General features: G+C 40.8%; 1 protein-coding gene across 2 annotated transcripts; it reads left to right on the top strand.

Moving 5' to 3' along the window:
• The first annotated feature begins 22,922 nt into the window (after nt 1-22,922).
• On the top strand, nt 22,923-67,462 carry THBS2 (thrombospondin 2). 2 transcript variants are annotated; one of them, XM_006277394.4, is made up of 22 exons: nt 22,923-23,254; nt 25,283-25,357; nt 26,350-26,906; nt 28,137-28,221; nt 33,589-33,785; nt 34,679-34,819; nt 35,363-35,459; nt 36,460-36,630; nt 38,034-38,210; nt 40,779-40,952; nt 41,417-41,544; nt 41,673-41,825; nt 42,986-43,204; nt 48,358-48,465; nt 50,238-50,397; nt 53,334-53,452; nt 54,160-54,394; nt 56,915-57,142; nt 58,654-58,925; nt 60,339-60,436; nt 63,823-63,962; nt 65,364-67,462. In XM_006277394.4, exons 1-22 carry the CDS (start codon nt 23,248-23,250, stop codon nt 65,369-65,371), a joined length of 3,549 nt encoding a protein of 1,182 aa, XP_006277456.1. In that variant the 5' UTR covers nt 22,923-23,247; the 3' UTR covers nt 65,372-67,462. The 2 variants fall into 2 exon arrangements, with proteins under 2 accessions (XP_006277456.1, XP_006277457.1); XM_006277395.4 differs by lacking the exon at nt 22,923-23,254 and adding an exon at nt 24,918-25,092.
• Nucleotides 67,463-72,089: the final 4,627 nt, after the last annotated feature.

Below are 72,089 nucleotides of genomic sequence, written 5' to 3'. Positions count from 1 at the left end.
CTTGGATTTTATGCAGTCAAGCATCTAAGCCTGGAACCTTCTGAGGAAACTTGGAGCAACTTACCCTGCAGAAGCTGTGAACCCACAGGTCACATTGGACGTTTTCACTGCAAAGCTGGTCATGAACTCAAAGGGACCACTTGACTACAAGCAGGATGTCAGGTGGCAACTGAAGGGGTCAATGGCCCACTACCTGGAATCCTCCGAACTCTTGGACAGTTTCTCAACTGAGGAACTTAAGGCTGGTCTGACTAGAACAAAAAGAGGGAAGACTGCAGGAAAAGATGGAACCCCTCCAGACTTCTTTCACCATCTCAGACCAATGGTTCAAAAGTTGCTTCTGCACATATATTCAAATGTGATGGAGAGCGGCCAAATCCCTTGAATCTGGAGTGAAGCAATGGTTATTGGTCTGCTGAAACCAGGGAAACCAGCTAGCAATCCCAGGACCTACAGGCTGATATAATTGCTTTGTGCAACTTACAAACTACTGGAGTGGCTTATCCTCCAAAGGATTAGCCTGATTGCCAAGGTGTCCATCCCCTAAGAACAAACCGGTTTTATGTCACATCGAAGCTGCTGTAACCAAGTGCTTGCCCTCACCACGAACATCAAGGCTGGCTTCCAGTGCAACGTTAAGACCAGCACTGCATTCACTGACTTTCCACAGTATATGATACTCTTTGGAAGCATGGTCTGTTGTGAAAACTGTCCCACCTTCTCCCATGCATCAGGTTGCTCCGTCTTTTGTGGACATTTCTGAGCAATAGATGGATGTGTCTACCGCTGAGACAAAGCGAGTACACCAAGGATCCTAAATAATGGCTTCCGACAGGGAAATGTTCTTACTCCAACCCTCTTCAACATTTATATATGCGATATGCCTGTTACCTCTTTGAGGAAATGTGCATATGCCAATGACCTGGCGCAAACCACACAGGCAAGGACCTTCAAAGATACTGAAGACACACTGATGTTAGACCTCTCAATAATGGCAGCATATTTCTGCAAGTGGAAGTTGTGAGCAAATCCAACTAAATTTGTCATCTCAGCATTTCACCTCAACAACCACAAAGCACATGTTCACCTTAACATCACCTTTTGTGGAGAAAAATTACACAATCCAACTCTGTCCTACCTAGGTGTGACACTCAATCAAGAGTTGGTTGAACATAGTGTGAAAACTCACTGGAACGAGCTGGAGTGCCACCACAGGAGTACTTCACACCTCTGCTATGGCATTGGTTTTCTGAACAGCCAAGTATTGTGCACTTGTCTGGTCTGCTATCATTCATACCAAAAGCATTATGTTCAGATAAATTCTGCAATGTGTGCTATCACTGGAATCCTGAAAACTACATCACTTCAATGGTTACTGGTGCTGGCCAATATTGCTCCTCCAGACATTCGCCACAATGAAGCTATATACAGAAAGGTCATCCACATGAATGACAACCCAGACCTCCCCATCCATAGAGATTTAAAAAGCCTCTCAGCTCACCGCTTGGTGTCTCAGAAATTTTTGTGGACATGTGTACAAGCCTTTGCAAGACACGACAGTGCAGAAGCTTGGAGGAAAGTGTGGAATGAAACCACCATCCAGAATAAACATTTAATTTCTGACCCAACAATAAAGCCTCCTGGTTTTAACCTTCCATGAGAAACATGGAAGGTTCTAAATTGGATCTGAACTGGGCATGGCCGCTGCGGCCACTTGATGTACAGATGGTATATTAGGAGTTCTGCATAATGTGACGGTGACAAGCCTGATCAAACTATGGACCACATAACAATATTCTGTCCTCTATACAAATTTGACAGTGACATTGCAGAGATACATTCCCTTTCCTCAAGAGCATTAGATTGACCTTAAATTGGACTTATAACTGTTGCTTCAAGTCAGCCATATGAAAGAATAAAAAGAAGAATCTGGGAGGAGGCTGCCCCTTTTACTTGTTACAGTGGACTGACCCCAAGGTTGTGCACTGCACTGTGGTGAGGAGCAACAGTGTGGGTCCTTCTTTAGGGTATTGGCAAGTTCCTCATGGAAGGAGATCAAGGTCCTAACTGCCCTGGATACTCTGTTGGCATCCCTGCCCCTCGCATAGAGAGATTTTAGGAACTGATGCCCCTATACCACCATCTGCCTTGTGATCGTCTCATAGATGGCCTGATTTTATCTGTTGCCTTTTGTCCCCTTTGCAGTCATAGTGATGGTCCTCTCCTCTCCTCAATTGCATGAGGTCTAGCACCTCACCGTGGCTTCAATTAGATGCCTGCCTGATGGAATCTAGGGAAAGGGCATCCTTTGGCTTATGCTGGAGAAGATGCCTGAGTTGGAGGTAGAGGAAAAGTTTTTTCTTGCTAACTGGCACATGCTCTGCGGGTGTTTGTAGGGGTTGCACCCCAGGGGGTATGAAGGTCATACTACTGGGAGTGGAAGGGGAAGTTGGCTTGGTGCAAGAACTGCCTCCTGGACAGTAGAGTCCAGGGAGTGGAAAGTTTGTCCACACAGAATGAGCGGGTGAGGGAGGGGAAACAGTATCCGGTGTTGCTGGAGGACTGCCCGTGAAGTGACTGAAACTAGTTTTACATGTTAAGCTGTGAAGAATTCAGGCACTAAGAGTTCCAGGAACCATTTAAAATTAAGGAGTAACAAGTCCCTTATATAATACTTTACACTGTCCTGTAAAATCTGAAACAAAAGATGAGTTTAGTTCAATTTCTTTATATACTTTTTTGGCATCTTCTTTACCCTTTCATGATAAGACCACACTAATGGTGATACAATATTTTGTATTTCTTTCCATGTCATCTTGAATGTCTCAAGGCTTGGTTTTGCTGGCATGGAGCCCTCAGCCTAGACAATTAGCTAGTACACCCCTCTGGATTTAGGACTTCATGAGGACATAGAACATAAATCTGTATCTGAAATCAGCATTTGCCACCTGATCGCTTTGTTACTTTGATAGGCCCAAATCTTGTATCCAAACCCCCTAGGAATTCAAGCAACTTTAAGGCTTGATTCCACCCTAAACTTTATGACTTGTGCCCATCGCTAGCCAATTTATTGAATGAGGGTATTTAGCTAATCCATAATTGATGAAATAATTCCTTATTGCCCTTGAATATGCTTGTGCTTTTAGGTGAAATGGGAATATATATTAATTTTTTTATTTTGACCTTCAAGGCTTTAATAAGTATCAGGAATTTTTATTTTTGGTTTCTGGCTACACTTTGAAGTGACAGGTGGAAGTATAGTGCCTTCCCACCTGCCAAAAGCTAAAACATCACATCAGGGAGACCTGGAAAAATTTTGAGAAGGGAAGGTTACAGGAAAACTTTAAGGTTTATATAAAAATAAGTCTTTTTGTGAAAAGCACTTGAGCTTTCCACCTGAACTATGAACATAAGGAAGCTTCATCCACTTCTGCACTTTAGCTCCACCATTGAGGAGAGGGTAAGTTGTAATTACTACAATACTTTTTTAACTGGGTCTAGAATTCCACTTTCAGTACACAGGTAAAGCAGTCACTATCCTCTTCATACTGTAAGATTGCAAAATGTTACTTTCCTATGTGTCTGAAATGAGGGGGTCGGGAGGTGGTGGGAAGGGGATTGGTATACATGAATGGTATACATCACCAGTCTTTACATTTTCATTATAGTCATCACCACCATCCTCAAGAGACATGGTGAATACTATATTTACTGACATACTAGAAACAATTTTCGCCCCATAAAATCAACCCTCCAAAATCAGGGTGCAAGTCATAATTAGGAAAGCTAATTTTTTTTTTTTAATGCTGGAATATTAGCATGAAAAACTAGAAGTATGGACATGCTGCCAAGAGATGGCTGTCATACATCTTCCTCTGCCAGCCTCATGGAGGGAGAGGCTGGAGTTCACCCTTTGGGTCAGGACTACATCCTCTCATAGCCACAGCCACAGCCACAGCCACTGCAGTTAGGGTCCCCTGAAATCAGCATTTAGCCATGACTGGAAAAATCTTTTCTTCGTTCTGCCTTCCCAAAACAGTGTGTATGCCTTATCTGGGGAGGTGTGTTATGTGGGGAAAATATGGGTAGGTCTTTTACCTGGGAAAGCACATTTTCTGACAACTTTGTATGGTAATGTGCAGTACATAACTCTGAAGACTGTGCATAGTCTAGGATTATCCAAGAGAAGCAACTGTTGTGGTTGATTATGTATCATAGTATGGTTATTGATTTCACAATGCAAAACATAGGTCAAGTTGACTATCACGAAGGCAAGAGACTATACAACATTGTGAAATAGGAAGTACATAAAAAATTGTAAAGACCAGATTAAAACAAACCTCAAGCTGGTCTTTTGTCGTGGAAGTTCTGACACACATTTTCTTTTGGCGATGTATCCAGGCTTGCACAAACTTATGTGATGCAAAAGCTGGATGACATTTTAATAGAGTGTGCGCCTGTATTTCTAAGAAAATTAGATTTGGCCAGGCCAAACCACAGAAGAATATTCACTGTCTCCCCCAACTCAAAAAACAAAGAAAAAAAAGGCCTGTTTGTCCTGTAATGACACAACCACAGTTCCATGGTTCTGATTTTTTGGATGCCAGATGTCTGAGATACTTGGAAGCTATATTGATTTCCCTAGATGTCCTAAACTTTTCAGATTTATTTCACATGGCAAATTGTTGTTTTATTTTGTCCAGTGTCCTGCCAACAGCAGAAATCACTAATCATAAGCTTCAAGCAAGGGTAAAATATTTTCTATGAGATACCTGCTCAAATGGGCAATGCTGTCTGTGAAGGAGTGGAGGACTTCATTCTTATCTTGAAGCCATCAGCTTACAGCCTGAAGAAAAAGTTACTTCTTCTCTTGTATTTCCACTGGCACACCATTGACATCATTAGCCTGATGTTTTTTCAAAACCCAGGTACAGTATGTATTAGCCACGCTGGGCCTCAAACAGAATACAACCCTTTCTAGCTTGGAGTTGGCTCATAACTTCATGAGAGGGGCAGATCTTAGACCCCTCTCCTTCCCTTGGTATTTCCTTCAAAGAAGTTGTGGTGGGTCCCTCCTCAATTTGCTGAATTTGGCACATCCTGTTCTTGAGTGCTTAACTCTTCCTATGCTTTATCAAGGCACCTGACTCAGTACATGGTCAATACATGGTCAGGAACCTAAGATACAGGCATGGTAATGCTGAACTTTGGTTCTCTTATGGACCTCTTCCTAAGCCCAGCCAGCGACTGGCAGAAATGGTCTCTTCTCTCAGCCATACTTCTAACCCCTGCTAGCAGTTAGCTGCACATGTTTACAAAATTAATTTTCTAACTGCTACTGAAAAGTTTTGGTTTGTTGAGCGGAGATACTATCCATGCTATTTAACAACACTATTATTCATTTATCGCAATTATAATGTTTATTTTTCAGGGAGATTTGAAAATGCTTTCATGAATTAATACTAAGAGTTCTCCGTAATGAAATCACAAACTATAGGCCTCTTGTTCACACAAATAATTCTTGTTTAAACAGCCATTTTCATTTAGGTCAAGTATAGGCATAAGAGTAAACCTAAGAATTCACTACCTTTATACATCTCTTCTTGAAAATAGGGAATGGTAATTAATAGGATTAATGATTTGTTCTTTGGCATCTTCACGCTGAATGACTTAAAGCATTTTATACACATGAATGTATCCTGTGAGGGGGATGAGAATTAATGCTACCATATTCAATAGAGGGGAAGAAATATGGTTAAAAATAAAAACAAACAAATAAAACAAAATAAAAAATAGGACATACTTTTTTGCAAAAATATTCTGAAATTTTCCCTTTGTGTTTCATCAAAATGTCAACCTAAATTTGAATTAGAGGCAAGTTTTGAGACATTTCAGCCAGCTCCAGAGCACAATCTAAGATGTTCTTCAGAAGTGGCATCAAGGCAGCTATTAAGAGTTGTGGAGCAGCATCAATATTTCCTCTTTCATGTACAGAAAAATGCAGTTGGATGTATAAACTCTCTGGCTGCTGAACAAAGATTTGGCACCAGGTAGTCAGCTGAAAGCAAAGGTTTAATGGGCAAAAGGACCAAAAAAATTTCCATCTGAAAATTGGCCTAAAATGACCAGGATTGAGAGTGGGGTGGCAGGTCAGAAGCTTCTTTTCTTCCTTGTTCTGCTTTATCCAGGTAATGGTATTATGGATGTTAACCCCTGGAGGTATTGGTAAGGCACATTTAAAATTGACAGCTGAATTTACACACGTGCCTTACATGCATGCTTGATTAAATACTGTATGCTTTACTACTACCAAGCGGGTCAACATTTTTGGCAGGTATGTCACACATTAGCTCCACACCCTGCCAGAGTGCCACTCTGTGACTGGACCAAGGTCCCAGGGATGGCCATGATGCCCCCTGGTGGCCACTTGACCCCTGCCCCTACACTGGCTCCTTGGTGTACCCTCCCTTTTTACCTTTCCTGCCATGCCTTTATGTTATTTATCAGATTTCAGGAGGTTGTCCCCAGGGCCCTAGAATGAGCACAGGCCAGTTCTGTCTTGTTCCCCTCGGACACTAAGCTGTGGATCTCCTGGCCCTATTAATGACTCAGGGCACCAGTCACCTTATGGGCTATTTGTAGCATCGGTCTGCCCCTATAACCATGCCCATGCCTCTCAGATGTACTTTGAGCTGTCCACTGGGCCGTCCAGCCCTTCTGTCAACCACTCCCTCAGCTGGCCATGTCCCTGACCCTAGCAGTAGGGCTGTGTGAAGCTTCGGTTGCTGATTGAATTGGGTGGAGATTTGGCCTGATTTGGTGGCTGAATCTCTGAATCCAAATCAAATCAGAGGAGCCTTTAATCTCTCTGAATCGAATCAGAACCCTCCAAATTAATTCAGAGAAATTCCGAAAGATTCAGCGTTTTGGACATAGACACAGCTTTAAGTGGTTTTTTTACATACCTCTAGGTAGCAGCCAGCTCATGAATGCTGTGATGCTGGGGTACATGGAATGTCTCACAGGAGCATGGGGGGCTCCCCAGCATGCTTAGCAGCAGACCCAGAAGTGGACCAGAAGTGCTTCTGGTCCACTTCTGGGTTCTCTGGGGAGAGCACAGTGCCCCTCCCCTCCCCCCCCAGCTTGGCAACTGGTGCCTCCTGGGTCTGGGGGGGGCACCTGGGGTCCCTTTGTGGCCAATCGCTGAGCTGGGGAATGCAGGGGGGCTCCCAGTTCACTCACTGGCGGACCCAGAAGCAGACAGGAAGTACTTCTGGCCCACTTTTGGGTTCACCACTGAGCACATGGCCTCCTCGCCCCCTGCGCTCCTGTGGGATGCTCCATCTGCCCCAGCATTGCAGCATTCACAAGCCACACCTGCTACCTCAAGGTATGTAGAAAAAACATTTAAAGCTGTGTCTGTGTCTGAATTGCTGATTCTCCGAATCAGCATTGAATCTTCAGGTTTGGATTCAGCCAAATCAAAGCAGGGACAGTGATCCTAATCAATGAATCAAATCACCGTCCCCGATTCAGGCCAAAACTGAATTGAATAGGGCCCATTTCTCACACCCCTATCTAGCAGGCTTTCTCCTTTCCTTGAGCCCCTGGCCCTTGCATGATTTCCACCAGCCTTTAGCCCTCATGGCTTAAGGCTGCTATGGCTTTCACCTTACTGCCATGGCCTTAGTTATCCTTGGCTTGGTCTAGTTCCCCCTCAACCTTCCCAAGTCCCTAACCCCAGGCCAGGCTGCTTAAAATCAATCCCAATCCTTTGAGTCCCTGACCCCAGCCCAGTCTTTTTTCAGTGTCCAGCCCTCAGCCCTCTGGGTCCCTTACCCCAAGCTAGACTACCTGACACTGGCCTTAGCTCTCCCAGCTTCATCCTAACTCATCACACCAGCCTCAGTCCTCTGGGATATTTCAAGGGGAATGGAGCTGGATGAGAAGATCTGCACAGGAACTGTAGGCAGAAGTGGTCATCAGATTGTAGATAGGATGTTAATGGTTTGTAAGACGGTAAAAATAGTTCAGAGTATACTTTCTTGTCAAAACATTCAACACAGAAGAAGCTTGGAAGAATACAGGCAAGGATGCAATTGAAGTAATTGGGGGGAAGGTTTGAGCGAACGATGAAGATTAACGGCTTTCTCTAGGTTTGGTACTGGAAAGACAGTTTTGGGAAGTTTGGCATTGCAAAGCATTCACAGAAAAAGGACTCTTCTCAGATAATGAACTCTCTCTGAAAACGGTGGGTCCTGATTGGCTAGGATCAAGGCTAGTACAACTCAAGAGGGAAATTCCAGATTAAGAAATTAGGAGTGAATGTTGGAAGTAATTCATATAGAGGATTCTAGTAAACCGAGAGCCTATGTAGGCTGGCATGGAATAAGGGATTGCACAGCAAAGGGCAGTATATTCTGGAGGCCCATGAGTGAAGAGGTAAAGTGAGAAATGCCAAAAATCAGGCTGACTCACAAGTTCTAAAAGAAATTAAAACAAATAGTAAAAGTCTTTCTAATCAAATAAAGAACAAGGACAGAAATAGGGCCACTGTGCAATGAGTATGGAATAGGTATTAATGAAAATCTCAGTACAACTCCAAAACTAAATGAATGCATAGTCTTAATTTTCTACCAAGCCAAATGTGGGGCATGGACAGGATAACAATGAGAATGAGGGTATGAAAATAAAAATGAACACATTCACGGTGGAATTAAAAATCAAAGACCTGAGTGAACTCAGGTGAAGAGGACCAGATGATCTCCATCCAAGAATTCTTAAAAACCACCACATCAAATTGCAAGCCCAGTAAAAATTTTTTTGAATAAATTTATCAAATCAGGGAGACTGAAGCACAGCCAATTTAGTATCTTTATCTAAGGAAACGTAAGAAGTGATCTTAATAAATATAGGCCTATGTGTCTGACCTCAATAGCAGGAATATTTTGTAACACTCTCCCAGTAGGAATAATATAAACACAAAACCCAACTATTTTCAAGAATGAGTTTTCTTTCCCCTCCTTCCTCCCTCTCCCTCACCCTGTTACCCTCTCTCTTGCCCCCCAAAAGTCACGCAACTCCAGTATAGCCCTGCATTTTACACTAGCTCCCAGCCCATGCGCCAGAAGCAGCTTCAGATTAAGATGACAGCTTCCCTCTGGGGATTGGGGTGTCTACCCAAGCCCCTTCTTGGGGTAGAAGGGCAGGTCAGAGGCTGAAGCTGCCACCCATGCCCACACCTGTTCCACCCCCTACCCTTGCAGCTCCATCTTACATAGCAAGCTTTAGTGAGCTGTTGGGGGGCGGGGGTGCTGACCTGGCCTGCAAGAATTCCCCAAAACTCCCTATGTGGCCCTTCCAGGGATTTAAGTGTCAGGTACCCATGTAGAAAAACTAAGTTAGATCAGGCAGCCATTTTTTACTCAATCTAACCTCCCAAAACTTGGTCTAACCTCCTCAGATTGTAGCATGCACCCTATATTTCTATATAGGATGGATAATGGAAAAATAAACACTTGAAACAAGATTCAGGAAAATTAATAGAAATAAAGTAGCTCATTCTCAACTAAATAGATATCTTGGGCCAGAACTTCAGGTGTTTTAAAGGAATGTACTGAATTGACTACAATATTGGATCAGTAATGAATCAATCTACAACCCATACTTGCATATTTTTACACAGAGGCATCTGCAGGTATCAACATATATGTTCTCTATAAAAACCACATAACCACTCATATCTATCTTTGCACATTCACCTTGTATGCAGACTTATAAAGTTCCCTGTTTCAATTACGTTTTTTCTCCACCATATCAGAATTCAAGGCATGGTTAACTAAGAAAGAAAAGGAGGAATCCAAAAAGGAGTAATCCCTCTTCCCTAAAGCAAACCAAAACAAATCACCAGGCTCTATTCAACAGATTTTCATAAAACAGAACTCATTCTGTTCTCATGTGAGCCTATATCACGTAAAGTTACCAAAGCAGCAAAACATGAACAACAAAGCAACTAGAAATACTAGCGTTCATCTTGATATGATAAGTAATTTTGTTTCCCCTCCCCATCTTTTAGTACATCAGCACTGGTACTTGGGCCAAGGGAAATGGAGTGATGATTAAAATGATATCATTAGTGAAGAATGTAATTAGTTGCTGTGAGATATATAATCCCAGTGGAACACTGAGCTAACAAGAAAGAATATTATATCAATAAAATGTGTGTAGGTGGAATTATGTCACTGTGTATCAGCTTAACTTCTATTGTAAAAGCACATGGAAAGCAGAGGCAACACATTTAAGAAAACGCTTTTATAGTCTCCGGACAGTATTTTGACTGACTGATGAGAAGCCAATGCGATTTTAAATAGGTTGGAATGTAGAGCCAATTACAAAGCCAAAGAATAGTCAATAACTTGCAGGACTGACAACATTCTTATACATGCAGTGGTGCAAACTTTACGAATGTCAACAAAAATAAGCCACACAGCTGGTCCAATAAAATATATCACCCACAAAAAGCCTGTCTCTCACATATAAAAATAGAGCAATCAGCGTAACAAGCAGAGGCTGAGCTATCAAGCACAAGCACTGAGAAGAAATTAAAACCTAGATATGTGACATGTTTGTAGCAGTGTAATTTCCATTGGCTTTGTACATTGATATAAATTACACTGGGATCTGGAGCAGACAGATGATCAGCTATCCTAAGGTAACTGTATGTGGTAGGCACTATTATATCACCTTGCTACTTGGATCCAGGTAGGAGGGGAGGAGTGGGGGCTGCATGGCTGCTGCAGGAAGCGCTGGGCAGCGCTGAGGGGGAGGGGCCCCTTTTCCCTGCACCAAGCACATTTCTGCCTCATCGGCATTGCTGTTGCTGTAGCTGTTCAGCGTGAGCAGGCGAGTCTGCAGCAGGCACAGGGTGGGGTAGGTCAGGGGTGCGCAGGGGTCCCTGCCAGTATTGTGGGGCTGGGGCCAGCAGCTGCCTAGAAAGGCAGTCCAGTGTGGAGCCACCCCAGCCCCATTGGATGCCTAGGGGGCAGCAGCATGCGCCACCATGGGATGATGCCTGGGCCAGGTGGGGCTGAGAGTCCATCATGATCTGGACAAAGCCCCTCTGTGCACTGGATCCAGCCCATGGACTGTATTTTGCCCGTCCCTGGTGTAGTGACAGATGCTGGTATCAATTGGTATAATAGTCTACAGCATATAGCCTTCACATTAAAGTAAGGGCCTGCATCCAAAATGAAATGAAAATTTAGATTTGGGTAACCAAACAACTCTGAAACTCATGAATGGATGGTTTAGAATCCAGAGAAACAGCGTGTGATCTCTTGAACACTTCCTGCACTTATTTGGATAATCAGCTGCCTCAGTAGGGGAACGTTGTATGCTGTATTCTGAATGTATTTAGCATCACTAACATGTTCAATGAAATGCATTTCAGAGGGGAAGTATGAAAAGTCCTGTGAAGAAGTTAAGAAAATATTTAACTGTTTTCAGGTAACTTCACTTTATAACACAAATACCTTGAGGCAGGGAGAAAAGATTGTCTTGAAGTTAAAGTTGGTGACTGGATATAAGCTGCTCTGAGCTTTGTCCCTAGCTCTTTCAGTGCCTAATTGCATTAACTTAATTAAATAACTTAGGACATCTTTACATGTGCTCTGGGGTGGATGGGGAGTGCTTTAATTAGAGTGGCTCCTGAGAGTTCACTGCCTTGGGTCACTGAGAGCCCAGGGGCAGGGCCAGCCTGGGAGAGAAGATGAGACCTGGGAGGTTTTGGCAGAGGAGATAAGCTCTGGCCTAGGCTAGACCACTGCCCTGAAAGGGGATGGTGGTGGGGTGAAGGCTGGGTGCTGGAATGCTCCATGGGATGTTAGCAGAATGCAAGCTACTGTGAGTTGCGATGAGTTCTGGTACAGATGTTCATTATGGTGCAGTCTAACCTACAACGCTGAAGTCTGATACCGCATCCATCCAGGGTTATCTTAGAGTGGGATCTGCTGTTTTTACAGCACTCTACATGCCCTGATGGTCTGTTCAGTTATGGCTGTAGAGTGCTTTCTGCGCACTTACTATATAATAAGTGTAACTTTTGTACCTGGCCCTGGTGTGTGAACTTAAATTTAGCTGTAAGTTTTTTTTTGTGGCAACAAGGCCTTAATCTCTCTTTGACCCTATTTCCTCCTTTGTAAAATGGTGGCAGGAAGATTTCTCTCCCTGACAAAACTGGTTACAAGACAGCTGATGTTTGTAAAGCACATTGTGATTTTCAGATGCATGGTATTGTTGTTTTAACTCATGGCTGAATACATTTAATTCCCAGGAATAGTGTAGGGAAAATTGAAAATAAACACTTCTCCCTAGGCATCAAAGAAAAATAAAAGCAAAGCTTGTTAGATCTGTGATGTTCAGTTCTCCCACATAAGACTTGGCTTCTCCTGGATTGCAAGCTAAGTTAAATCACATGCAGCACTTCAGTACAAATAAATTTCACCCCAGTCAGAGGCTAAGACTCCCGTTGTATAAATAATTTATTCCAGTAATTCAGAATCAACATTCATCCTTTAAGTGGAGTATTTCCACAGGGATGGAACTGAACAATTTTTTTCAAAGCATCTGTACAAGGTCACTTGGAAAACCTGTCTTGTTCTTTCATTGTCTAGCCCAGGGGTCAGCAAAGTTTTTGAACAGAGTGCCAAAAACACCCACAGCTTCAACTTGTAAGATGTTGGCATGCTGGGGCAGATGGCAGGGGAATCATGAGGGGCTGATCCTTTTTGTGGCAGTGCCACCCCTACCCCTTCCTTGCCATCTGCCCCAAGGTGCACATGCAAGGCAAAATGCCGTTGCCTACCCCTGCTCTAGTTTATAGTGAGCCACTTTACTTTTGAGACCCACCTATACTGAATTATGGAAATTAAGCCTCACGGAATTATGGAATTAAGGGGAGAAAGCTTGTATCTAGTTTATTTATTTTATATTCTAGTTTATTTGTTCTTATTTTGTAAAACAAAAATTAATCTTAATTTTAATGTGCAATTAAATTTTCTATCTGGCAGCGGCACAAAGCATAAAGCTGTAATTGTTGGAGCATTTTGAAATGAGGTTTCACAGATTTTAAGACCTAAAAGGAACATTATATCCTCTAATATGACCTGTGTAACATGGGGCATAGAATTTCACCCAAGTAAGTATTTCTCTCTTGATCTCAATACTTTGTTGACGGTCAGGAACTCTGAAGGCAGTTCTCTAATAGCTTTTGATCAGGTGAAAGATATTACATTGTGAGCTAAATTTTCTTCTTGGTATAACAACACAGAAAAAAGAGGTATAACTGGCCAGGACAGCTCCCTGGGCAGTCCCTGCTCCACTCTCCCTCTGGACCTTCTTTGCATGTCTCTAGATCCAAAGGCTACACAAGCAGGCAGTGTACAGGAGCAGAAGCTGAAGCTTATTGCTGCTGAAGAAAGATGTCATCTCATGTTTTTGACACACACATAGATGTTGAGCAGGGAAAATGTCCTGGTTTTGGCAGCAACAAAAAAAGGGAGACGATAGATCCCTCCATCAGCAGCAAACTCCAGTTGCTGCTGTACACTGCCCTTTGACAGAACTATGTGGGTGTTTCAAAAATTAATGACGATTTCTAACCATTTTGTGTGCAATGAGTGGGCAACTACACAGCAGCAGGGAACACTGATCAGTGCACCCATAATTTATAACTATGTAGAGAGGTGATGTGGCCCAGTAAATGGTCACTGCACACAAAATGGTTTGATTTTGAAATTGCCGATACTTTCAGAAACACCCTTATATATTTCCCAGAATGTTCTTCATTCACTGACACATGCTTATGTAGAACAAGCAGTGAGAGAACTGGTGTAAACAGTGTGTTCCTTACCAATATTCTGCAGCTTTTCTTACAAAAGCAGTCTCACTGAGGTGAGTAGAATCAATCAGGTGAAGGAGTCCTCATTCATGAGTAAAAGTTGCAGAATTAGGTCCATCATTATTATGAATTTGCAGTAGACAGTGAAATAGGCACTTCAGTGCCTTCTGCTCATTTACTTGGCATTCTGAACATCAGCATGATATCACCAATGGTTAAAAACCTACCCCATTCACTATTTTGTGGACTTCGGGGAAATTGAGAAATTGGTCTATCTCTGCAAAATCTGCAGAAAAACAAAAATCAGAAAAAAAACACCTTACTAAAAATAAAATGCTAACTCCCCAGTGGGAGCCAGCAGTCTTCCCTGCCATGCAGAGTGGCACAAAAGGGACTATTGAGCATTCAGGTGAGCAGGCAAGATGGCTGCTACCCCTGCCACTCACTGCTGATTGATTGGCTGAGAGGGCTGCCTGTTGTGTGGCCCTGCCCCTCTCCACCAATCGGTGGTGAGGGGTGGGGCTGTATGATAGACAACCCTCTTCAACAATCAGTGGAGGGGGGGCATCGGAGCCGCTCAGACAATCAGAGACATGGAGGAGGGGCCCACCATGATAAGCCTGTGAAAATGGTGGCCAGCCCAATGATCTGCCCATGAAATGGGCTGCCCACTGCCTCGAGTTGGCTAGACCCCTACCAAAGGCTTATTAAAAATCTTGTATTGTTCTAGCACATAATATAATTTCAAAGTAACACCATATGCCAAGAGGGGATGCAATTTTTTCAGTAGGCCAAAATTTTCACTCAGCAACTTTTCTAAGAATTTTTTGATGTTGAGGACTCTGGGATCAGGACCTAAATTTGACTGTCTGTCCTCCAGTCCTGAAAACTCCCTAGCTGAATTAACTAGATATTCCATGTGTGCCAGGTTTCCTAGCTTTCAGGTATGTGTTTGGTAGCCATGTGGGTCTGAGACAAGAAGAAATGCAGAACTCTACAACTCTTGGTTCAGAGATGATACCTTTTATTAGACCAACTAAGAAATCACAAAAAAAAAAATCGAACTTTTTCTGCAAGCTTTCGGGCTCACATGCCCTTCCTCAGGCTCAGGTGAAATTAAAGATGGTAAAAAGTCCCCATAGGTAGGGAATACACTTCATTTTTGCACAGAGAAAGCTGAAGATGGTAGTCTGTTCCTTTGGGTCCATGAGAGTGTCTAGCTTATATTTTTGGGGCCTGACCCAGTCATCATAAAACTCACTGCTGGGATTTGGACATTTTCCATTCCATTTTCCATCAGTCTTTCCAGTTTTTTTCCATGCTTACATACCTGCTAAATTGTAAAAATTACCTTTATTTTGTTGCATGTGACTTCCTTGTGTTTTTGAGTGGTGCAACCCTGTTGCCATGTGTACTTTCTCCTTAGACACTCTTATAAACATGTGAAACAACCCAAGGGATCTATCATGGAAAATATTCATTGAATAAACCATTATTAAAATGGTCCCATTAAGTCATTATCAACAGAAACATCATAGCCATCCAAATGACCTTTAAGTGTAATATATTTCAGAATCACATGCTGGTGAATACATAAAGGATCATTAATGACCCCAGATCCCATCTGGAAAGCAGGCAGACATTGAGCATGAACTGAAGATGCAATCTTGGCTTTTATAAAAGTATGAAAAGTGCTATATTTGTGCATAAAAAATGTCACAAGGAAAATAGAAAACACCCTTATTAAACCAAAGCAATAGATCTTGATTTGAAAACTGTGTAATTATTTTGAGTGCTTCTACTTGCCTCTCTAAGGGGTATTCATTAATTCACTGCTCCAACCTGGCAATGACCACCCAGACCAAGTTATGGCACACTCTTGTAATGGATCTCTCTCAAATGGCATTCTTCCATCTGTGTTAGTGTAGAACCAGTGTCATAGCATGCACCAGACTCACCGTAATTCATTCTGTGCGCCATGGTACTCACCTGAGTCAAAGTGAAAACATTTTAGTTCTCAGCTGAGCAGAAAAAAACAAAAATAAAAACATGAATAAAAATTAGGGTTGGCAAGCTGGTTAATTGACTGGTCAAATATTGTGAATTAACCAGTCAACTGACCTTCTATTTTTTGACTGGCCAAAGATTATAGCCATTAAAAAAACCCAAATACAACACACTACTATTTTGTAGTTTTCTTTATAGAAATATGCTTTTTTAATTGTTGACATATTTCTTAATGGAAAATTTGTGCTTTTTCTGTATATTATTTGGACCAATTTGCAATTTTTTTATTATGATTTTTGACTGATATTGACAAGTCAATTGACTGAACTTTATTTGGCTGGTCAGATACCCAACCCTAATAGACATGAGTATAAGGGGATCAGCTTGAAATGGTGAGGGCATAGGTTAAAGTGACTGGGAGAAATTACACAGTAGAAGGGAGGATGCCAAATTAAATAATTCATGTAAGAACTGTTATTAAATCAGCAATGTTTTTAATGTTAGTAGATTTGAGTTCAGAATTCAACTAATTTACCATGAGCCAATTTCACAATTTATTCAACATCTGTTTTACATAAACAACCTTTTATAAGGCAAGTGGAGTAGCAGATCTTAATGTAACCCCTGGTTTGTGCATGTGTAGCAACTTCTGGGGTAGAAGGGTATTAATTAAAATACCCCCTCTCTTCAAGGAGCAACAGCTTGCAGTGAAGTTGGCATGTATGCTTTAGCACCTGCCAAAAGGAGATCTAATAGTGGTTGTGTTCAGGGTCATGGAATGAATAGCAGCTAAACTCTTCTCAAAGATCATTGCCCTAGATATTAATCTCTTAGTTTGATGCAATGTTCAATTAATCCTTCATACCAACAAAGAACAAGGAGTTGGAGAGAAGAGATTTACTATATGGTATTTGGTTAAATGCAATCTGAATGGATTTATTTTCCAACTAGATAAACCATTTTATACTTATTTGCATGTGTCCTTTGGAAAAAAAACCTGTTCCTATACATGTACCAAAAAGCAATCTCTATTATCCCAGGAACACTCTTAAATCATTTCAAGCCAATGCTGCCCTCTGTCCTTCCTGCAAAATCAGGACTCCAAGGCAATAAGCTGTCATGTTAGTTTCACTGAAAGTGCTACAGTGAAAGTGGTATATAGTCACATGTGTACAGATGCAAATGTATATAAGTAGAGAATGAATGTAAAAGACACACAAATATGTTTGGGAATGAGTAAACTCAGTAGAATTTGAGGTTTTGAGACCATCATTAGCTAGTTTTCAAATGCTTGAGGTTTCACAAAACTGCAAACCAGATGTCTGAGAAGAAATGGAAACTCCCACTTCTAAGCTGGTTTGTCCCTTAGCTCCAGCGAGAGAAGGAAAAAGTTTCTCCTCTCATATTTCCCATGAGGGTCAGAAGAATGGGCCAAGCCAGGTTGCGGCTCTAAGGAAAAGAGAACGACAGGGACTTTCTCATTGTAAACTGAACTGTTTAGAATGGTTTGAGTTTTGAAACGGCAACTATTTTTTTTCACTGAAATTTCAAATTTAATTGAAAACAGTTGATGAGTTCACAGCTGTGATAAGTTCACAGTTTCATCCACAGTTTGACCAGTTCTTAGTTCTGTATACTGGGCACGTCTACATGTTCATTAATGCACAGTACTTATTTTACATTTAGTCTAGTACTTGTTTAATGAAGTACTAACTAAATGCACAGTAACTATAGTTACTACACTGAAGCGCCAGTCCACATTTTTTTGACACACACTGCGCAGCAGCCTAATAACACTTTGCAGTAGCATATTAGCAGTTTTTGCCCAGCATGTTACTACACAGTGTTATTAGGCTACTATGCAGTAAACGTCTCATGTAGACGTGCCCACAGAATGACATCATTTTATGGTTCTCCAGCGTTTTGATTCTGCAGGCCTGTTAGAGCCTGACTCAAAGCCCATTCAAGTCAGGGGTGTGGTCTGCTCACTGATTTCAGACAGGACTCAAACAACCCAGCCAACCATCTGGCACCCAATCTTTGCTGCTCCTTGACTTCCAAATGTTGTTTATTTTGATCCAGAAGAAGGGGCTGCAGACCACTGGTGGCCCCATCTATAGGTCTAGAATCAGTGTGTGCATAGTTGTCCATTAAAACAATCTTTGCTTAAAAGATGTGATCTTCAAGTCCAGGCAGGAGGAGAATGGTACTGGTTGTGCATGTACCTCAGCTTTGAGTTGTTGGCCAAAGAAGGATGATTTCCTACATACAGGTTTCAACCGGCCTACGAGATTCCCATAAACAAGGAGGTGAGGGTACACATCGGAAAGGGAATTACAGTGGGGTGCCAGCCTTTTTGGAAGGTATTCCACAAATCAGTTCTGTGCCTGTCTCGAGTGCTGCTCCCATCCCTTTCCCCAGTGAACTCTGCTGCCTGATCCGATGCTCTGCTTTCTGTTTCCTGACCTACTTGCCCCCGTGCTCCCTGCACCCTCCCAGATTTGCCACATGCCACACACAGAGGCTGCCTGTGCTACAGGTGGCCTCCCTGTTGTACTGAGATAATAGGAGATGTGGGGTTGACATGCAGGTGGGATCACTGGGGAAGCTGCTGGATACGATGTTCCAAGCAGTTTGTATCATAGAAAATTAGGGTTGGAAATGACCTCAGGATGTCATCTAGTCCAACCCCCTGCTCCAAGCAGGACCATCCCAGCCAGATCATCCCAGCCAGGGCTTTGTCTAGCTGGGTCTTAAAAACTGCCAAGGATGGAGACTCCACCACCTCTCTGGGTAACCTGTTCCATAGCTTTACTACCCTCCTTGTGAGAAGGTTTTTCCTAATATCTAACCTAAGCTTCTCCTGCTGCAACTTGAGACTGTTGCTCCTTGTTCTGTCATCTGCCACCAATAAGAACAATCTAGCTCCATCCTCTTTCCTACCTCCCTTCAGGTAGTTGAAGTCTGCTATTAAATCCTCCTCTGTCTTCTCTTCTCCAGGCTAAAAAACTCCAGTTCCCTATAGCCTTTCCTCAGAAGTCATGTGCTGCAGCTCCTGCCCCACCCTTATCACTGCCTTCCACTGGACTCTCTCCAATAGAGTGGGCTTCTGCGCCCCTGGGAGAAGGAGCTGGGGGACGAGTCCCTTCCTCATATCTTCAGGGGAAGAGAAAGTGCAATACAAGCTGGAGGACAGCTGGGTTCCTAGCCCACATTTTCCCAGTGCTGCCCAGCCTTGTGCAGCACCCCTGAGCTGCCCGCATGTGGCTGGGAGCACGCCCCGTGGGGCAATCCTACCCCAGCCAGTGTGCAGGTCCCAGCTGCCTCTGCCAGGGTCACATTGCCCTGCCGCATCCTGGGATGGGCTGGGTCTGCAGGAGTGAGACCTGCACCCACTGCTGCAGGCTCCCTGCCTGCCAGCCCTCCACCCAGCTGGGGAATGAGGGACAGGCTAATTCAGCCAGCATGGCTTCCAGGGATCCGGTGGAGCTGCGAGAGGGGGAAGCATCCATGTCAGACGCGGCTTCCCCATGCCTTTCCCTCTGCAAGGGGGGGAGGGGGGGGTGTGTGCATGTGCAAGCAGATCAGTGCATGTGTGTCAGTAGATCAGTGTAAGTTTGTGTGTACGTGTGTAAGTATATGTGTGTGTGTGCATGCAAGCAGAGCATTGTGTGTGTAAATACATCAGTGTGTATGTGTAAGCAGATCAGTGTTTGTAAGTAGATCAGTGTGTGCAAGCAGATCAGTGTGTGTGTGTAAGCAGATATGTATGTGTGCATAAGCAGAGCAGTGTGTGTGTGTGTGTGTGTGTAAAAGCAGATCAGCTCAGTCCTGGGCCAGTCCTAGCCATGGGGCTGTGACTGCCAGTCCCTGAATCACAGAAGCACAGAATCCTAGAAAACGAGGGTTGGAAGGGACCTCAGGAGGCCATCTAGTGAGTCCAGCTCCCTGCTCCAAGCAGGACTATCCCCAACTAGATCATCCCAGCCAGGGCTTTGTCTAGCTGGGTCTTAAAAACCTCCAAGGACAGAGAGTCCACCACCTCTCTGGGTAACCTGTTCCAGTGCATAGCCACCCTCCTCATGAGAAAGTTCTTCCTAATATCTAACCTATTGAAGCAATCCAATGGATTAAATTAACCCCCGCTCTCTCTCCTCTTTCTCTCCCGTGCAGTGGTCTGAAACCTGGCCACACTTCCAATACACTGCAGGGCAACCAGCTGCAGTAGAAGCACAGCTGGGGGACAGGAGGGGGTGCACAGGATCTGGGATGCTATAGGCATCTCACCATTTATCTGGGGCCACCCAGTTTTGAATGGATATGTGGTTACCTGGGCTAGGGGTATCAAAGGCAGCTAGACACGAGGCTTGGCCATGTAATTACTTTTCATGCAGTTAGTTACAGAAGCCGATGCCCCTCAGCCATGTATCGCTTGACTCCTTTCTGGTCTCATTAGATACCGAGAGCCGGGATCCCAAGCCTGATGGGGCTGGAGTCAGAGAGGTATAGAGAAGTAGGGCTGGAAGGGACCTCCAGAGGTCACCTAGTCCAAGCCCTGTCTGAGGCAGGATCATCCCTATCCAAACCATCCCATACAACCCATCATTTAAACCAGCGGATCTCAACCTTTTTTGTAACAGGACCCATCTGTAAACATCAATGGCCAGTGTTGTTGACCCAGTGCCCCTCACTCTCAACCCCCCATCCCTAGGCTCCCAGAGGCTCCCAGAGGGACAGAGGGGTTGTGAGATGGGGGTGAGAGGGGTGGGGAGTTGTGTGGGGCATGGGGGGCCCCAACTTACCCTTCACAGGCTGAAACTCTGCCAGCCTGCAAGGGAAAACCCGTGATTTCCCACATTTCTCTCCTTTTAAAGGAGAATCCATTTTTAAAGTTTGTTGATCCATGTTTAAAGTTTGTTTGCCACTCTTTCATATATTCTTGCCACCCACTTTGGGGTCCCAAGCCATGGGTTGAGAAAGGCTGATCTAAATACTACATAAGGCTACCCTTCACCCTGACCCAACACAGCCCTAACACTCTCACCTACCACAGGTAAAGCAGGGGTCCTACTTGTATAAATTGTTGTGTGTTGGTTATTTGTTTGATTTAAAAGCTTTCCTTATGGCAATAAACATTTTTATGTATATGGGAATCTAACCTTCACTAAGCTAGACATAAATTGGTGTGTGTTGGTTATTAGACTAAACCAGGGGTATAGGCGCAGTCCAAGGCAGTTTGCTTTTTGCTCCTCATTTTCCAAGGACAGAAGCCATCAGGGGTCATGAGTGCATAGGGACTGCCATTGGGATCAGACCATAGGGGCATCTTGCCCAGTCTCCTGTGTCATTTACCTGGCAGGGGAAATACCATGATCACCAGGGCGGTTTTCCTAGTCACACCTGGGGATAACCACTTTTCTGGTACGGGGTAGTACCTGTGGAGGTGATATATTGTAAACCTCCCACTTGCTGCTCGAGTGGGAAGGTCTTGGCTTTATGCCCACTTTATGGAAATGGGAGACTCCTCCCTAACTTGCTCCTGTGGCCATATGGCTGAGGGCAAGCAAAACTTGGGGGCATCCAAACCCCAAGTCTCCAGACTTGGGCCTGCAAATAGGATGCCTGCCAAAGGATTTGGAAACATCTGAAGCCCCAGGTGGGGTGGAGGATATTTGCCGGTTGTAGGGCCACTTACGGTTCTGGACTGACTCACGGATTTGGACTTGATTTTGACTTGGATTGGAACATAAAAAATTCTCTTAAAAAAAAAAAGTCTTCTGTGTCACCCGGTGGCAGAGAGCAGATGCTGGAAGAGAGCCCTGGGTCTGAGCAGGGTACGCAGGGTCCCCCCCTCCCACTTGCAGCCTGCAGCAGGGAAGGTCCAGGCAGTTCTGACTCAGAGGTTGTGCCCCTCACTCCCACCCTGCCTGACTTTGTTGCTTTATGGTGTCAAATCTCTCTCCCCTCCCCTCCTAGCTTGGAAAAAAAGCCCTGACTTCTATGATCCTTTTTTTTTCCTTCTCCCCCTTTCTTTGCAAAGCAATGGGCTTGGCAGGGAGGTTACTGGGGTAGAGAGGGGAGAAGAAGTGGGTGCTAGTGGTAGGGATGGGGGGGCTGTTGTGGGGAGAAGAAGTGGATGATGGTGGTAGAGTGGGGGGGCTGTTAGGGGGAGAAGAAGTGGGTTATGATGGTAGGGATGGGGGATTGTTAGGGGGAGAAGATGCGGGTGCTAGTGGTAGGGATGGGGGGCTGTTAGGGGGAGAAGTGGGCACTAGTGGTAGGGGGAGGGTGTTGGGGGGAAGAAGTGGGTGCTAGTGGTAGGGATGTGGGCTGATAGGGGGAGAAGAAGTGGGTGCTAGTGGTAGGGGAAGGTGTTAGGGGGAGAAGAAGTGGGCACTAGTGGTAGGGGGAGGGTGTTGGGGGGAAGAAGTGGGTGATGGTGGTAGGGATGGGGGCTGTTAGGGGGAGAAGTGGGTGCTAGTGGTAGGGGGAGGGTGTTGGGGGGAAGAAGTGGGTGGTGGTGGTAGGGATGGGGGCTGTTAGGGGAGAAGAAGTGGGTGATGGTGGTAGGGAGCGGGATTGTTAGAGGGAGAAGACGTGGGTGCTAGTGGTAGGGAGGGTGTTGGGGGGAAAGAAGTGGGTGGTGGTGGTAGGGATGGGGGCTGTTAGGGGAGAAGAAGTGGATGATGGTGGTAGGGAGCGGGATTGTTAGAGGGAGAAGACGTGGGTGGTGGTGGTAGGGAGGGTGTCGGGGGGCAGAAGCGGGCGGTGGTGGTAGGGGGGTGTTAGGGGAGAAGACGCGGGTGATGGCGGAGGCGCTGCTGGCAGGGCCGAAGGGCGCCGGCGCCGCGCTGGTGGCGGGGTGATGCTGGGCCAGTGCCGGGGCGCGGGGCGGCGCAGCGGGGGCAGCCGGCGCCGAGCCGACCCTGCCTTTCTGTGTCCCGGTGTTTGCCTGGCTCCTCCCCTGGCCGGGGCCGGGGCCGGGGCCGGGCCCGGGGCCGGGGGCGGGCTGGCTCCGGGGCCTGGGGGCGGCTTTGGAGTCGCTTTCCAGGTAGACGAGAGCAAATGGTCAGCCGCGAGCCGGGGATTATGTCACTGGTGCCGAGGCAGGAGCTCCGAAACGCTGCCTGGCGGAGCTGATTGACAGCCGGGCCGGGAAGGCAAGGCTATAAAAGGCGGCGGCCGCCCGCCGAAGCCACTGGAGAGGAGCCGAGCCGCTGCTGCCCCGCGCAGGGAGCCCGCCGCTTGTTGCCCCTGCCTCGTCCCCGGTGGCTCCCACTCGCGCTCCCCGTTGGATTTGACTGGGGGCTTTCCAAAGGGCAAGAGCATCCCTGCAGCCTTGCATGCCAGGTAAGGAGGGAGGGGAAGGCCGGAAAACTTTGCCGCTGGAGTGAGCGGAGCTGACTGGCGAGTTGACCGCAGTAGACTGTGATGAGTTGGCTACGGGACACTGCTGTGGGGAGGTCCGTCTGCCTTTGCCTCCCTTCCCCTCTTCAGTCTCCTTGTCTCAGCTGAGCTTTTGTCAGCCACCTTTTGTTGTTGTTGTTGGTTTGGGCACAGCTGAATGATGCTGGTGGAGAGTACCTTGTGTCAACCAGCATCCCCGATGCGCTCACGCTCCGGACAGCCGTATATCTTCAGTGGGAAATATTATACTAATAGCTTTCTTGATGCAGGGTCATTAGATACAGAGCATTTTATCACACAAGCAGGCGTGGATAGCAATGGAAAGGCACGTTGGTTTTTCTGTTGCCCCTTGGACACTGTGCTCTAAGGTAGGGTGCACATTAGAAAGGCAAATGCATAAAGATTAAAAAGGAAAAAAACATATTTGTAAAGGATTAGTCTTGTAGCTGGGATGTTAAACCTGAGTTAGGGGATTTTTAAGGGGGAAAAAGACCCCTTGCTGGGGACACCTGACCCCCAGTTGTCTTTTCTGCTTGGTGCAGCAGGCTGGACCCGATGATCTTCCAAGGTCCCTTCTGGCCTTACAATCTATGAATTTCCCATTTTTGCTGAGTATGGTTCTGTAGAAATAGCAAACAGAGTTTTCAATAGAAAGTTTGATTTTCTGAGGGACAGAAAGTAGCCCTGAACTCTTTTGGTGTATAGGTTAGAGAGCTTTTAAAGTAGCAGTGGTATACTGTTATCCAGAAAAGCATGTCTGCACATTGCAGCTGGCAGACTGGATTTATTCTAATGACTAGACAGTAGCCCTGAACTCATTGGCATATGTGTTAGAGCTTTTAGAGTAGCAGTGGTACCCTGTTATTCAGAAAAGTCTGTCTGCGCATTACAGCTGGCAGACTGGGCTAATTCTGTTCAGCACAACACACACATGCACATGCACACACGCACTTTCCTCACCTATAACCATACAGCAATACATGAAGGAAACACCCAATAAAAATACTTCAGCGCTGTGAGATAAATCTTAATTTAAGTACATGTGCACGTGCATGTATGAAAAAGAGAGAAATTTTCTATGGTGACACACTGAAAAGCTGAAATAGAACTTGGAATGCAATTATCTTACAAGGCATTTAACTGTAGATCTCATTCAAAAGGGAGTGGCGATGGAGCACTAGTATAGTGCATCTTCTGTCATTTGAAAACTTGGTGGTATCTCGACTAAAACCAGAAAGAAAATTCTGCTGATGTGACATGTCTTTTCTGTATATTGTTCCCCTTTTATTATTAGGGATCTTTGTATGGACACGGGGGTCTTAATATGTAAATATACATCCTCCTTACACATGAAGTTATAATGCTTTGCTCTTGACATCAAAACCAAGCTCAAGCAAGCAACTGTGATGTAATAAACTTAGGACTATGTATGCAAGTCAGGAATAATAGTAGGAGCAGATAAACTTTCAATCGCAAGTATTTCCCACCCCTCACCTGTCTCATACCTATTGTCTTCCACCCCTCTGATCCTTACTGCCACACATTTTTATTTTCACAGACCTGCATTTTGCATTTTGGCTTCTATTCTACCCATGAGAGCACATAATTCACCAGCAGACTCCCTATATGCCTGAAGAAGGGTGTTTGTGCCCGAAAGCTTGCAAAGAACAATTTTTCCAACTATTTAGCTGGTCTAATAGAAGATATCACACCTACCCAAAGAACCTTGGCTGCCTATGTCCTTAGACCAACACGGCTACAACCAACACCCCCAATCACAAGTATGTTATTTCATGCAGAAAAAAAATCCACAAATAAATATATTCGAAAACAAATTCCAGTGATATACGCTATTAGTCATAAACATTGCTTCCAAATAAGGTGTTGTTGGGGCATATCATGTGACAGCTGGCAGTCTACAGTTGACATGGAGTATTTGCCTAATTCATTTATGTTTTGGCTTATTCATAGGAGTTATGCTACTGAGGAGCAGCCTGTTGTGGCTAACCTTCTTGTTGACTCTGTGGGCTACTTCAAATGCTCAAGGTAAGTCCTGAAAGTTCCTAATCAGATTTGTAAGCAAGAAGTAATGACTGCACTTGCAAAGCTAAAAGTTGGTTTAAAAATGACTTATCTAAATCCCTATACACAATAGTATAATATAAGAGAAAAAGGGCTGCTAAAATAACTTTTAGCTTTCTTTAAAGAAGTGTTACTACAGATAAATTTGGATAACATTTCCCTCCTACCCAAGAAAGAAAAAGATAAAAATAGTTTTCTCTAGTGAGTGTTGACTTACGTTTACTTATCCAAAAAAGTAATTGCTAAAATATTCCTTTTGCAATGCATATGAAATATGAGAATGGCTTAAGCTGACTGGGCGGGCGGGATCTGCTTAGCAGGAAATGTAGAAAGAAAGGGAAAAAACTCCATGTGCCAAATTTAGCTTGGGTCTAAATTGGCACAATGCTAGACTTTTTTTTTTCCCATGCAAGCTCTTGAGATAAGTTCATTCTAGGTGTAATTCTGCTTTTCTTGAGAGCTAACTTACTGTAATGTGGGTGTTCATCTGATTCTTCCAAGCTGCAAGTTAAAATATTACAATTGATTTGAAAGCTTTCCTTATGCCAATAAGCATTTTTATGTATATGGGAGGCTGACCTTCACTAGGCTAGAAATATATGAATGTATATGAATATATTAGTATTCATATACATAAAGAAATGATATACAAATACAAATGGGTACATAGATATATGTATTATTACATATATACATATGCATGTTGCCAAATATGGGGAAATGCTCAACAGATGTATGTGCCAGATGTAAATAGTGCTCATTCTTGCATGTCAAATAAGTATTAAATATGCTTCTGTCTTTAAAGACGATGCAAGTACTGGATTTACTGTGTCAAAGTGGTAGCCAATATAGTAGTTTCTATCAAACTATTAGAATGATTACATGTACTGTGTATAGTTATATTTCATCGTGTTCCTTTTTGTAATCACATTGTTACACGCTCTTGACTCTCACAGATGGTGACAAGGAAGAGGAGACTACATTTGACTTGCTTCAAATCAGTAACATAAACCGAAAGACAATTGGAGCAAAAGTATTTCGGGGTCCAAATCCCACTACCCCAGCATATCGTTTCATTCGATTTGACCACATACCTCCAGTGAATCCAGAGAAATTAAAGCAGATTATCAACCTCTTACGGAAAAATGAGGGCTTTATTCTTTCAGCCACTCTGAGGCAGGACAGGCAATCTAGAGGCACCATCATTGCTTTAGAAGGTCCTGGCACTACTCAGAGGCAGTTTGAGATTATTTCCAATGGCCGAGCCAACACTCTGGACCTCATCTATTGGGTGGATGGCTCCCAGAATGTGATTTCTTTGGAAGATGTGGACCTAGCAGACTCTCAGTGGAAGAACCTCACAGTTCAAGTAACAGGAGAGAACTACAACCTCTATGTTGGCTGTGACCTTATTGACAGCTTTATCCTGGAGGAGCCTTTCTATGAGCAGCTAAAAGCAGAGAACAGTAGAATGTATGTGACAAAAGGGTCCATTCGAGAGAATCACTTCAGGGTAGGTAACACGGATGAGTTATAGTCTGTGCTGAGGTAAGGAATATAGCTGCAGTTGGTAGTGGAAGACAATGGGCCTAATTCTCTTTTTGTATATACCCCGATGTCAATATAGATAAGAGGATTCAAGAGCAGAATTTGGCCAAATGCCTTCTTATGTATTGCTGGAGGTTAATGGCAGGAATTTCAGAGTTTATACAAGTGAAGAATTGACAAAATATATTCTAGGGCTAGAGAAAGTGTATTCTATTACTGAATGAACTTCCACCTGGAACTTGTCAACTCCATTAGCCTTCTTTTTCAATTGTGGGCCTTCTAGGGCAGACGCTTTCAAGCACGCTACATTTTGTGGTGATTTGCAGAGTTTGTTGGAAATTTTCTGATGGACTCTTTTCCATCAGAAAATGATGAAATATTGAAAGTGACATATTTCACAGAGAAACATGGTGATTTTGATAAAATTTTGTTTCAGAAGAAAAACTGGGGAAAAAATTCTGTGGGGAAGAAATATCCCACTTCAACCTTTCCCAAATAATTTTTTTTGGTTTTCCATTTTAAAATAACTTTTCTTCCTCTTTTTCTTCTTTTACATGATCTAAAACAAAAAAATGAAGCCTTGGAATCAAAATGTGACCAACTTAAAATGAGATTCCCTTCCCCCCCGCAAATTTTGTCTTATGGAAAATGCCATTGTTTCATTTTAATTCTGCTTTATATAGGAAGGATTTTAAAATTGCAGATATTCCCCTAAAATGAAAAATCTGCTTCTCTCACAACACAAGCAACTTTTAGGGTTAGGCTGAGCCACTCAACTCTCTCATTTGCAACTTCAAGCAAACTTCACCTTTTTAAAACCATTGTGTCCCGCATCCTCCATGCAGCCATTGTCTGGCTAATTGAATATTATGGAAATATGTTTGAATTTGAACTCTCAGCAAGGTGGCAGCATGAGAACAGTTGAACAATTACTACTTTACTGTGACTTATTCTGAAAAAGAACTGGTTTTATACTTCATTAATATTTTAAACAGTGAGGTTTCCAAATTAGCAAAATAAATTTTTAGTGTTTCCCAGAGATAAGTGCCCTATGTTATATTTTAATATTTACCTATGGCCAAATCTAGCTGTTATAGTGGGAATGCTGGGGGACAACCCAGGCAAAACTCATGATGTTCTGCTATGGGTTTTGTCTTCAATTGTCTGAAAGTTTTTTGGGGTTTTTCTATTACAGGGTCTCCTTCAAAATGTTAATTTAATATTTGACATTTCCTTAGAAGAGGTTCTACGTAAAAAAGGATGCCAGAGGAGCCAGACAAGTAAGAATCTTTTTTCTCACTATCATTTTTCAAGTGAATCTGTAAATAAGGAATTATCAGACTTATATATTACCCTCTGACTAAGGCATAACTCCAATTGAGCTAATGGATTTTGTGCTTATGGAAGAGGCAGAATGTGTCTCCGAAAGCTTTGGAATTTCTCATAATCTTCTGAATATTGTTTGGAAGTGACAACAAAAGTAATCACTGTATAATTCACATGGTGCTGAAAACATGATAAAAATATCACTTACTCACATCAATCTGACCTTTTATTTTTGCTGTTAGATTAAGAATTTTGGAGTCTTTAAATTATCAGTAATAAAACAGAATAATTCATCTATGTATACTTTATCAGTGAACAAAGGAATGTTTTTTAATGATCAGAGCACAAGGTTGGGAATCATCTCTCTGGATTCTGAACCTGATTCATTGTGTGGTATGAGCATGTCTTCAAGCCTTAAGGATGTGAAATCTTTTGGTAGCAAATGTATTAGAGACATATTGAACATGAGAGGGGGTGGGGATTGACTGAATCTTAGGTGGATTAAAAAGAATAACCTAATAAGTGAAAGAAACATGAAAGGTATTTCTGATAGCTTGCCACCTATAATTTTGATCAGTATTTTTCCTGCAGACATCATTTGGAGTCTTGTGTATGGGGAGGCCACCATTTTGGGACCCTCAAAAGGGAAACAATTAAAGGGCATGTCAAGTCTAGTTTAGGTCTCACCCTGACTGTCATGGGCGGTATTTTTGTACCTGGTTCTACTTGCAGAAATTTTTACTGGCATGAGCTCAATCAAGAAACTTTGAGTAGTAATTCTGTTGGAGGGCAGGGAATGTGGTTTTGCAGTTACTGTATGGGTGAGGCAGCTTGATTTTGGATTTATTTCTGTTCTCTGTCACTGGAAATCACATGCGTTCCACACGCTTGAACCTTGAACTTTGACTTTGAACAAATCAATTAAGTCTACTGTGTTTCCATTTTACCTTTTGTACAAAGAAAAAAATAAATGGTTGATCATGGCTCTTGTCTCTTTGCAGGGTTATTAGGGAATTAATATACTTAAGATGCTTTGAGGTAAAAAGTTGATATAAACCAGATGTATTATAGTAGACTTTAATACTAATCCCTGTTTAAAACTACTTCAAATAAAATTAGTGAGAAATTACAAAAACACTATTAGTATGCATACAATGGGAGCTGAGATGCTATGATAATGGGTGCCTTAGAAATGCATTGAATGGATAGATGGGAATTTAACTTTAGCCAATATTAGCATGAAGGCATATCTTCATCCTGTGACACTTGTTGATTAAGAAGATTTTTGTGCTCAGGTTTGGCAGGAACACTACCAGATAGGTCATAGCCATACTTCCCATTATTTCAGTATGGAAAGAGGGAGAAGAAAAGGAAGGAAATACATTGCTAATTCTTTCCACTGTGAATAGAGAATAACTCAAAACCCATTACCTTCTTTTTTATGGCTCCCTTGTTAGTAGAAGGACATGTATATGTAGAAAAGCAAGTGTAAGGACATGCACATCTTTTTTTTTTGAATGGCATTGCACTTTCAAAGTAAAGCAGAACAGTGGCTTCAAGGATGACACAGTTCAGGAAGCCCAACTCATTCATTAGCAGAGTAACCTTCTTAAATAGAAGATGCAGATGGAGACCTAGGGTCATCTTAGACAATCAGATCCACAAAGCAGAGCTCTCAATTCTAGTCATGAATTACTTAAGAGACTGAAAACATGTCTCTGTTTGGTTGAGGATATACTAGTATTGAGCCAATTGGACCAACTGAAGGAGGATCTCTGGATCTTCTACATTTGTATGGGAAGAGTACCAAAAAGGAAAATATTTGATTAAAATGGATTAGATACTAACAGAAAACATGCAGCCATATTTTTTCTCTACTACCGTAAAGAGAAATCATTTGGGAGCCCAAGGGAAAATACTAGTAGTAAGGCATGATGAGAGATCATTTATGATAGAATAGCTTTCAACTTCCAGTAGCTGCAGCTGTCGAAGCATTAGAGAAATGTTACATGCATCATCACAGTCTCATGGCCCTGCCTATGTAGCTACACAGCTACAGCTGAAAAACCATGGGCAATACACTGGTCACACATAACAGATCCTTCTTCTCTTAATTGATTCCTTGGCAGTTCAGGTGAGGCACCTAAGCTAACACATGCCAGATATTAATGTGAGCAGAGTGGGAGGTAAGACATTGTCAGTAAAGTGCCCAAATTCTGAGATTCACTATTGCAGTTTCTCTGAAAGAGCCATGTATTTGCTGACTTTTGGGTCACATATATAAGCCCTTTCAGAGAGGGTAGGCTGCCTAGAGAGATGATATAAGAGGGAGTTAATAGGTTGGTGGATGGGGAAGCATTACTATAATGTAATCATTACATGTGCTTTAAAATTATTTATACATCTGCACTGAGTTTTGGAGAGGCATGTTTAAAAAATAATAAAAGGTCTGGCTAAACAATATCTTTATTGTGGTATAACTTACCCTGGTTTTGTAAGGAGCCTTATGGACAGGAATGAAGCTATTTGGGGATAGTCACACTGGGTAAGTGTTCTTATAGCACTTTGCCACTAGGAGGCAAGGGGAGAGAAGTAGCTTGTTTGCTTAGAGCAAATGGCTACCCTTGGGTAAGTTGCAGACAGGTGACATACACCAGTGTAATTTGTACAAATGTAGTTTTTTCTTGGGTAATTTTACACCAAATTTGAGTAGGCAGCACAAGTGTAGATCTGTACATTATCTACCTGCTCCTTTTGTATACCAGTGTAAATACTGATTACACGGGTATAAATGTGTCAATTGTCCAGGCAAATATTTTTCCATCCTACCAAGTGCCAGATCAGCAGAATGAGCTTTTTGTTTGTCAAGGGATGCTTGTTTTTGCTCTAATGACAATATTTTCATTTTCAACACTTTTTCTTTTCAAAGCATATCATTCTACCCCTTAAGAATTAGCAGGAAGCCAGCAACAGAGCACTGAGTAGTACTGAGGTATCTTCTTTCAATGATTGCCAAGTGTCAGTAGGGAGTATGGATTTAATGCTTCTAGCATAGTTTAGGACTGCACTCCCTGTTGAGACTACAGATTTAATAATGTCCTTAAACTCTTCAGGTCAAGGCAGAATGTGTTAACTTAAAAATGTGAAAGTAATGATTTGAAAAATGTTATATGGGGAATCATTGAAGCCTAATGTTTTACATGGAAATAAAATAATAAAAGAAGTCATCCTAAATAAACAGAGTCCCACCATAGACGACTCTGACACATTGGACTCCTACAGATGTGCGGGGAGCCTGCTCCAATGTGCTGGACATCCAGCATGTCAGAGCAGAGAACAGAAATTGACACTCTCTGGCAGCCTTCCGTGTCATGTGTATCAGCATCTCCGTGTGTCCCCACAATAAAAAAAATGGTGGTGGGGCACTTTGAAATAAAACATGTTCAATGAGCTTCAGTTCAAAGCTCCTGCCGCCATTTTTTCAGCACGGGGATGCTGATACATGTGATGTACGGGTGCTTTTAATTAGCGCGGCTCACTAATTGAAGCACCCGGCACCACGGCCCAAAACACATGTAAAAATGCCCATTATCCTACATACCTATTTTCTTTCTGTCCTAGAAACTAAGATAGCTAGTTATTTAAGCTTTGGAATATGGGAGTCATTTCAATATAGACTTTGGCAAGGAGCAGATAATCAGTTAACTATAAGCCACGTTGATCCAATCCAATTAACAAAAGTTAAGTGAATAATCATTTAACAGCTAATAGCCTAGTTTATTATTATTTTATTTTTTAAACTTTTGTTTGTATAAGGAGGCAGTGTAGGAGTTTGATTCCACTAACATTGCTTGTACATTTTCTAAGTCAATCCTCCAAAGTTCAAAGACCTTTCACCATTTTTGGCTATCCAGATGACAACAATGAATGGTGTTGATACATTTATGCACATATGTTATATTGCACCAAGAGTTGTGCTTATTTCTCTTCTGTGATTCCAATGATTACCAAAAAATATTGGCAGGTTGGTGCCAGGCCAATTCTGTCCCTATCCATTCAAGAGATGAATGAAAATGTGGTATTGCAAAGAGGCTGCAAAACCTGCCCTAGCAGGGGAACCAAGCATTCCTTTGGCATGGGACTTGGTTGGCTCTGCATCCCTCCATGATGTGGGAGTTGTGTTGGTGCTAAGAGGTGTTTGGTTCTGTGTTTATTCCCAGGTACAAAGAGGCCACTAGAAGCCCGTTACCAACTGGCTGAATTTAGAAGAAGCATTTACCTATAATGCACAGGACTGATCAGGGTCTTGCTAGTTGCAGAAGTAGGAGCCAGGGTAAACAAGTGGCTTAAAACATCTTGGCCCCTATTTCACTTTTATCTGGGCTCAGTACTTGACAACTTAGCTGAAAAACTGTATGGAAAATTTCTGTTATAAAATTTTGTTGAAAAATACCAGCTCATTGAACTCGTCATCTGTTTAGAAGATCCCAACTTCAGTGAACTTTCACCAAACCCAAAGCATGATTCTAATATAAACTTTTTTGAATTTCCAGCTTGTTTGTCCTGGGGTTAGGGATGCTGGAAATTGTGGGTCTTTTGTCCTGGGACAGTCGATTGATCAGTCCATTCCAGAGCTAGAAAGTCTGGGAACATCCTGCAGGTACTCAATGAAATTCACATCTTTGTCAAATTCACTGCTGATGTTAGCAGTGAAACTCATGAGACTACCATTTTAACAGAGCAGCTGCAGGGTCTAGGGATTTTCTGGTTCATCAGACATTTAAAAAACCTCTAAATTTCCCCAGAGCTGGACACACTTTTTTTTGGCCATCCCAGTTAGCTGATATTTTTTTTGTGTGGATATCTGCCATGGAATAGAAGGAAGAGGAGTCTTTTTTCCATGACCCCACTTGAAAGGATCTTCTGTGTTCATATGGTGAACATGATATTGCATGTAACATCTGAAAACTTCTATGGCTATGGAGGAGCATAATACATATATATATATATGCTTTTATGATATTATATGTTATTATATTTTCTTCATAAATTAATTATTTATACTGCCAATAGTGCTTTTAAATGATAGCTATATAAGACAAAGCTGGGGTCTTAGTTTTGAAAGGGAAAGTCTATAATTAGAACCTGCTGACATCCAACCCCCTGATTTTATTTTTCAGTATAATTTAGCATGCAGCCGTTCCAAAACTGATGCAGTTAAACTCTACCTATAGGTGCCAATCTATGATTCCAACAGTAAGCTATAATCAGTGGAAGACCATTGTATACACAACTGTTCTTTGTTCTCTTCCTCCCTACAGTTGAAGTGAACACCATCAATGAGAGTACTGAGATCCTTCACCTCAGCCCTGCTGTCACAACTGAGTACATTGGTGAAAAAACAGAGAAGAAGGCTGAGTTCTGTGACCGTTCCTGTGAAGAGCTGGGGACTATGTTCACTGAGCTCACTGGGTTGCGTGTTGTTGTTAACAACTTAGTTGATAACCTTCAGAAAGTGGTAGGTGCCCTCTGGACTTAAGAATCAAAAGGTATATAATACATTTTTTTTTAAAATGCTGTCCCCCCTCTCGCCTTCTATGACTTTGGTTGAACATATTGATGGATAGAACATTAGGCATGTTGGAAGGTGATTATACACATATACACACATGCTGGATTCAGTTGGACTCAGTGCATGTATGGCCTACATTATGAAAAATGCCTATTGATGACTTTGGATGCTGTATTAGGACACTTACTGATTTTTATTTCCATGGGGTAGGTACAGGGACATTCCCAAAATATAAGGCCTATTAATGTTTTCTGAGGTTTGGCAGCCAAGAGTTGAACACAAACTGCTAGTCAAATTTGGCCATAAGTATCATGTATAGGCGTGCGTGTGTGTGTGTGTGTGTGTGTGTGTGTGTGTGTGTATGAGTGTGTATATATATATATAATGTCTACACTTCTCACCATACCTCAGGAGTAAGTGGAAGTATCTGATTTTTACCTTTCTCTATTGTAGTAAGTTGATGTGTGGGTGTTTAAAATCTACTTCCTTCCTTCCTAGTTCTGAACTACGTTCATACTTTCTAAACACAGCTTTCATAACTTACTGCATATTCCAAGAATGGAATAATTTTCCCTCCTAGATGATGAAATATATATATATTTAAAAAAAGCCATTGAGAGCAGATTATATTTAGAGCTTTCTAACTACAATTATGATATTACCTGAAAGAACTGTGGAATAGCACAAAAACATTTTATTTTTGCTTTTTTCCTAATGCATAGGAATGCATAAAAGTGTACTTTTTCAATTGTAACTTGAACCAGATCAAAAGTTTCTCTTTTTAAGCACCTTGGATACAAAATACACCTATCACTTTGTTTGCTCATTTAATGTTTTAGTCTGAGGAGAACCAAATCATGTGGGAATTGATTGGGCCTAACAAAACTCTCAAGAACCAATCGGTCTGCTGGCAGGATGGCCGCGTGTTTGCAGATAATGAAATCTGGACGGTGGATAGCTGTACCAAATGTACTTGCCAGGTAAGACTTTGGAAGCATTTCTCCCTCTTTGGAAAATGTTAAGCAGATTGAATCCAGCTTGACTACTCAGTTCTGTAGAAGGCAGGGTAGATTTATACCTTATACACTAACGAAAGTAGGTTTATATATATAGCACAAGCTTTCGTGAGATGAAGCTCACTTCATCAGATGCTGTGACAGGATGTTCAGAAAGTAGAATATGAATCTAGCATCCATTCTGAGCCTGATCTAATAGGATCCCCCATTGTCTTAAATACATTTTGGATCAGGGTCTTAACTTCTCATGGACAAAAGAGCAATGTTATATTGATAGTCGTATCGGATGCAAAATCTTCCCTTTGATGAAAGATTCAACTTAAATACAGTATTTTTGGTCTTTTAAACTGATGCCAAGTGAGAACATCTTCAATATTTTATATATTTTCTTAAAGATTTTTAATAAATTGTAGACCTTCCATAGGGAGTGGAATTTTCCCAGAACGTATGCTTTTGCCAGTATCTGTAAATGACTACAAGCCAATATGTTGCTTATTTTTTATGTAGAATTCTAAAATTGTGTGCCATCAAATCACCTGCCCAGCAGTGTCTTGTGCCAATCCATCATTTATTGAAGGTGAATGCTGTCCTGTCTGCTCTCAGTGTAAGTAGATAAGTGAAGGGAAAAAAGAATCCATCAGTTGGCCTTCAAAAAAAAAAACTTGCTTTATGTGTAGTGTTGAAAAGAAAAAGCTAAATATACCTCAGTGCAAACAAAAATCATATTGTTTAAGCATCAGAAAAATGGAATTTAACTACATTTCTCCTGTTTGGACTTTCTGATTTCTCATTATGTATTATTAGCTATCCTTTCATCTCTATACAGAATAGAGCTAGAATAGATTGTATGTCTACCATCTTCCTATAGAAAGTGCCTAGTTTCCAGAATGAAGGTTAGTTTTCTGTGTTACAATGCTATTATGTTTATAGAGGCAAGGAGTTTCACAAATTATTTTTGCCTGTTATTATGGGCCTGACAATACTTCACTCATATGGAACAGAATGATAAAAGGATTCTTTCAAGACACGAATTTAAATGCATAGCTAGAATTTGGAATGAGAATAGCTTCAGTAATGCATTCACCCTGATCTGGACAGACCTACTGTAAAAAAATTGCAACTTTTTTCAGAAGTTTAAATCTTCTGAAATAGAATGTAAATGTAAGTATATTTAGGCCTCATGATTGATCAGGTCAGCTAGAGTCCTTTTGCCATTGTGCTCTTCATCACATTTTTCATTACATTATATTAAAAGTAGATCCAAGCCTCAGATTCTGGATGTGGTTCCAAAGTTTGGGAGTGTCTGGAAAGAGGTGTTTGGCACACCCCATTCCAAAGATAAAATTCTACAAGAGTGAGTCCCAGCTCTAAACAGGATATAAGATGAGCGTGTTTAGATCCAGGATTCTGATATGGCCCAATTTCAAAATGTGTTAAACAAAGTGAAGTTCTCTAACTCTTCAGGGCAGAAATAAAAAAGAAGAATAAGAACAAGAAATGTAAAGGAAAAAAGGGTGCATTCTAAGCAAAGGACATGCAGAAGCAGAAATCTGATGACAAAAGCAACTGACTGTTAAGAACATTTTGCTTCTTCTGATCTGCAGCTGAAGACAGTGAAGAAGGCTGGTCTCCATGGTCAGACTGGACCAAATGCTCAGTGACATGTGGCTCAGGAACTCAGATGCGAGGCAGGTCATGTGATGTCACCAGGAGTTCTTGCACTGGCCCACACATCCAGACAAGAATGTGTAGCTTCAAAAAATGCGAGCATCGCAGTGAGTTATGACATTTATCTCTCTTTAGGAACTTCTCTCTGTTTCTTCATTTCTATGATGAAGCCAAAAGAATCATAGGTTGGGTTTCCTAGACAGACATTAATAGTCAGAATTGGATGTATTTTAATACTAATTTATGCTTCCGTACTCTGCTTCTTTTGGCATTATTCCTCCGTTTCTCCCCTCTATGATATTTCTCAGTTTATGTCAGTTCAGTGTGCATGTACACTGGCTAGTCTAGTCTTTATACTGTAAAGAAAAAGACAAAGAATGACTTTGGATTTACATTACAAGCTGGCCTATTACCTTTTGTTGACATTTAGAATATATGTGGTGAATGTGGTACGGGGGTGACAATTTCTATTTTGCCATTCATCCATGGTTATCATCACAGTCTATTAGTTTAGAAATGCTTATGACAGGAGGAGCAAGGATCTATATAGAGTAGTTCAGTAAGATTCTTGTAGACCATTTAATTGATCTGTTTTGTTTGCTGTTCATGCATGTGTCATATTCTGTCCACAGAACAAGTTTGTAGTACTCCAGGGTACTTTTGTTTCTTGACTAGTCTATGCAGACCTAAAGGAATATTGCTCATGATGATAATAACCATCTTTGAAGACAAGTGTTTTGCTACAACTTTAAAATAAACTTATTTTTAAAGTAGCTGTTCTCTAGACAGTTACTGTAGCATCCTCTTCAATCTTGTCTTGATTGTTAAGCTTGAATGAGAATGTTGGGCTTTCCAACTGGGGCTGCTGACAGACATTCATTGAAAAGCTTGATGGGATCTGATCCTTGATCCCAACAACTGAGTCTTCTGTCATGCCACATGTGCATGGCTGGAGGCATGATTGTAGGATTTGGGATTAGACATCAATTGCACCCTAGTGCCAGAGTAGGGGGAGCCTAGAATCATGATCCTGGGTTACCCTTGCACCAGCAAGTAGCAAGCAGGGTGCCCAATGAGCTTCCACAGCTGGGAATGCCAGTCAGTTGACCAGTGCTCTCACAATAGGAGCTCACCAGAGTCTTGAAGGGCTCTGCTGTGCTCCCAAGGTTGGGAATGCTGATCAGCTAATCAGCATACCAGCCACATGTTCAATTTAAAATGAGACTGGAATGAGCCACAGAATTATTACATATATTTGTGTAATGATTTTGTGGCTTATTCCCTGTTTTATCGCATCATTAATTGCTTGAATGTATGGCTGGGTTACTACTTATGACATGATTAATTAGTTAATCATGCCTTAAGTGTAATGTCTGCCAAGGGCCTGATAGTCATGGGAAAAAGATGGGATATCTGTTGTAAATGGGTAGAGTTCTCCTGCAAGGCTAGGTTCTATTATACCTTTAAATTAAATAAGCCTTTCCTTATGCTGAGCCCTTCTTTCCGTCAGTACGTCAAGATGGTGGCTGGAGTCATTGGTCTCCTTGGTCTTCCTGTTCCGTGACCTGTGGAATAGGCAACATAACCCGCATCCGTCTCTGCAATTCTCCCATCCCACAGATGGGTGGGAAAAACTGTGAAGGAAAGGGCCGGGAAACAGAGAAATGTGAGAGAGTCCCATGTCCAAGTAAGTTTGCATTTAAGCCCAAGATGAAAGTCAAACCCAAGATGGCTGCATTTTATCTTCCAGTAACACAGGCTCTAAATTTTGATAGAGACAAAGAATCTAACTCCTAGCCTAGAAATGGACTATAATAAACCCACTGTTTCTTTGCTCCAAGTTTTAATATCTTGGTATCAGATTCAGATTACAATGTTCACAAGGAATGTGGTTTTGTGAGTAAACCAGGGGATGGGAAGTAGGAATTCAGGGTCCCACTTGTGGCCTTGGCACTGGCTCATGAAATAGTCTTTTTCAAGTCAAGTTGCTTCTTCATGGGTTACTTTATTCATAATTATTTTCATGCTTATTTACCTCATAGGGGTATTTTAAGAAGGGATGAGTGACAACAATGTAGTTTGAGGTTTTGCAAACCTCTTAAGCTATTATTTTGCTTTAAAAATTAAGAGTTCCTTACAAGTTTAAGGAAACTTCCTTCCTGTAATTTAAAGCCATATTTTCCATGGGTGATTCATACATAACAAAAAGATAAACATGTTTTGATCTAAACAGTAGGCCGTATTATATATTAATGACAGAAGCATGAGTCACCAAAACCAGAATAGTATAAGCATATGCCATTTTATAGTATAGATACACATATTTATTTTTTCATTTAGAATTTTCTTTTATCATTGTTTCTTCTTTTATAGTCACTTTAGATTTGTTTTTATTTTATCCATTTCCTGTTTCATACTTCTGAACTCACTATATTTCTGTGGATTGAAAAATAGGCTAAATGACTTACTCACCGCTGCCTGTGCAGCCCTTTTTACATAAGTGCCAATGTGTTATTTATTCACTGACATGAATGATGCGTACCCCCAGCGGCTGGTGGGGCACGGTAGTGCTGGCGGCGGTAAGGGGGGAGCTCCCACAGACCCCGCCAGCACTGTCAGCAGTGGGAGTGGGGAGGGTGGTGAGCATCGACCAGGGGTCGGTGACCACCTGCAGACGCCACTGGCAGCATTGGTGGTGGCCAGCGGTGATAGCTGACCACCCACAGATGCCGCCGGCGGTGTTGGCAGGGACGGGTGGGGGTGGCATCCCCTACGTGTGCACCCCCTACACATTGACAGTTTACTAACAACCAACATTGTGCTTGGTACTGTACAAATCATATGGAAAAACATAGCCACTGCTCCAAAGAAGTTACATGCTAATTCTGTTTTTATACCAATATTATTCAGGAATATGTGCTCTGAAATCAATTGACATGTACTAGCATAAAATGTAGATGGAATCAGAATAAGTCACTTATATCCGAGTCAGGGGGGCAGTGCATTTGGGAGTCACAATAATGTTTGGATTATCAAATGAAAATACAATCTTCAAGTGGTGCAAATGATGCTTTGTTATAGAAATGTCATAGAATATAGAAAAGTTATCTCCAAATTCGGATGGAAGCAGTATAAGAGCCTTATTACATGGTAATTTTAGGCAGCTCCTGGAGCTTTTAACTCCTGGATTATCTGCACATTAACACCTTGAAGTAGTTTTAAGCACTCATTGTGCAGCTCAAAGTGATGTCACTCCAGGGCAGGATTATCTCTGATCCATACTACCCAGCTCCTGTTCCATGAAGGTGTGGCCACTCCCCACAGATGTGCCACTCAAGTTGAAGTCCTCCAATATTTCTGGATATCTCATACCCCCAGCCATAGAGCAGCGATAGAAGCCTGTCTTGGCTGACCAAGCCTCTAGTGGCAATTTACAGGTACAGCTCCTAGTCCTGCCCCTGCTCAACAGGCCTCTAGAGGCAAATCCCAGCTGTGCAGATGGGGGACAGTCTGAGAAAGTTTCTAGACTAAGGGTGTAATTGATCCAAATTCCAAGCTGGCACTAATAGAAATCAACATTTGTACAGCTCACAGCATAAAGTGTAACAAGGCCCTAAATAGAAGGGCTTTAAATGATGGCAAATCAAAGTTATTTGGTAGCTAGGGAAGGCAATCCTAAAATGCCATTAGTTGCAATATGCTACATCTTCTACTGACAAACAAAAAATTCACAGCACCAAGTATGGGTGACTGGTGCCTCCCAAGTCTGGGGGGGCACCAAATCGCCAAATGGGGAGGAGGGGGCCCCCAGCATCCGATTGCCAAGCCAGCGATGAAACTGCAAGTGTGCTTCTGCTGGCACATCCGGTTTCGCAGCTGGTGCTTCCAGGGGGTGCACAGCTGATTTCAGGGGGGACACGTGCACCTGCGTGCACTTCCTATGCGTTGCCAGCAAAGGTACTTTGGAATAGAAACAGTTGGCTCAGAATTGTCAACTGAATAATAACATTTTTGGGGACAATTTTTTCATGAAAGAAATCTCCCAGCTCTGGGGAGCATGAAGATCAGGTGCTTCAGATCCTACAGTGCCATAGGTACATAGGCCTCTGGTAACTATAACCTTTTTGTTCCTTTCCTTCTTCTGTGTACAACGACAGCTGTTTATACACCATTACCTGAGAGATGAGTTGTCTTCATGGAACTTTGTTTGCAGTATGTTGCTCCTGTTGATTTTCTCTTTTTCTACATATTCTAGTTAATGGTCAGTGGGGTCCATGGTCTCCATGGTCTGCTTGCACAGTTAGCTGTGGAGGTGGGATCCACGAGAGGTCTCGGCTTTGTAACAGTCCTGAGCCCCAGTATGGAGGAAAACCATGTGTGGGAGATGTCAAGCAACATGATATATGTAATAAGAAAGATTGCCCAATTGGTACGTATGCTTGAATGGTCAGCTATCAGTTGCATGACCTTCAGTTTTTGTTGTTGTTATCATGTATGCCTCTATGATATGGATAGCAGCACTAATAATTATGATAGGGTCTACATGCATAAAATCCATTAATTCAGGCCTTGTTTCAGGAAATCATTTAAATAAATACTAACCTGTCATTCACTTAAGAGGTATTTTATGTATATTCTTAAGGATAAGGGCTTTGCTAAATAAGGAAACTGTTCAGATAGCGCCTCTAAATGCTATTAATGTAACTTTTTATAATGGCCATAGAATCAAAAAGGAAATGTTTCTATAGCTACCTGAAAATTCAGTCACTTTTAACTGTGTGCATTCCATCATCCTTATAGGTAATTCAATAAATGAAAGGTATCTTTCTTAAGTAATATGGATTGCTCCTCCTACACTCCTACTCGTATTTAAATTTTCACATGTTTTGACAGATGGGTGTTTATCGAATCCTTGCTTTCCTGGAGCAGAGTGTAACAGTTACCCTGATGGGTCTTGGTCATGTGGGGCTTGTCCTTCTGGATACCTTGGTAATGGAACAGTCTGTGAGGATCTTGATGAGGTATACATATACACGTCATTTCTTTCAGTCAATGTGAAATTTTTCCTTGACGTTACTAAAAATCCATGTTTGGTAATTATAGTGTCAGCTGATTTGCTTGTTCATTTTGTTTCTTTATTTCCTTGTAGTGCATAGCTGTGCCAGATGTGTGCTTTAAGGTCAATCAGGCCCATCGCTGTGTGAATACAAATCCAGGTTTTCATTGCCTGCCATGCCCTCCACGGTACAAGGGAACTCAACCTTTTGGAGTGGGTCTGGAGGTTGCTAAGGCAGAAAAACAGGTAAATGATATAGAAGAGAAGGCATTGTTTAGGCAACTTATGAAAAAAGAAAAGCTTTCTAAACCATTCTCAGTAAAAAAATGTTTATGAATTAGTATTCCATAAAGTTTGGTGCCAAAAATTATAGCCACAGCTAGCTACATGCTGATGCAAATTCCCAGGCTTTGGTTCTGATTTTTCATTGCTTTCACTATTTGTTGTCATTTATAGGGTGTAAAATGTTACCATTTGGGAATGGTGGCATTTTGCTCCCACATTTTGTATACCTTTTTCATAGATGTAAATGAGAATTGGAGGGATAAAGCAGTGGAAAATCAGGATACCGTATTTACTCATATATAAAATGAGACTTTTCCCCTCAATCAGCATGGGAAAAAAGCCCCTTGTCTTATCTTCACATACCAGTACTCCGCCATACCTGCCCCCATTAAATACATTGGCTATCATTAAACTAATGCTAGAAGCAGCATGTGCTCAGTCATGGAAACCAAGTATGAAGTTCACGAAATACAGCCAATGATGAGCACGCTCAAAAACACATGCTGGGCAAACACAATGATGGAAACCTTTAATTTTTTAATTTTTTTGGCCCTTAAAAATTCAGGCAGTTATTCCCCCAGGAGGGAATGACCACTAGGCCTGGAGGTGCAATACCAGGCCGGCACTTGGAGAGGCTGGAGCAAGCTTCAACACCCTCCCCTGGTGCCAAAAATGCTTATGGGAACCTTTTGTTTGGGCCTTAAAAAAAACAAACCAGTGGGTGTTCCTTCCATAGGGAACTGTCATTGGGCCTGGAGGTGCTGCAATACCAGGCTCTACGGGAAGTCAGTGTATGCATTTTTCTGTTCCATAATAACTTTATGAGAACTTACAGCGCCCACATAAATGTGGCTATTCTTCAAAGTATGTTGAAGGGATACTTTTAATTATTTAATTATTAATGGAACTTGTGGCATTTTTATTACGTGTTATTTGGAACGATGGATTAAAAGAAATAAATGGCTCATTGCGCTCAGGAAAATGGTATATATATATTTTAGGGTCTTTAGCTATTATTTAAAACAAAATTTAAACAATTGGTCTGATTTTCAAAAGTTCTGGCCACTGAGAAGCAGCTACTACTGGCATGAAGTCTGATCAAGTATGATGTATTTGCACAGGTGTGTGAACCTGAAAATCCATGCAAAGACAAGACACACCAATGCCACAAATCTGCAGAGTGCATCTACCTGGGCCATTTCAGTGACCCTATGTACAAGTGTGAATGTAGAACAGGATATGCTGGTGATGGGCGAATCTGTGGTGAAGATTCTGATTTGGATGGTTGGCCCAATAAAAACCTGGTCTGTGCTGCTAATGCTACCTACCATTGCATGAAGGTAAGTGAGAAGGGTCAATCAAAACATGTTGGTGTCCTAACCACATTTCTTTTTTCATTAATAAAAACCAAAGACTCTCTCTTTTCAACCATCTGTCAGGTGATAGTTTTTATGCAGCTTTCATAAATAAAGATATCTTTCCTTTCTGTGAGATAGTAGTATAGAATGTGCATGTATGAAAGGCCAGATTCAGAAAATTATTCTGGCACCTAATAGATAGGTCCCTAGACTCTAGACCTTGAGTGAATTGTCTATTGTTCCAATATCGTAGGGAGAGTTAAATGTCTCAAAATGGCATACAATAAAACAAGCTTGCTGAGAACAGAGCCATGTAAAGCCAGCTTATTAGCATGCATGTGCATAGCCAGCAGGGAAACACTGAGGATAGAGGTGAATCCAGCCCACTCTCCTGGGCTGTAGGGAAGCAAAATCCAGTGACCTAGGATCCATAGTCCTGAATGAACTCCAGAAACAAGGTGATTTTTTTTCAAGGAATTGAGCAGGGTTTACTCTTTTTTAAAGGAGGTAGAGGTGGGGTTGCCCACCTTTCATATAACAGCCTAGACATTTGGACACTCACCCAGGAGTGGGAGAGCCAGGTTTAATTCCTTCCTTAGCCTGAGGAGATTCAAACTCACATCTTTTATCCCCCTAATTAGTGTTGTAACTGCCCAGAAATTATATAGGCAAGAAGTTGGCATCCCTTTGCAAATTTAGGCTGCAGCTTGCAACCCAGCCAGTGCTGCAGATGACCATTCCCCTCCTACTGCTCCTGCAACAGTGAGCAGAGGATGCAGCAAGGAAGAGCAGCTTTCTACATGGGCTATAGCCTCTAGCTGGAGTGGCCAGAGGCAATTGGCATACTGTTAGAAAACCATGGATCGTGGATCAGATCAAACAACTGGGGCATTGGTGTGCCCTTAGTAAAATGCAGACCAGATGGGACTTTTGTGGGTTAGCTTTAATCCCTTTGTAGACAGGATCCAGCCAATGGTCCTAAGTTACCAACTTCAGATATGGGCTATTCCAGATGGGGAAGACAGTACTCTCCATGCCTCCTTTGGAAGCTATTCCACTTTACAAAAAAAGAAGTCAAAATGCATTGGCTAAGAGAGAGTGCAAGAGTGAGCAAGTCTGAGCACAATAGGGTATGTGACGGTAGCCTACTGCTTATTCACCTTAGCGTGGGAAGACCTGAATTCCAATTCCCACTCCTAGGATGGTTTCTCTGTTTTAACCTGTGACCACTTAATGTAACCTTGGCACCTGAGCAGGAATTTTCAGGATTTAAATTCTGGATTTAGGCCCATAAATTAAAGCTAGTTTTTTAGATCTGGCTGATATACTTGAATTGAATCATATATCTCACTATACAGGGTATAGCTCAGTATCATAGACTAATCTATTGCTCTGCTCTATGGTTCGTAAGAAAAAAATAGAGATCTCTCCTGGATCACTTTTCCTGGATCACACAAGGTCAATCTTCTCTTTACAATTTTCTGTTTTGGGAATAGAACTGGAAGAATTTTTTCAGCTGGATATTTGTTTGCCAAAAAATACTGTGCAGTTCATTCAAATTCTTCATGAATTCATGTTGTGTCATCATGGCTGAAAAAAAAACGCCTGAAAACAATTTTAAAAATTGGAAACATTTTTGTTGCTAATTTTTTTTTAATTAAACATTTCAGCTCTTTTGTTACAAAACAGTGCTTCATTTTTAAATTAGCCTGCAGGAAATTAAAAATAAAAGTAAAATATACCATAAAGGGGCCATTATTTTTTTTGTTTAATTTTTGCTGTTGCTTTGGTTCAACATGAAACATTTAAAAAAAATGGGTAGGAACTAAAATTTAAAGAAACTTCACACAACTCTATCGGATTCTCTTGTGGAGTCCAGTGAAGTCAATGGAGTTATACTTGAAACAAACTTAAGCCACTGCCTTTACTCTTAGAAAGGGAGTATTAGAGCATATGTAGATGAAACGGGGGCCCTAAATTGAAGCGATGGGTTTTAAAAAACACTGCTTCAATTTAGGGCGAAGTAAATCCCTGTGTCACGTACACCGGTGCTTTACCTGCCTCTCCAGTGGCGGGGAGGGGAAGGCGAGCTGCTGGTGGGCAGAGTGGTCCTTTGGCTGTGGGGATGGAGGGGGCTGGTGTTTCCCTCTGCAGCAGTGGTGGCCCCTGCAGGAGGCACCTGCCTGCAGGCACCTGGCTTGAGCAGTCCTGAGGAGGCACTGCAGCCGTGGAGGGAAGAACCAGGTTCTCACGCAGCTTATGCAGGCAAGCAGGCTCCAGGAGGAAAAAAAAAGCTCAGTCTCACTGCTTTTTTTTTTTTTCCCCTTTGGTGGAGCCTGCCTTCCCAGGCTGCTGCCAGGCTGCCTGAATGGGCTGCCTGCACAGTCCCTGAGTCGCATGGAGCCCGGTGCTTCACTCCGCGGCTGTAGGGCACCAAACTAAAAGTCCTCAGAGATGTTTTAGTTTGTTGTGCCCCAAAGTCATTTAAGGTGCATTACACTGCTGAATGTGCTACAGCAGCTGGAATGAATCGCAATACACCACCGACGCATGCAAACACCAACATTTTTAAAGCGGTGCAAAAGCATTTAACCTGCTTTAAAGTGTTGTGCACACATGCCCCTTGTTTCATCTACACACGCCCTTAAATATTACTTAAACACAAGTCTGAAATGCTGTACTTTCTCACCCTGTCTACTCAGTGTGGATCTCACCATTTCAGCATTTGCAGTTCATACATTCTTTTTGGTTCCTGTCATCAGAATATGCAACGTATTAACTCAAGATGTACACAAAGGATCTGCGTTCATTAAGAACATAACATATTGAACCCATTTAGAGAAAGCTGTTTCCAAAGTCTCAGTCATGTGCATCTATGCTCTATAAGCATATAACTATGCTGATATATATCTATGCTGATATAATCGAGACTAATGCTTTATTTAAAATATTTTGGAAGACAGATGTTCTCAAGTACTTACACTCATTAGAAACCATATTGTAGTTTAATACTTTGTCCAAAAAGAAAAATCAAAGGCATACTTTCTCTTATAGTGGTTGAAAATGTATCTTGTGACTAAAAAAATAACATTAATAATTTTAATATAAATTTGCTTTCAATTTTTGGATTAATTCTCAAGATTACATGTATAAACATGTTTTCTCTTCAGAATTTTTGTATCTCAAACTGTTATATATTATCCTAAATATGGTATAGCTGCTGCTTATGCTCAGTCATGTGTCCAGGAGCCATGAAGATCTTGTAAATGTCTTTTGCCTTTGATAATCACCTAAAACTTTCTAGTGCTTCTTTGAAAATCTCAGAAGTATAGGCTTTCTCTTATGATTTCAGCATTTGCCCTAATGACACAGGACACCAATATGAGCATTAAAGGAACAGTATTTGTACAGTATTTTGCCAAGTCCAGTTTTGATGCTAGGCTAAAGGGGAATTGTAAAAAAAAGTAAAAACATCATTGAGAACAATTTATAACTTTTGATGTTTTGACCTAAGAAGTGGGCAGAGTTTTGAGTGGATGTTTGTATTTCACCTTATCCTCAACTGGAGGCAGAATTATGATATAATTCCTCAACAAAACACAATACTTAGACAATAGCTATTAAAATGTTGGTCCGTTATATTACTTTTCTGTATTTACAATTTAAGAATTTAATCTGAAAAACTATTTATTTGGAATAACCTTGCTTTACTTGGTTCTGATAAAAATAGTAAGGGATACATTTGTCATCTATTTTCAAAAGTTCTAGGAGTTTAACAAAATGCCACATATTTTTCATACCATGGTCCCATGTGTATGACTTTGTTATATTAACTGTGTTATTGATTGCTGAAATCATCCTTCTAGGCTGCATCTTCATTTTTCTGCCAAGGGCAGTCAAAGCTGGTCAGTTAGTAATCTTTAAAGTTATTTCATGAGCTGTCCAGGAAAAACTGACACTACATGTGTGTTCCCTGTTAGATGCTCTCCATTAAAATACACTTAAAACATCCTCATAAAAAGAGAAGATTAGGGAAATGGAATGATTTTCGCTTGCATTTAATTTATTTTATACCATGAAAGCTGTGGATGAAGTAATATCTTTGGCAACCACAAGATCCCCTTCCCCCCTCCCCACCAAAGAAGAATGGTGCTTTAAAAAAGTACTTATTAGGGCTGTGCAAAATTTCTATGGGAGTTTCGTTTTGAAGCTGTTTCTATGTGTTTCGAGCTTGAAACAGTGAAATAGAAATGAAACGCAAGGCTTCGAAACAGCTTTGAAATGAAATGAGGGCACTCAAAATGTTTCAAAAGTTTTGAAACGTTTCAAAATTGTTTGAGTTTCGACGCTGGTGTTGCTTGCAGTTAAACAGAAACTAAGGAGAGGGAGGGGGAAGGACTGCTTTTATATTGACATGTAGCTGGCCAGTGACTGTCATCCTTTCCTGAGGTCCCTTCCAATTCCAGTGCTCTGGGGGTGGGATGGAAAAACAGCATAAAAAGTTACACATATCACAAGTTTTTCTTGTCAGCACCTTGAAGTGCAGTTTCCCAGAAACCCCTGGATCTATCTCCATGCACCTTGGCAGGCTTCATTGCCTCAGCAGGGGCTACCATGTCTGCTGTTTTCATCCTCCTGTGCCTTCAGACTTACAAATGACAAGTTTTGTTCTGAACAGCTTGAGGTGCAGTTTACCAAAAAACCCCTGCACCTATCTCCTTGAAACATGACAGGCTTTGTGGCCTCAGCAGGGGATAACATCCCTGCTGTTTTCATTCAAATCAGGAAAGAAATGACGAAGTTATAGGTATTTTTGTGATTCCCCATTATGGCCTAGGGGCGAAATGTCAAAACACGTCGAAACAGCAAAATAGTTTTGACAAAATGAAACAGAACAGCGCTTTGAAGCAGCAAAATGAAACGCTGTCCCTTTGAAATGGCAAAAGGAAAGTCAAAATGGAACGGTGCTGTTTCACACAGCCTGAGCTTACGATTGATTTTTACCAGCTATGTTTTTAATAGCCCCTAGTGTGCTTTATCTTCTTCTAACCAATGTCAGTTATAACATGTGACATAACGTAACCTGTGGAACCTCTGACATGAAGTAAAACTAATGTATTGATTTTTATGGACAGGATAACTGCCCTCTTCTGCCTAACTCTGGACAGGAAGACTTTGATAAGGATGGCAAAGGAGATGCCTGTGATGAAGACGATGACAATGATGGTGTAGAGGACGACAAAGTGAGATTCGTTATTTAATGGCTGTTTGTTTATTTTTAATGAATGTGCCTTCTACTGTGTTATTGTCACTCACTTGTCTGAAACAAAGAAGGGTTTTAAGGATTAGATCCTCAGCTCCATCACAGCAGTTTTGCCTTGTCCCGGTGTCTCTAAATTACATTGAGGAAGGCAGCTTGGAGCAGAGCAGACGAGGACTGAGGGAACTCCAAGATAACTGCAGGACACTTTGCTCTTTCAACTTGTACTGTCATGGCATCATCTCAGGGTCTATTTGCATGTCGGGGTCTATTAGCTCAATTTTTGGTTTTATTAAAAAATGACATTTGATTACACAATTTGTACTGGGTTTACTGCCAGCTCTTTCAAACAAGGACCTCATATTTTACTTTGGGAGAACATGAAGTACTATATAAAGCATAATTGATTAATACTACTAATTATAAAATGGTCAATGACCAAGGAGAAACAGCAGAAGGGACATATGCCTGTGTTCTGTTGTACGCCTTCATGTTTTTATCTGACCCTTAATTTCCTATTGGAAACTTGTAAAAAATTGACCAAGCTTTTGAATAATCAAAATATTTTGTGTGTATATTTACAAAAATGTCACTTCAATTATCCATGTAGGCGAGACAGAAATGAGTATTTTTCTCTCATGAACTCATGGGAGAATTAATTAATGCTTTCATAGAAGCATAGAAAAGTAGGACTGGAAGGAATCTTCAAAGGTCATCTAGTCCAACCTCATGCTAAGAGGCATGATCATCTCTATGTAAACCATCCAATAGAAATCTGTTTTATATCAAGTGGCAGAATTTAACGGTATAAAACAAATATTTTGTCTTTTCTTTAGCTTTTTCTTTCATATACAAAATACAATACTAAGGGGGGTGATGTTTTGTCCTAAGGAAGGATGCTTATTTTTTGCAGACAACAGTACTGCAAGCTGTTCTTCAGTGATCTGTTGTGAGGTTCTGTGAGGCCTGTTTTCTCCATATATGCAAATTGGGCCTGCTTTCCATTTCCTTGCATATTCGTTTGCTCTTTACATACGTGCAAAACAAGTGTAACCAACTGCTGTGTTGAGAATGGAAATTTCATTTTGTGGGGGTTTTTTTGTTGAGATTTTAAAGTTTGGATTTGTTTTAAGTTAGAACAAGAACCCCACATGCTGAAGTTCTCTATAAAAGAAAATTCTCAAAAAGAAAAGAAGTCATCTTAGGGTGTTTGAAATATTTCTGTTTTGACAAATCAAAACATTGTTTTGTTTTTTTTTTAAACGTGCAATGTATTATATTATACAATACACAATCAAAGGATTTGAAATGAAGATTCGTTTCAAAACACAACAAAACAAGATTATTTCATTCTGAAATATGGACATTTTCCTCCAATTTTCTTCTGGAAAAAAACATTTGGGAAAAATATAATGGAACTTTTTGATTTTGAGGGGCTTGCCTCTTTTAATGCAATATAGTTCTGTTTAAATTTTCTTTAAGGAGCTTTAGTGTAACATGCCTACCATTCTGCTTTAGTAACACTTTGTTCCCACCATTTCCAGGTACAAATAATTATGCAAGGTGCACGGTTAATTAGTTCTAAGTTTATCTGTTGACAGGCATAGTTGTGGATCAGGAGTAGATTTTCTGATCATTTTCTGTTTAACTTTCATTTCCATGTAGCTTGACTATGGAAGGCAAAAGTACAATTTGAAAGGATGAAGCCTCAAATCAAGTAATAATTTATACTAAACTTTTGTTTCTGCTCCTTAGGACAACTGTCCTCTTCTGTTCAACCCACGTCAATTTGATTATGACAAGGATGAAGTTGGTGACCGCTGTGATAACTGTCCTTATGTGCATAATCCTGCTCAGATTGATACAGATAATAATGGCGAGGGTGATGCTTGTGCTGTGGATATTGACGGAGATGGTATGTTCTTACTTTCTAATGCATAGAAGCAACTGTTTCAGAACTAGCTGTTCTTCCAGAACTAGATGTCTTGCTACCAATAGGATGTAGCAGCTGCTTTTATATGTGATAAAAAGCAGCTGTACCTGATATTTTCCATTTAGAAATGAAAAAGAAACTGAAGAAGAAGATTCATCAGTACACATCCTTTGCTGTAATCAAAGGAAACTAGATATGTGACATAAACTCACATGAATGTAATCTATTATCTCAGCTAAATATTATAGATATATCACTTTTATCCAGCCCATCTCAATGCCCTTGCCAACATGTTCTTTGGAGAGGAGAAGAATTTCTTTAAAGCTCCATATACTCTATAATTTCTTTTGTGGGTCCTACAGGTGAAAGGATAACAAGAATACTAGGACGATATTGAGGGTATGTGCAGATGTTACACTTTGATCAACCTAACTAGGGTTTGGTCGATGTAAGTGCCGATCTGTACAGATGTTTGGAGAGGTTAGATTGGGCAAAAAATGGACAGCCTGATTTAACAAAAATCTGTACATGTTCGCAGTGCAGCCCTGAGGCTGGGAAAGCCCAACCACTTACCCCAGCCTTGGGGCTGAACTCTTTCTACCCCTCCAACCTTGACTGGGCTACTTTTAGCTCCATGATCCTCTGCCTATAGATGGACAACACCCTCTGTGAAGCCACCAACCCTGCCTTTCTCCCCACCCCAACAGAACCGCTAGGCCCCTCTGATCTTGTCCACCCCTCCCTGCACCCCAGCTTACTTAAATTGGGTTCCTGGCATGGCTCCCAGCACTGGCAAACATGGGCACAAGCCAGACCTGATCTAAAATCACGCATCTTAAAATAAGATGATTTACAGTTATGTGGCTTACTTTAAATTGCATGAACATGGATTGGGTACTCTGAACATATGCACATAACCTAAGAGGATCTTAATTGGATTTCAGTAAAATAGAAGTTGCTCCAGAAAGTCAGCCAATGATCAAATCAGCCTAAACCCATGCATTTTGAAGTTTTGAAATATATTAAATAGTTGTGTTTATTTTACATGTCTCTGAGTGCCTGTTTTGGCCAGAAATGCAAATGAAAGCATAGATATAATTTAGAAAGATTGCTCTTACAGCATTTCCTGCCTGGTTGAAACCAAGACATATCACAAGATGTAGAAGGAAGTCTGTTCTTATATTTTCCTTCAGTAAAATTTCAAACTTTTGGTTACAAATCCTAATCGAGGTTCTGAACCATTTGAAATTCTCCCAAGTGACATGGCATCAGGTTCTTACTTGTGCTCCCAGGAATTCTGCATATGTCTTGAGAGGAAACTATAACCTCATTTTATTTCCTGAAAAACTTTATTTCAAAGTCGATAGAAACGTCCGGAAGCCATATTACTAAAGAAGCCACCTTAAGGTTATCTCCAGGTACCCATAACAATATATCTGGCTTATATTTTCTCTCTTCAATACAATAACATTTTGGAGAGAGAGAATAACTGTACCAGGAAGGTCCCCAGAAGGTTTCAACACTGTACAGTAAATGGTATAGATTATACCATGATGAGGTAATTCAGCAGTAAAGTAGGTAGACATTAATCCAAGGCAATTACTCAGAAATTCTACACACAGTTCCAGGTCTCAGGAATAGAAATTGAGTAATTTAAAGAAAAAAACTTGAAGTATTTTGTCAGTACACATTTTTCTTTGAACTTACAAATATGAAAGAATATATTCTTCAGAATCAATGTAGTCTTTAGGCAAGCAAAATGTCTGCTGAAGTGAAATACCTATATAAAAGTGGAAGTTTTAATGAATATACTAGCAAATTGCCTGTCAAGAATGACGGTGGGGGGAGAGGGCAGGGACGGAGCTCCACCACCTATCACCCCTCAATGCTGCCACCTCCCAGGAGCAGGGGGCGGGGAAGGGGGAGGGAAGCTTGCCCTGCCATCCCCTCCATTCCCCTCCATCAGTACCTTGCGCTGCTGTCGCCTCCAGGGAGCAGGGTTGGAGGTGGGGGGGCAAGGCCAGCAGCCCTCCCATTCCATCCCCACCATCATGGCAGCGCTCCATGGAGCAGTGTGTGGAGCAATCTGATTGGTTGTTTCAGTAAGCATTGTGATTGGCTTCTGAGACAACCAATCAGAGTGCTGCAAGAGCATTACGGACAGACAGGCACACACACAGACAGACAGACTAGACCCTTTATATAAATATATATATATATATATATATATATATAGCTATAAATAGAACACTCTCTCTCTCTCTCTCTCTCTCTCTCTCTCTCTCTCTCTCTTCATAAAAACTTCCACATTTATATATGCATGTGTAAGTTTTCAGTTTAGGAAAGAAAGCAGGATTTGGCCTGTAATTATTCCCATTCGTTTGTGACTTTCATATTTAATATAACATGGTAAAATAAAAAAAAAAATTGGAATAGCTTTAATGCTACTGGAAATAAAATGTAGTTTAAGGTTACCTGTTGATCAGCATGAGGCCTATTAAGTTCTTCAGATTCATGTAAAGCATCAAAATAGAAGTTAAATAGAACCTAACTTCTTTAGCGGCCAGTCTTAGGATATGGTGACATAAACAAGCTGTCATGAGATATGGTGGCATGAACTTACATACACCAGCTGTTCTTTGGTAACTGCCTGTGGCATAACTGTGGAAAACATTACCCTGTGAGATATGTGAGGTAGCTTGTTTCTCAGTGAAAGTAGGGAGGCAATTTTTCATTTACTTCAAGGTAAGAGCATGCACATGGCAGCTAGAGTGGAGTGGCTGACCTGCTATTAAGTTCACAGCCTGGTTTACCTGCTGGAACTTATTCTTCTGCCCAGACTGTTTGTATGTGAACTGACCATGCTGGATTTCTTATGTTCTTCATTTACACTGATTTTTTTTTTTTAATCTTCACAGATATTTTTAATGAACGAGATAATTGTCCATATGTCTACAACACAGACCAGCGGGATACAGATGGTGATGGAGTTGGAGATCACTGTGATAACTGTCCACTGATGCACAATCCTGATCAGGTGAATATTAAGTGCAGCTGCTTAATATGAGGAGGGATGTATGGGAGGGCTTGCGGTTAACATGAAATCTGAAAGCCATCGTCTAACTGCTTGTAATCATGCTGACATCAGAATAAAAGAGGATGAGACACAAAAAATATTTTAGGAAAGAAAGTAAATTACCATAATTATTTATATTACAATAATGCAGACAGACCTCAACTATTAGTGACACCTCATGATGCTAGGCATTGCACAAAAAAATAGTAAAAGACAATCCCTGCCCCAGTGTCCAGTCTAAAGAAGAGGAGGGGAGATGGTGACAGAGAGGTGCATTGACTTATCCAAGGACCCACAGTAAGTGAACAAGAGATGTAGGAGTGGAGCCCAAGGCTTCTTACTCAGTCCAGTACACTATGCACTAAACTACATATCCTCTATATATGAGCTGTACTTAACTGCTTGTTTGGTGGTGATGATGGAGATGCAATGCAAACTGGTTGAGAAAGTAGGCAGGAGGGACTCCCCAAGGTATAATGATTTTCAGCATAGTTAAACTGAAAAATGATATTCTACTACGTTTCTTTTCTATACAAATTTGATGTTGTAAGATAGCTAAATTTCCAGGAAACTGTGGAAAGATAAAAATAGAGGAAGAAAGGAAAAGGCACCCACGGTTTTTGCTTCATTGCAAAAATTTCAATTTGTATTTCCTTTTTCCTCTCTAGACTGACATGGATAATGATCTGGTTGGTGACCAGTGTGACAACAATGAAGATATTGATGATGATGGTCACCAGAACAACCAAGATAATTGTCCCTATATCCCTAATGCTAACCAGGCTGATCATGATAAGGATGGCAAAGGGGATGCTTGTGATTCTGATGATGACAATGATGGCGTTCCTGATGACAGGGACAATTGTCGTCTCAGGTTCAACCCTGACCAGGAGGACTCTGATGGTAAGAACCAGAAAGTATGGGTCTGTTTCAGTTCCTTCAGTATTAATATCTGGGCATGTACAGACTTGTGTTCTGCAAAGGTTTTCTGAAGCTATTTCCCCCCCACCCTCATCTATCCAAGAAAGTACGCTTCCCAGGTCAAACCAAGCCTAACATTATTACCCTTCACAGAACTGCATTTGCTTGCCATAGTGCTGATATTTGGTTATCGTCCTTCTTCCTGAAAAAGTATAAAGTGATAGATGGTCAGAATATATATTATTTTATATTAAAGATACCTTTTTAGAAAAAAAACCCAAAATGTTCAGGGAAAATGTTTCATTTGATATTTTCCATTCTTTGTAGAAAAAAACAAAAAACAAAACTTTAGCTATCAAGTACTGGGTTTTTAAAGAGGTAAAAGATTGAAAAATTTAAGCTTTTGCTACTGCTTTTTTTATTGAAAAACAAGGTTCACCCATAAAAAAATCAGAAATGCTTCTGAAATTTTTTTTTGTGGAAAATACAAATTTGAGATTGCATCTACTCAAATTTCTTACCCAATGTGTACTGCTAATACACATTCTAGTTCTACAATTAGGTCTGGTATTTTCCCTTGCTTGTTGCTCTAAATTGTCTTCTAGTATCCTAGGTCATTATTAAGCTACTTTTCAGTTCCTCTCTTGAGGTGTTTGATAATGAATGGTCAATAGGTTTTAAGAATGGCTTATAAAATATAAAATATTTTGTTATCTTTTAGGTTAAATTTTTCTCTATACATTTGATATATCTGACTAAAGACCCCCAAAATACAAAGATATTGATATTTTATGTTTTCAGTTATTGGAATTCCTTCACATTTATCCTAGTGGAATTGAAAGCAAAATTTAACACACATTTTTGTATAACCTAGTGCACAGTTCCAGTGAATAAAATCATAGTTACTTTGTTCTGTAAAGTTGGCAGACCTAGCCCCCTGAGAACACTGCCAACTCTGGGCTATGCCCATTTGGTATAGAACAGCAGTAGAAACTCCTAAACCACCTCTCCTTCCAGTGCTCTAGTGTAAAGCAAAGCTAAGGCAAAGAGAGCATGACTGGGATGTCCCTGTATCCTGCCAGTATGTGGAATGACCCCTTGGCCCTCAGGCTGTTCTAAGTTGATATCAGGAACACGCTAGTTAAAGCCTAGCCCCAGGATTGGGGTACCATAGTGGATAGTTAAAGCCAGCTTTCATTCCTTCCAGGCTTGGGCTAAGCCACAGAACTCCAAGTCAGAGTATTTGCAAATGTAATTATATAGTGAATGCCTTGTAGAATATTTTAATAGAGTTAGGCTTGCTCTTCGTTATCATCATCAGTGGCAGAATTATGAGGAATTTTGTTCAATTTCAGGAGAAAGTAAACTATAAATAAAACTGAAACATGTACATGTTGTCTTAAGGATCTGAGCTATAGATGTTTAAGATAGAGACCTGGATAGAGTCTGTGGGTATGGCTGGTATTTAAAACAAGCTTTGTTTGGCAGCAGTCGGTACCACTTCACAGTGTATGCAGTGAATAGTTAAAATCTGCCTATGACTCCAAAATTGCTTCTCTGAGATTAGCAAAATGGATAGAACTGAAAATGCATAGCTTTTCTCTTAAGTGTTAAGATAAACACTTAAGAGAATGCACAGCTGGACAAAATTTGGAGTTCTTCTTGGTTCGCTGCCAGACAGCAGAATGTGAAACCATTTTCCCATCAGGCAGAACTGTAGAAAGTCTGTGAGCTGTTATTTCTTTCATTACCTCTCTTTGGTCGTTGCCTAAGGTCCATTCTTCTTTCCCACAGAATACTGTGGTGATCAGGCATACTACTTGGATTTTGCATCTGTCTCTGAAACCTTTCTTATAAGTCACTGTCGATGGCAGGATAGTAGAAAAGGTGGATCTCTATTTTTTTCCAGTGGGCTAATTCCTAGGTTCTTATAAATAAAAAGACTTAGTTGGATAAGAACACAAACAAATCAACAAATTCATCCTTGTTATAACCAGGGATCCTGGTTTTCTACAATAAATAACTGCCCACCCCAATTTTCGGATTAAAAAAGTACCTTAAAATCCACACTTTTCCATGATTAAAATGAAATGCGACTAATATATAGATATATATGTAGTGGTGCTTCATTTTAATTATGGAAAAATATGGATTTTGGGTTACTTTTTAAATCCAAAAATGTGGGATTTTTTTTTAATCAGAGAAAACCAGGATCTCTGGTTATAATTCATTGACTACCATGGATTATACCAAGAGTGATTTTGACTCTAGTATATTCAAGCACTTCTGGGGTGGAATCTGGCAACAATTTCTTACCAGCATTATTTTACACTATTTGTTGATAGTAAGGCTTATGAAACTGGTTGGAGCAACTTAATGTGTAGGTAAGAAATATGCAGGCTTCCTAGTCTTTATGTCTAACACCTCTTAACTTGTATAAAAAAGAAAGACAGAGGTATAAACTCCTAACAATTTGTGTCTGTGTATGCATTCTGCTTATAGGTGATGGCAGAGGTGATATCTGCAAAGATGACTTTGACAATGACAGCATCCCAGATATTTATGATGTGTGCCCTGAAAATTATGACATCAGTGAAACTGATTTCAGAAAGTTTCAAATGGTCCCCCTGGATCCCAAGGGTACAGCTCAGATTGACCCCAACTGGGTTATTCGCCACCAGGGCAAAGAACTGGTTCAAACCGCCAATTCTGATCCTGGCATAGCTGTAGGTAAGCATTAACACACAAAAGAAGATTGAATTCTTTGAAAAAATGCTGGCTTTGACTTGTACAGATTTATACGTGGTGCTAAAATTTGGCACAAATATGGTCCCTTTTATCTTCAAAGCACTTTACAGAAGTTAACTAGCTCTTGCTACAATACCCTATGGGGTAGATAAGTAACTGTAATTTATTCCTCTTTGCAGAGAGGGAAACTGAAGTGGAGAGTTTAAGATGCACAGAGAAAGATCCTTTATTAGAATTCAAAGTTTCTCACAGTAAAGCCTGCATTCAAATTGCTAGATGTGTAGAAGATCAAATAAGTGCATTGTCCTGCTTCTCCTTTGAATCCTTCTTCATACAAAAACTTAACATTGCAATGATTGTTGTTTGTTTGTTTATTCAAATGAGCACATATACATGAGAATGTGCCCATCTTATGAAAGGGGACATATTGTGGATTGGCACTGCAATCCAAAGGTGTGATTGCAGTTCATATAGTCTTACCCAATCTAACTGTAAACTAACTAGCTCAGGTACTGAGAACAGCATAGGCACACCAGCCTGGGGTTCAGGATTAGCTTCAAAACCTGTGCAGGACCTTGAATGGCTCACCTATGCTGAGCTTGTGCTGTCATAACTATACTGCTATCTACGTCTGAACTAGACAATTTCAAGCAGTTTGGGTCTGTTTGCATGAGCTACAATCATGTCCTTGGATTACAGTGTAGTCATATCCTAGAAGACCCTGCCTTGTTGAATCTAGAGTAACAAAGGCTGATAGGTGATGTGATTCCTCTCTCTTAAGGCTTAGTTGATTTTTAAGATGATGATTGATGAATATATAAACAAGATTATCCAACATGGTTGACTGTGATACCAGGCAATCACAGAAGACCCTTTCCTATCTTATGTTCCTAAGCCAATAAATGCATGTGCATGTGTGGTTTTAATTACCTTTTTTCTAGATTCATTTCAGTTTATTGACTATTTTTTGTTAGGCCAGCTTTGAGTCATGCTTTTATAGAAGGAATTATTTTAGCCAAAAGGGAGAGGAGTTGTTTGATTCAAGTAAACCAGGACTGAGGAAGACTTTGCAGATATGTGTTACAGTAGTTGTTTTCCCATCAAAGGCCTCCCTTTTTCTCCAGACTGGTATAGTGAGAGATACTAATATAGGAATCCTTACAGTCTTTTCTGAAGAAAACCATTAAGTCATTTTGTTTGGTAGCAGTAGATCAACATAGTTACTGAGAGGAAGACACAGAGAAATGAGGATTATGCAGCAATAAAGCTAAAAAAAGAGGAGATATTTTCTCATCTTCAGATACATAAGTACCATACAAACAGTCTGTCTGACTTCATTTTCCCCAACATGAAAAAGGACCACTAGAAATGTGCCACCCCAGCAGTAGAATTGTTGCAATCATCTAGTTAAGAACAAGAGGGTGATAGTTCGAGCTTTCAAGCATTCTGAATTTGCACGCATCAAGAAACTGAACACCTTGTATTTCTGCCAGGTTATGATGAGTTCAGCTCCGTTGACTTTAGTGGCACCTTCTACGTTAATACAGACCGTGATGATGATTATGCTGGGTTTGTGTTTGGCTATCAGTCAAGCAGTCGATTTTATGTTTTGATGTGGAAGCAAGTCACCCAGACCTATTGGGAGGACAAGCCCACCAGGGCTTATGGTTATTCTGGCGTGTCACTGAAAGTAGTGAACTCCACAACTGGTGCTGGTGAGCACTTAAGAAATGCTCTCTGGCACACAGGAAATACACCTGGACAGGTAAGAGAATTAAGAGTTCAAACCAATGGTAGTGAACAAATGACGAAGTAAAAAGGAGCTCCCCAAAAAATCTGTTATCAAAAAGCAGGCCTGGAGGGAATCAATTTTCTTCGCTATCTTATTTCGTGGATAAATTGCAAATTGTTTTTATAATTATTTTATATACACATATATATTTTATTGTGTTTCAAAGTAATGGGCAAAGTATATATATAAAATCAATCTGTCACTGTTGGTCAAGGGAACCTGAAAAATAACTGGAGGGTGGGTCTTCCAGCTTAGAAATCTGGTTAGTATTTCAGTACTTCTTCAAGCCCTTCGTGGCCTTTTGTTCAGACCGGTATTTAAATACCCACATTTTGGGCATCCTGTCTTACTGGAATGATAGGAATATATTTGTTTGAATCCACTGAGGCACATGTGCAGGGATTCAACAGAACTGCATTCAGTGCAGGATCAGGGCTTTACCCTAAATGTCTTCTATTTTGATAGTTTTGGGAAAAGTATACTATATGTAATTATCCAATCCTGTAGAAGTGCTTACTCAAAGATTAGTCCTGTTTTCTTCTGTGAAACTGTTCATGTAGGTCAGGGCTGTCCAACTAGTGGCCTGTGAACTACACGTAGCCCCTGGGGGGTTAACCTGCAGCCCCTAGGCTCCCGGTCCAGGTGCTATTACCCGCATCACTCTCCTCCTGCTGCTGGGGTGTCCAGGTTTCCTTTCCCTCCTCCAACTTCCACTTCCTGCCTCATCCCCTGCCATTGGAAAGCCCTGAGATTGAAGAAGGTAACACAGTCAGATCTATATGAGGAGGGATGTATGTATATGTGATCTCAGATAGGGGTTGACAACCTATGGTCTATGGCCGAGATTTGGCTCATGAAAAGATGTGATTCATCCTGTAGCAGCTCAGGGAATCAGCAGCACTCTCCAGCCAGAGCAGTAGGGGAGACATCCACAGGATCCTACTGCTTGCCACGCTCAGTTTATTTTCTCTCCTGCCCTCTAAAGAGTGCTGCCTCCTCCCTTTTTATATATATTTCCTCCACAGCATCTGCTGACTGATAGGGGTTTCAGAAATTTGCAGCCCACAGTAGGGGCTGGGTTGTAAGCAATGGCCCACAGTGGCAAAAGTTTGCCCAGCCCTTATCTAAGGTCCCTTCTGAAAAAAAAAGTCTATGGACTATAAATGGATCCTGTTGCTTGAGGAACATATGTTGTATAATTGAAGTTAGCATTGTTTCTGAGACTTAAGATAGGTGATCAGGACTGAGGGAATGGGACATAGCTCATATTAGCAAATTGTAAAACTATGTTTATTCTCATGCCATGAAGAAAATAGTCTGTGATTGTTTGCCAATTCCTACAGTGCAATTTTTTTTTCTAATGACTTGCTTGTAATCCTGCTGTAGGTTCGTACATTGTGGCATGACCCCAAGAACATTGGCTGGAAAGATTATACTGCCTACAGGTGGCATTTGATTCACAGGCCTAAAACAGGTTTAATAAGGTGAGAGGTGTTTCTATGCTTAATAATATTCTTATTGCTTAAAATTATGATGGAATGTTTTTAATTTTTTTATTATCATTACTTCATATGCTGATAATTCCTTCATGACAATTTCTCTCTCTCTTTCTGGAAAAAAATGTTAGATCTAAAGTAACGTGGCTCCTAGATCCCTTCAGATGTATTTAATTTAATCTGAACTCCTTAGTATTTCTATAAATGGAATATTATTAAATCAAGAATATCTCTGCATCTTGCTATATAACTTTTGTAAAATAAACAAGTAAAGGAAAATCCAAAACAATACTCAGGGTAAGATGAAAACTTGAGATTCCCTCTTCCCTGGTCGCTGGAATTTCAATGGAAGAAATTAATTAGGAGCATAAGAATTGCCATAGGGGAAGAGGCCAACGGCCTGTCTAGTTCAGCATCCTGTCTCTGATAGTCACTTATACCAGATTCTTTAGAAGATTCTGTAAACACATCTGTACTATACATAATGAGGCAATCTGATGTATTGCATTATGGGGGAAATATCTTCCTGTCTCCAGCTGTTTGTCTTTTGTTCTGAAGTCTGAGGATTGACCGTCCACATAATTTTTATCTTATAATAACAATTTAATTGTGTAATACATTTTTACTGGGATACATATGGCTCTTTGCTAAATAGTTTTATATTCAGCAAGACCTACTTACTTTTGTTTTGTTGCTTGAGATGAGTAGTAGATGGGATTTGGGGAGCACACCAATCATTTGTTCTATTAGAAGGTATAATAGACAATTTGTGCGTGTGTTAAAATCTCTCATACTTCAAGGTAGAAGCCAGCCATCAATTCACAAGGGTTAGAAAGAAAATTCTTCTATTTTCAGGTTATTCTACAGTTGTTCACCCCCTCTGATGTTTCCTGCATCACCTTCTCAAGTGCCTGGCCACTGTGAGAGACGCAACAGTACAGACTCACAGGCACAGTCTGGGTGGTGTGCTCAGAGCCTGCCTAACACACATTGATGCTACTGAATTCAGCATCTATGATTTAACTGAAAACACATGTGGTGGAAGGCCCATCTGGCTAGTGGTTAGAGCACTTTTCCAAGAAATGGGAGATGCATTTAATAGGGCTTGCTCCTCCTGAGGTGGTTCTTACTCAGATTTTCCACCTCCCATTAGAGCTTCCTAATCACTGCACTATAGGTTAGGCTGGGTTGAGGGTACTTTCCAATTCAATTGTTGAAGTTAGGCCATCCAACACTAAGTCAAAAGACACGCAGAAGTCATGGAGCCAAAGGGAGAAGCTATTATTCAAAATGTGAGCACCACCTGTATCTTAAAATAGTGAGTCAGTGGTCTGTGAGCAAAGGGTTGACATAGGCACCTAAATCTAGGTGAGGATTCCTAGCTTTGGATTCCAGTCTCAGCTGCCAGCTGCCCTAAGTTAGGTGACTTAGTTCAAAAGAAAGGCAGGATTTTAGACCTGTCCCTCCCCACTTTCAGCATTTCCTGTTGGATGGCTAAGGTTCCCTTCACTTAACTTCTTGAGCTTTTTGAATCCCATTTCTAGGCAGCTAACTCTCTACATTTAAGGTATAGGGAACTGAGGAACTTAACTTGGGTTTGTGGATTCCATGCCCACAGCTACACACCTAAAAGTTAGGCATGGTATCACTTAGTATCCTAGTGCCTGAGTGTGGTTTTTTTGGATCTGATCCCTTCTGTGTGTGTAAATGCTCTATTCACTGGGTTACAAGACATGCTAAGGTGTGGTTCTGTCATTGTTTCCTGTTGAAGCAATTCCATTTCTGTAACTAATTAACATTTATTAGCACAGAAACTAATACCTTGGTGCTTCCTCCCTTTTCCCTTTAGCTGAGTGCTGTAACTGTAAGGCTAGAATCATTCTCACACAGTTTCTGACCCAATGAATATTTAATTAGTTATACAAAGTGGACCGATTTCAACAGGAGACAAGGACAAACCAAGAGCCCAGTGAATCCTATATCCCAATGGTTAGGGTAGTATATAGGATGTAGGAGACCAAAGCACAATCACTGTTCTAAATCTCTCACAGGAAGAATATGAAACAGCCTTTCCCATCTGCTGCATGAATACCCCAAGTAATACAGTAAACTCTGTTTAATTGGCCTATGGGATAATTCAGTACCATTGTTCTGATTGCCTAAGAGTGCTTCCCTTTCCCTTCCCCCTCACTCCCCCCCCATCCCCACCAAATATCTACTCTTGATAATTGGTCACAGTAGGCATGTCTACACGTGTATTTATGCATGTCTAAACTTAATGGGCCTTTGCTTAAGGTGCATTAAGGCAATTTAGGTGCGTATCTACATGTGGATGTGCTAATGCGTATTAAGGTGCATTAAATTTAGGTGTGAATACCTAAGTCACATTAGCGCATGTGCAGACATGCTAATGCACATTAACACAGTGTCTATCCATTGACTCACACTGCATTAATGCACATTAGCGTGTCTACACATGTGCTAATATGACTTAGCTATTTGCACCTAAATTTGATACCTGCTTTATGCAGGTATCAAATTTAGACTTACATAGCCTTAAATTGCCATTTTTAAGGCACATTAAGCGCATGCACGTGTAGACATGCACCCTTTAAGTGCCTTCAAAATGGCAATTTTAGGCTAAGCCTGCTTAAAAGAGGCACATGTAGACATGCCCAGTTGGATACATTACAAGTATTTGTATTGCCCTTAAAGTAGTGAATTAACCAGAGTTTGTTTTAACATATAGAGTGTGTTTGCAGGGGAAGGGGTGGAGACTTCCTTCTTCATTTTGGGAATTGTTTTTAACTCCCTTTGTGAAACTCTAGGCCAGTTTCCAAAATTCTTTGCTTTTAGTAAATAAGCAATTTCATTTTAGTTCAAATTAACTATTCTGTTTGACCCATAATGAATTCCCATTTCTCCCTGCCTCCCCCCCGCCACCCTCACCTCCTCCTTCCACCCCCAATTCGTTTTAATTTGGGAACTGAACAAAAAGAATCAAGTTCTCTTACATCTCTAGTATGATTCCAGATGAGTCAGCTAAATTATGTGTCTATGCCACTGGCTAATCTCTGAATGTAAAAGGACATGCAGTTTATCCACATTAAATGAGCAACCTTCCTTGACATAGTTAAGGCTAGAGGACTTGGCTGTACTAAATAAAGGACTGAGAAAATATTTGCAGATGATGTGTCACCAGGAAGGTACAAGATACCATAAAGGAATGACCCATATAATTAAATTGTAGTATCCGGGGGTATCTGTGTTGAATCGTAACACCACATTGACTCCTGAAAGCTGTTACTACAGCCTTAACCTTGAGATATGCTATTTAGTTACTATATTAATCTAAAATATATTCTTCTTTACAGAGTTTCTGTGTATGAGGGGAAACAGGTCATGGTCGACTCTGGACCAATCTATGATATGACCTTTGCTGGTGGAAGATTAGGCCTTTTTGTCTTCTCTCAAGAAATGGTCTACTTCTCTGACCTCAAATATGAATGCAAAGGTTAGTTACAGAATTACCTGGAAAGGGCCAGTGTATGAATATGTATGCAGCAGGGCAGAAAGACAGTAATGAAATGCATCCTCCAATTATTGAATAGAATCCTTAGTCTGCCAGTAATTTTGGAATAATCTAATCACTTCTTAATTTTCAATAAAAAGGAAGGAGTTTATCTATTCATGTCTTGGAAAAAAGGAGAGCTTTAAAAAGGCCAGATTTAAAGCATAGAACTCCTTGCAGGCTACATCTAGACCCAGCCGCAGGAGTGGGTTGAGTAGGGTTACCATATATCTGGGTTTTCCTGGACATGTCCTCTTTTTTGGTCCTTCTATCTCCATCTGGGAGGTTTTCTGAAATATCTGAAAATGTCTGGGATTTTGCTGTGTCTCCGCTTTCCTGGCATTTACTGGCTTACCCCAGCAAGGAGCTGCTTGAGGCTGGGGAGAGCAGGGGAAGGCGATTGGAGGCATCACATGCCTCTGTGTGGCCTGGCAGCTGCAGGCACATAACTCTGTGGGGAGCAGGGCTTGGAAGTCCAGGGTTGGGGACTGTCCATGTGTGTGTGCATGTGTGTGTCTGTGGATTGGTATACAAGGGGGATGGGTGCCTAGCAGCACTGGGGCTGCAGCAGGGCAGGAAGATGCGGGGGGTAGAGGGTCCTTTGAGGGCAACAGGGAGCTGTATGGGCAGCAAGGCTGGGGGACAGGGGGCTGCAGGTCAGAAGTGAGGGACAGCAGCAGGGTGTGGGGGCTGTGGTTTGGGAGTGAGGGGCAGGGGCAGGGCATGGGCATATCCCTCCCCCCCCCCCCCCCACCACACGCAGGTGTCCTCTTTTTTGAAACTGGAAATATGGTAACCCTAGGGTTGAGTGGCAGCAATGGTGGTGCATGGTACAGGGGTCAACACAGCCATCACTTGCTTCTCCTGTCACTGGGGCTGTGGCTGGGATTTCTGCTAGTTCTGCCCCCAGATTCCTGGTTTTTTTATATATCCTCACAGTGAAATGGCTCCTCAGTCTGGATGTGGCCTACTGGCACCTTTGACACACCTCATTTAAAATAATGTGTGGATATCCAGTATCTACCAGATATTAGATATTATATTAGTGTGTTACAGGCATATGCAGTTATGAATATCCCCTCTTTAAGGAGACATTACAGGTGCAGTAGATAGTTTGAATGATTATTTTTATGCATCATGCATCCTCCAGAAATTTTTAAAATATAAAAATCATTTATAGATTATCATTTTATTATATTTTCACATTTATAATTAAACAAACTCAAGACAGGAAAAGGCATATTGTAACGCTAGGTTGCTTTCCCTTACTATTTCATGTCTACTCTATTCCATATCAAATATGATAGAACACTAATTCATATCTATTTTTCTCTTCTATTTTAGATTTCTAAACAATGGGTGTTACGTTACCAGCAAAGTACTGTAGATGCTGTGCAACCTAGACACTTCAGCACATTCTGGTACTCCCAATTTCTGTCTTTGTGTACCTCCTCTTCCTCTGGCCTTCTGTTCAACCAACCTTATACCTCCTGGCTGCCAGGCATGGCTCAGCCAATCCTAGACCAAAGTGCCTTCTCAGTACTAAGACTCATGGGACCTAAATGTGAGCGTCCAACCCACCACTGAAGCAAAAGCAGATTGATACATTAGGACATTTTTGTAGGGTGAAAACTTAGCAAGACTTGTTTGTTTGTTTATTTTTTAAAAAAGGAATGACGTTTACATATAAAGTGTAATTACTTGATGTATTTATATATATATGGAGGAAAGGGAGATAATGAATATCATCCATTGTCTTAAAATAAGGAAAGAAGTGTTAAAACCACTTTTTATATGTAGGGTTGACACTTTGCTTGCTCTGACCAGGGCTTGACTTCACTAACACACAGCCTCTGAGCCTAATTTCAGCAAAATTACAAAGGGACCAAACCAACAACGTCTATCCTAATAACGAAGAAGCCATTGGAGAATAAGATGAAGGCCATATATGAAGATGGCTTGATGTGAAAAGATGTTCTTCAGAGGATAAGGATGCCTTAAGTCAGTGGCATGCAACTCATACAGCCCACTGCACAGAGCCAGGTCCACATCATCAGGCCCATGGAACTGCTCAGGGGTCTGGATATTTGGTGTTAGGATGAGTGGTGGCAACATTAATTGCTGTGGCTCTGGGAGCCACAGCAGTTAATGCTGCCACTGCTCCATACTTCCATATTTCTAGACTTTTAGGGAAGCCCACGGGTCAGATGACATGGACCAGATATGGCCTATGGGCAGTATCTTGGTCACCTCTGCTTTAACTAACATCTTTTAAGATTATAGATTGTAGAAACATCATATTTGTAGTTCAAAGTAATGTTGGCCTTGAATAACAATACATGTTTTATGTATGGGTTCAGTCAGGACAAACTTGAGCTAGAATTCAAATTCCAGTGTAACAAAGAAGAACAATTCAAATAAGCTCTTAAAGGCATCACCTCTGTCAACATGGCTTTCTCAAAACAGTTTATAGTTGGCCAGTGCCATCTTGCTTTTCATAATAAAAATATGACCATCTGGAATAAATTGAACCTGAATAACTTTCCCACCTCTGCTGCAAAAAGCACTTTGACATCCTAAATCCTCATCTGGGTTTTTGAAAAGGTGGCAACATTAGTGTTACCAAATTTGGGAACATATGAAATTAAGGTTCCAGTTATACATATTTTGTTAATCCTTATTATAGGTATCACATGCAGCTGCCTTATCTGATAACTTATTTTAAAGCATGCCACGCAATGTGTTAGTAGTACTTTAGCGAATAATGCTAAAAGAAGCTGTTTAGAGCACATATCACCATATGTAGATATTGCAAAAGCAATGTATTCATTTTTAAATACATCATTTTATGAGGTTATAATCAAGCATGATCTCCTGATTAAATGAATAATAATGAATAAATTATAAATGGAACCTTAATATGCATACTGTTACCTTAATTTACAGTGTTACATATTGTTACCCATGTCTGCTGTATATAGAACTTTTTTAATAATACTGAAGGCGTACCAGTGTTTATTTTAAGCAGATACAACAGTTACTTATCTATACAATAGTATAAACATGTTTAACACTTTTGTTTGTTTAAGTTGTATGAGCTTTGTTCAAAAACAAACACTTGATGGTGTAATTTTATTCATACATGGGGTTTACTAAAAGCACCATACCATATTTCTGCCATTATTGTAAGGCACAGTGACATAAATGCTGACTCAGTTCTTAATTCCCTTTTGAATAGATTTTATTGCTATATTCATTAGAGAGAATCCACATTTTCTGGCTTTATTGCACATTTTATAGTGTTCATTTCAACAGTATTTTTAAAAATCCTCCCTGTGAGGCTTTTGAGTTTGTTGCAGTTCATACTTTTGGTGTTTCAAATTGTATCTCCAAATCCCAGTGAGAATGTTGGGGGGAGAATTCATTAAATGAAATGACTGTAATGGCTGCGTAGGGTTCTTTGTTTTTGTCTTGTTTTGCCGAAGTGAGACATCAGTGTGTGGAAAAAGATGTTAATATTTAGATTGTACCATAATTTTCCGATTCTATGTAAATTATTTATGATGTTTTTCCTTTTTTCTTTTTCTCTTTTATTTTCCTTTGTGAGCACATGTGTGAGAGAGAACTGGAGATCAATGCAATTCCACTTTGTGTTGCCAAAGATTGTAAATAATTATTTATTTGTTTACACAGACAAAATTTAACCAGTTAACATCCTGATTCATTTAGTCAGATACCCAGCTTCTATATATATATATATATATATATATAATTATATATAATATATATATAATATATATATATATATATTTTAACAACTAATGATAGGAAATAAACTGTAAAAAGGTTTTACATAAAAATATCTCTTTACCTTTTTTATAGTTAAATGTTTCTTTTTTAAAAAGTACCATGCCCTGTAGCTCTTGGTTACCTATACAAGCCTGTTGCTTGGTTACAAATCATTTTAAACAAACCTGTTGCTTGGTTACAAATCATTTAATGTCTTTAAAGGATGTAAACAGTAGGTTTCCTGGTGTCATTGACATGAAACACAATTCCATGTAAACCTCTTCATCTCCTGTTACGCCACCCAATGTTGTTTTATTTATGTTACTATAATTGAGAAATTCACTACTGCTTCTTGTCATTGTCAAACAGATACATTTTTCTGCATTGGATCTTGGCTTACATGGTTGGACACACATGTAGCCTGATCCCATAATTGTAACTCTCCTGAGTCCCAATGAAGTCAGTGGGAGATAACCATGTGAATAAGGGCTGCTGTCTTCATGATTAAGGACCTGGAAAATGAATGCTTAGTAGTGATTCAAGCAGAATGGGAAATGACAAGAGATTCTCAGAACAACGAGGAGAATCTTGCCAGCATTATGTGTTGCATTCATGTGTAGAAGGGGTAGCTGAAATGGCTTAGGAAAAACAAAACACAGATCAGGCTAAAACTCCTAGTTTTGAGAAATAAACTTGAGCCCTCCTTTAAATTGCTGAATAAGGTCTGACATATATCCATATTTCAGGGCTTCAGTAGACTGGAAGCGACAGGTTGTTTTGATAGCCTATATTATGTGGCATCCACAACAAAAAACATTTACATAAGAAAGTCATTTACTCTTGTTATAAGACACAACCCATACTGATTCCAATCTTCAGTCATTTTGGGAGCTATGTATCCACTATTTGTACTGCAGGGACAAAGATGGTAAAGATTGTAATTCTGTGCCCAACAAACTGATGGAAATAAATAAGTCTGCAAACAACAACACGGCACAAGTATTGGGGCTCAGAAGAGAAAAGAGAAGAAAATAGGCTGACAAGCAGGCACTTAAATGAATAAATCTGTCTGCATAATAAAACAATCACATTCTCTGATTCTTGTTCATAATTCTAATCAGATGAGAACTAAAGGTTTTGAATGAATTGAAAACCACGTGGCTAACTTTTGAAAAAAAAACAAAACTTTTGCAGTCTTGGCTCTTCTAGCTTCCAGATGGAAATGCAAAAAGATGGGTTGAAATACCAAGAGTGAGGCCATTTGTTTTAGTGTGGGAAGCAGTGGGTGTGTCTACACATGCGCTTTAATGTGCTATTGCTCATCAAAGTGTCACGTCAAAAGCAGTGCTAACATGCTAATGAGCAGCAGAAATAGGCTACTGTGCATTAAATGTCACTAAAAAGGCATGTGCTTTTGCTATTGTGCATTAGGGCAGCCTAATGTGCATTTATGTAGTACCTCATATTAGAGGGTGTCTGTACTCGAGCCTGGAGGCTGCTCCAACATTCTGTAACTAGATCATCATGTCTGCTGGAGCATGATAATTACCAAGCTCCAGCCAGCCTCCGCATCTTGTGTCTCAGCATCCCTGTTCAATGAACTTTAGATAAAGCTCCCCTGATGCCATTTGGAAGGGCAAGGATGCTGATACATGAAGACCCTCTGGGCGCTTTAATTAGAGCAGCTCTCAGAGCCGCTCTTATTAAAGTGCACCCCTCCTCACTCCCAGAGCATGTGTAAAAATGCTCTAAGGTACTATACTCCATGTGCAGAAGCAAAAGCATATTAATGCATGCGTAGACACACCCACTGAGTTCTGTTCAGATTCTGTTTCTGCCATGTATTTAAGATAGTTTGGTTCATCTGTAAAATGCTAAAATTGGTCCATTTTCTCCAAAGTGTTTTGAGATCTGTGAATGAACATTGCTATACAAGTGTCACATATTATTACTGCTGGATCAATTAGAATTAGAATCAGAAAATCCTATGCAAACAAGCTCTGAATTCTAGTGTTTACTTGAACATCACTTCTGAAACCTGAAAGGTTTGTCCATCACCAAAATAAGATACTTATATTTACAAGGGTTTGTTTTTTTTTCAGTGAAGAAAAATGTAACACAAAAAGGTGCGTGTGGGGAGGGGTTATCTGTGAAATCTCATGTCAAACATCCTGAAAACTAGCATAGTTAATGTAACATCTATGCTTGCTGCTTTCTACTTTTGCTCTGGAGCAGGAGCTGAAGGGAGTAGAATAAACATTGGGCCAAATCCTGATCTTTCTCAATGGGATTTTGCCATTGACTTCATTGAGATCTGGATTAATTTCAATGTTCCATTTGTATTGAGCAGACTTCAGTAGAGGAAGAACTTTTGCTCACATGGGAAAGTTTGCTGTACAAAACCATTTGAAAAATAAACAACTATGTAATAATTTGGCAGTCTTGCTCACAATGAAGTAGACCACCCTTGGAGATCAGGAAAAGAAACTGAAGCAACCAGTTAAACCAAAGGTCCAACTAAACTTTTATCTTGCCTCTTGAGAGTAGCCAATAGGAAATGCTCTAGAGGAAGGTGTAAAACCTGATATAATTAAATATTTTAAATGATGCATACTTATAAAGAAAGAAGTTTTTCCTAATCCCTGGGACTTAATGGTTGGCTTATGGCCTGATGCATGAGTGTTGCTTACTTCACCTTTACTAATATAACTGCAGATATTTTTCTTATTTATGTCTAAAGTTTTTTTTTTTTTGAATTCTTCTTCTTGGCCTCAGTAAAATCTAATAGTGAATTCTATGGGTCAATGTATGCATGTTATAAGATCTTAATATCCTCTTACCATTTTAAAATAGCCTTTTACTTTTATTTACTGCCCTTTTTCTTGAGTGTTCAGAGAGGGTAAACAACATATGCCTTTATCACATCACTTGTTATTTCCTTTTCAAACCAAATTGTGGTGTAAAATTATTATATATCTCAAAGGAGATCATTTCTCTGTTTTTCTGTGTGCGAGTATGTGTGGGTGTGTGAGGATTGCTCTATATATACTACATTTTTAAATGAAGGGGAGTCTCCCTATCTGCTGAATGATAGAGATTTACGGCAGCTGCCATCTTGTATTTTAATACAAGTGCAGGATATTACTAAGAGTGCCACAGTGTGCTCTTTTCTTCTTAGAGACTATGTTTCTTCTTTTAATCTTTTGTACTTCTTAATCTCAAATAAATAATCTAAACTGAAAAAAATCCATGTTTTGGTTTTTGTGCTTGGGAACATACGGGCACCAAATGGATCAGGCCTGTAGTCCATCAAATCCTTTGTACTATAGCTGAGTGACTACTGCCATGTTCTTCAGCGGAAGATGACCACCTCTCTCCCCAAACCCCACCAAACCAAACCAAAATACCCTCACATTAGGCTGTTGTGGAATAGTCTGTCCCTCAAATCTGCACCCAAATTTCTTCCTAATAACTATCCTGCCATATTGGTAGATATTTTATATTGGACCCATGCCTAAACATTACCTTTCAGTTTTCAGTGGACTGATTTGAAGCACTTTTCCTACTTCTGTGAGAAGAAGAAAGCAATTCAACTGTGCCATAGGTATAACTGTTCTCTTCAGATGCCCTTTTTTCTTAGGATTGTTCTCTGGGCTTCTTTGGAAACATTGGCTAGCTTGCTTAGGAAGAGAAACTGAGGTATTAATTGTATTAGGAGCATAATGTATATATTTCCCACATCACTGGGCACATCTAAAGAGATGCTTTATTTGAGATTAGAGCTACTTACTGCGCAGTGGGCATGTGTACTCGATGCTACATAGCCATAGTGATAAGCTACACTGCCGTAGCTTGTTGCTACAACAACATAGCATCACGAGGCATGAACTGTCATGCTGACGCTGCTGCATAGTAGCTGCTAAAAATAGCCACGTGGCATCAGAACTGCTCAGTAGTGCTGGTTACTGCACAGTCATTTAGTACTTGCTTAAGCCAGGATTAATGACTGCACAGTAACAACTGCACAGATGCTTACTGGACAATATTTTGCTATAATTGAAAGTAAATTTTCTACCTGTAAATACAAGTAGCAAATTTACTCTTGATTACTTACAGTGCAGTAGTACACGTGTAGACACTTTACCAGGAACAAATGTGCTCCTGGTTAGCCAGGCAGCAAGGGGCGGGAGATTGCTCCATGCCTCTGGGAGCTGCCTGCTGCAAGGGTGGGTTCCACCACTGGAGCCCGGACGGGGCTATGTCCCCCCAACCCAGCAGCAG

Source organism: Alligator mississippiensis, chromosome 1 (assembly GCF_030867095.1).
Source record: "Alligator mississippiensis isolate rAllMis1 chromosome 1, rAllMis1, whole genome shotgun sequence".
NCBI lineage: Eukaryota > Metazoa > Chordata > Crocodylia > Alligatoridae > Alligator > Alligator mississippiensis.
The sequence above is the reverse complement of the archived record's forward strand: the minus strand, read 5'-3'. Positions and strand labels throughout refer to the sequence as shown.

Bases quoted from the DNA above. Each gene is read 5' to 3' on its own strand.
- THBS2 (XM_006277394.4), top strand. The intron at 48,466-50,237 runs GTGAGATTCGTT...TCTGCTCCTTAG, and splicing joins ATGGTGTAGAGGACGACAAA to GACAACTGTCCTCTTCTGTT. The intron at 58,926-60,338 runs GTAAGAGAATTA...ATCCTGCTGTAG, and splicing joins CAGGAAATACACCTGGACAG to GTTCGTACATTGTGGCATGA.